Below are 72089 nucleotides of genomic sequence, written 5' to 3'. Positions count from 1 at the left end.
AAAGTTAAATGTATTTATACAGAACAGAGGTAAGGATACATAATTCAAAGTTATATGTAAGTAAATTAAATAAACTTATTTTTATCTTAAGGATCATTATCGACAAATTTTCTATGGGTTAACTAATGAATGGATATAATGTTATTTTAATGAGTTTAAGTATTTTATTTTATTGTACTTAAACTCATTAAAATAACATTATATCCATTCATTAGTTAACCCATAGAAAATTTGTCGATAATGATCCTTAAGATAAAAATAAGTTTATTTAATTTACTTACATATAACTTTGAATTATGTATCCTTACCTCTGTTCTGTATAAATACATTTAACTTTTTAATAAAGATACCAGTCTCGAAGATGTCGCGAAAGCGATGAAACCGGTCACTGGATATTCCAAATTTGTGGATTAAAGTATCACTCGTGTTTTATTTATATAATAAACCAATATACTATATATGTCAACTACATAGATGATTCAATTTTAACCACATTCCTCCTTTTAACTTCAGATGGGAAGTATATTTTATGCCTTTAAATATTATAAATATATTACACTAATGCCAGTTCTCCTATATGGGTGTAAATCTTGGCACCTTACCAAAGCTCAAAACACTAAACTTCTGAGTTTTGAGAGTAAGTGCTTGAGAAGAATGTTAGGTATAAGGTTATTCGATTTTATAACTAACATTGAAGTCCGAGAATGAACGCAGCCACCTATAACGAGCATCTTGAGGCAGCACGTGTCCTGGCTTGGTCACGTGCTGCGCATGCATCAGGATAACATAAACCCAAGTTGCCTCTTCTTTAAGCCTGCGGGATAAGGCCGTCCCGGAAGGCCGTCAATGACGATCTTTAGACTTTATTCGACGTAATTAAGCGACGCTGAATTGACATTGGAAGAAACAAGAGTGCTGGCTGGCGATAGGGTCTCCTGGAGGCAACTGGTGATGTCCACATGCTCCACTTAGGAGCGGATGTGGAAAAAAAGAAGAAGTATATTACACAAATATTGTTGTGATGTTCGCTCAGAATAATACAGGGTGTGCGGTTGGCTTGACTTCACAAGGAATGTAGAATAAATACAACGGATGCATCGACTTGACAACCGCCATCATGCGGAGGCAATTTTGGTTCGCCGGGCCATACATTACGGACTCATGGTGAAAGCCTTACGGCCACGGATGACAGTTCGTCAGCAGTTTACGTCTAAATTACGGGCTTGGAAAGACACTCGGGAGTAGGTTGGAGACGGAGATTCCTGGAGAGATTCTGTGGATACCATTTGCTTCACCTTGGGAGCGTACATGCATTAAATGAAATATAGTTTGCGTATTATTTTAGCTTATAATTTAAAAATGGGACAATTTTTCAAATTTTCAAGGTAGGGGAGCGTGGCAATAAAACTGACACCCCATAGAGCGGAAAATGGTAGTTACTTAATTCCTTTTTGAACTTATGATTGTACTTAGTACCATATTACACCACTGAAGTATAAAAATTGTGTGCCTTCCATTGTGTAGTGAAAACGTCTGTAATTTTGTTCGTGTACAATTTTTTAAATTTTTTTTACTGTTTATCACTTTTCAAAAACGTAAGCTTTAGTGTTAATTATATTTTTATTTTAAAATATCAATAACTTATACTTTAAGGTACATTATATAGTTTTTTTTTTTTATAATAAAGGAATTCGAATTTATCTAAGAATTTGAAAAGCTTGGTGAATCGGACACCAATAAGTTCAATGAAACGGACCTTCGATTAGTCGTATTTTTATGTCCGATTCGTGAAAACATTTCAATTATGTACCCTTTAAATTATCATAGATAATAAATTTTAAAAACAAAAAAAAGACCAACGAACACAATAATTTAGGGAGCGGTGAGAGAAATGCTTTAAAAAGCGTCAATTAGAGCTACTGCAGAGGTTCAAAATATCTGAAATGGATTTATCTTTTTTTTTGCACCATAACAGGCCAGAAAGCCCAATTGCAGTGGAGAATTATAGCACAGAACATTCAGGCTTCAGAAAAACCTAATTTATTTTTAGCGTTTTCGAACCCAGAATCTTCCGTCTTCGAATCAAGAGTCTTAACCACTACACAGGAGATATTTAACTTTTATGATAGAAATAGAAAAGAACATTGCTAAAATTGTGAACTAATTCGTGCAACACAATGTAAGATTTTGGCGAGTTATTTTAAAACAATGTCAAGAATGTGTTACGGTTTAGTGAATGTAAAAAACAACAGATTGTGAATTTAGAAAAGACTAGACCCAGAACAGTTTCAAATCTACCAAGCATCATAGCAGTCTATGCATCGAATAAAGTTAAATAAAATATAAATTATTACGAAAACAAGACGTTATCAGCGTCACAAAATTTTATTATTGTACATAAATACTACTACAGTTACGGAGAGCACTCCTCCAGTTAATAATCATAGCACTGATAGCAAAGTTTTATTTTCATTATAATTTATATTAAAGTGATTGCCGATTCAATTAAAAATATTAAATATATTATGTTACATCTTCCGAAAGGGTAAATTTGGCTACCATGGTTGGGTGCATAAAAAATGGATCAGGCAGCACTTCTCCACCTGTTTTTGTTTTCCTGAGAGTTAATTTTGATATTGTGATTATATCATAAAAACCTTTAGGATCTCTTGGTTTCACCAATCCTAATGGTTGACTAAGAAAATAAATAATTTGTCAACCTAACAGTGGAATCTCTAAGGTTACTTTTGTCTTTTTATGTTTTTAGTTCCAAAAACATTATTATAATTTTACAAATTCCATTCATACTTTGTTATAAGATGAAACTCTATAATGCTTTTATTACAATCAATAAATTAATATTATTTTTACTTGCAGCATTGTGATTACTTCATGGTACCCTGTGTCCTTTCATGAGACCGTGTTCATAAAACGGATATTTTCCCAATATTTTATTTTTGTTTTAACTTTATTATTATTTATTCTCATTATATTACATACACAAAATTATAATTTATGTAAAATTGCTATGACTGTCAAAAAAATATAAAAAACAGTAATCAATCTATAGAAACAGTTATAAAGATACAGGAAAAAGTGAAAAATAAAGTAAAAAATGGAGTAAAAACATAGTAAAAAATGTAGTAAAAACACCGTAAAATGTAATAAAAACATAGTAAAATTGTAGTAAAAACATAGTTAAAATGAAGTAAAAACATAATAAAAATGTAGTAAAAACATAGTAAAAATGTAGCAAAAAAACGTACCAAAAAAAAATATATGATAAAAAAAAAGTAATAAATGCAGTGAAAACATAGTAAAAACAATGAAAATATATAAATATGTCTTTAAAAATATTTTGAAACTCAGTAAAATGCGAAATAAAAACAGAATACAAAGTAAGAAACATATTTAAAGTCATATTAAAAAAAATAATATGTGTTGTATAGCAAAAAGCATATTAAAAGAAAGAAAAAAAACATAGCAAAATATCGAGTAGAAAGAGAAAAAAAAACAGCATATTAAAAAATAAAGTAAAAGATGTAATAAAAAAAAATTAAAAAATACATAGTGAAAACAAATTAAAAAGTCATGAGGATCTTAAAAATTAAATTAAACTACACCCATAATAAATTTTTCTTGATTTTTTTTATTTGCATTTAAATATTTATAGTAGAAAATGATATTTGCTTTTTTTGTTGAAAAAAATATTGAAAATAAATCAATTGTGCGACAATTTTTGTAACGTCAGTTTCATGAATTTTTTCCCCTACTATAACATATACCAACTCCTTTATACATCTTCAGGCCATCGATTCCTTTCCGCACCTAATTGCGCATAAAACATTACATTAGTTCACCAACCGCAGCATATCTTGACCATTTTTGTTCCACAAGATAACCAGTCTTATGCTTCAGGTCTCCGTCCAGGAACTACAAAATATTCCAGAGTGAAAACACCTTTTTAAATTAATATTTCATGTCAACCATTTTAGAAATCGATACTATGGTGTCCTTTATTATAAAAAACAGGATGGACGTGGGAGGGGACGAGGGTGCAGGCTAGGAATAGGGTCTCGAGGAGGCGTCTGGTGATGTTCAAATGCTCCCCTTGGTAGCGGATACTGTAAGCCGTATTAAAGTATTTTTCTTCTTTATAAACGTCGTTCTTGTTCAAATGTTGAATCAAAATATTACAATAAAGATGGAGAATATTTTAGAAGAGAAGATTCATAAGTCTAGGCGTTTACAAGTCTTATGACCTGCTATTGGCTGGTGTAAGTGTGCATTTTACACACTTTGTAACATTCACCATCAAAAATCCATATTGTTATAATAAAATATTACCCTAAAACCCCGGATTCGATTCCTGGAAGGATATAAAATATTTCAAAAATGTGTTTTTTTGTGTTTAAAGGCAATCACCTTACTAAAGTTAAATGTGACTTTTCTCAAGCCCGGGTTTTCTATTTTATTGTTCACCACTGTGATTGGACCTCCGGGCCTCTAGTAGTGTCAAATAAATTAATACGCTGCAATTAGCGGACAAATGTCGAGTTCTATAGACAGCTCGGTGTGTAAAGGTATAAATTTATTGCATTATTTTTGTGAACATTTATTTTCTTATTTTTCTTCTTTTTCTCTTTTATTTTCATAAATATTTCAATTTAGTTTAACGGTGTGTAAGTTTAACAACTAAATTAATGTTATTATTTATATTTTTTCATAACAATTTACCAATGTAGTCACCATCAAAAATCCGTATTATTTATATTTTATATTATTTTTTATATTTTTATTATTTATATTTTTTTATTGTTGATATTTAAAAAAAATTTATATTTGAAACCAGCAGTCATAGTAATAAACAAAACATACAGAATAACAACAAAAAACTAGATCAATTACGGGTTTTATTTAGAAATGAATATAAAAAACAAAACGTAAGTGAAAGGAATGGGATGGGAAAATAGGGAGCAAGAGAAGAAGGAAGAAGAAATAGTAAATAAACATAAAACAATGAAATTTTTTTTTGGAAATGTTCACATACACACATGAACATACACATATACACACATGAACATATACGCATACGCAAATTCACATACATACGCGTTTATATATATATATATATAATTAAAAATAAAAGAATAAAAACTATTAAACAAAACGATGAAAAATAGTAACTAAAAATTTTGCTCTTGTGACGTCTCTATCGTAACTTTTATATGTTTTTTAAAACGGTATTTTTTTATTTTTTTTTGAAAAGATCTATCAGGCTAAATTTTTTATCGTATGACGAGCATACTCGATAAATGTATTAATTTTTACCCAAATTAGATTGTTGAAGAGATGTTGAAAAAATATGATTTAGTCAATACCTGGGAATTCTAAACTTTATTGGTGATAATAATTCAACGCAATCAATGTTCATCTGTTGATTTTTCACTATTTGACTGAACTAATATTTATTGCCGTCATACCTATCAAAGTAATGTTGGCAACTCTTTGTGTTGAAATTATCAACCGCAGTACCTATCAACTAACACTCCTTTCACTGGGATTTGATTAAATTTAAGTAGAAAAAAACCTCTTTATGGATGATTATGGGATTTGACTTTTGGTGACTTATTTGAAAGGCGTCATTAAATTTAAAAAAATACTTTCATAGACAAAGGATATTCTGATACAATAAAATACAGTTTTTCTTACCATTTGTGTTTGCAGGTATGGTCATAAGAAATAATGACAATATCCGATAAAGGTCCTCCATATAATTTGCGAAACCCACAGTGATAGTAAGAGCGTCGAATTAAATTAATATCTCGATAAATGAAATTGAAAGTCTGAATAGAGTAACTATTTTATCGATAACAAATATTTTTTTTATGTACGAAACCGATAGAAAGGGGAGACCCACTGTTTTGTTGTGGAGAAATGTTCTTTCACTGTTGATTTTTCATGATTTTCAAATCAAAAGATGGAAGATTCGAGGCTTATGAAATATATTTTTTTTGTAAATTCTTTGCAATAGACAGGGAAAATATTTTTGAGAACGGAATATGGAAGCCTAGGCATTTACATGGCTTACGACCTTTCATCAGCTGGTTTAAGTGACCACTTTACACACTGTTCAATATTTCTCTGTTGCAATAAATAAAGATCTAAATAACTCCCTAGGGATAAAATCTAGCTAGTCTGAAAACATTTGGACATACTTAAAAGATTTTTGTATAATTTTTTTTTGAAGGTTTCTCGCCTTTTATTGTGCACAGTAAAACAAAATGAAATACACCGACTATATAAGTACACGTGATGATAAAATAAAAGTAACACAAATTACATGAAAAATTATACATTATACTAGCGGAGTCGACAGACGTCCTGCCCAAACGTTGACTTGCCTGCTATTAGCTTGGAAAAAGACTTGTCAAACTCGGATCTTCTCACCAACAGAGGTGCATTTTATTCATGAATGCGATTTTCAAAAATGTATTTAATGTCGGTTATTATTGTTTTAGTATTATCAAAAACCTAGTTAAAATAAATAAATGGGAAGAAATTATGAGGAATGTAAGGAAATAATCTGATTGCGATCCATAAAAAGCGAATGTTGTTCGTAAACATTAAAAAAAAAAATCATCCTTCGCTGGTAGGTCGATAAAAAAAAATATTTATCTTTCTAACTTTTTTTTACAGATTCTATTGAAAATTTTAGTATTTGCAAAGCGCAAAGATATACATTCCGCTGAAAACCGTACGTAAATCAGTTAGGCCGTTTAAGAGAAGTTTAGTGCGTCACACGTACGGAAGAATTATTTATAATAATTCCTCATGCTGCGCTATATCTTTACAATATTCAAATACTATAGATTTAAACAGTTGCACAATTTCTAATAATTATGTTTTCCGTTCTATGAACAAATTAACTAGTAAAAAGACCACTGGGCCTGATGGTATTCCAGATTTATTATTAAAAAATTGTAGCTACACTCTCTCTAAACCAATTTCATTCATGTTTAATCTCTCTCTGTCATCTAGTGAGTTTATATCCTTATGGAAGATAAGTTACATAAGGCCTATTTTTAAATCAGGCGATAAATCTGATGTTAGCAATTATAGGCCAATTTCAACATTATCTTGTATCCCTAAAATGTTCGAAGCTATAATTGCTAGCAAAATCACGCCCATGTTTAAGAATATACTGATCGATGAACAGCATGGATTTAGATCTGCCAGATCAACCACCTCTAACCTGGTAGATTATACCCAGGTTATTGTCAAAGCACTCGAAAATGGTCAGCAGCATTTGACAAAGTAGATCATAAAATTCTCATGTATAAATTACATGCCTTGGGAATAAGAGATCCATTACTATCATTTTTTAAATCGTATCTAACTAGTAGGACACAAAATGTTCGGATAAATAACTATTTATCAACCAGTATTGATGTTACATCGGGTGTACCTCAGGGTGCTCATTTGGCACACCTGCTTTTCAATTTGTTTATTAATGATGTTGCTAAATCATTATCTTACTCTCGTTTTTGGCTCTTCGTGGACGACAACAAAATTCTCAAAATAATTCAAACTTTACAAGACTGCTTTCTTCTTCAATCAGACATTAACTCTTTTAACGGATGGTGTAAAGTCAATAAATTAGAACTAAATATTAAAAAATGCAAAATAATGTCATTTCATAGAACAAAACAACCAATTTCCTTCAAGTACCTATTAGAAAACTCCAAAATTGATGTAGTCAAGTCCATCAGAGATTTAGGAGTTGTTTTGGACTATAAACTGACATACAACGAGCATATAGATAATACAGTAAATAAATCACTGAAATTACTTGGCTTCATTAACAGAATATCCTCTGATTTTACTAATGTCCGTACAATCAAAACTCTTTATTGCTCAACTGTTCGCCCTCTTCTTGAATATGCCTCAGTGGTCTGGTCTCCATTCTATGTCAATCGCATAAATCACATTGAATCAGTCCAACATCGCTTGCTTCGAAAAATATCGTGGATGCTTGGACTAGAGAGAGATAATTATTCTTATGCTGAAATAGAACTAATATTGACTCCATATATATGTTCGGCATACTAAATGGTATAATCGATGTTTCATCATTACTGGGACAAGTAAAATTCAATATTCCGACTCGTAGATTGAGAAACAATGAAGTACGGTTCATCGATCAGCATAGAACAAACTATGGCCTAAATTCTCCAATGACCCGCCTTTGTCGTATTGTTAACTCAAGACAGGATCTGGACTTTTTTGGTTTAAGTTTACAACGATTTAAACGAGCACTAAATAAATAGTCCAGATCTTGTCTCGATGTCCCTTATGTTTGTCAATGCTTCTTTCTTTTTTCTTTAAATGTTTTAAACTATTCTTTTATTGTAATAATTAAACCTTATAAATTGTATACATGGACAATGTCCGTTAATAAATAAATAAATAAATAAATAAATAAATAAATCGAATACAATTTTTGACCATTTGTAGATTGACACGTTTTACAAGTTAGGGTGATATATATATATATATATATACATAGGCATATGTTATATATTATCCCCATAATTGCAATCTCAGTGATTTCCCCAGCCTGTTCCACCCTTTAGCTTAAATTTGCCTATCTATGGCACCTCTTACTTATCAACAGACACATGCAAACATAGTTCCGACAGTTCACTCACACACATGTAATCAAACACTCACCCCTTTAATAAAAAAAATACATGCATGAAGATATACCTCTGAGGGACTGATAATTTTTCCTGATGTCCAAATGTAGAATACAGTTCGGCGCGTAAAATAGAATCAGAATCCTGTACTAGTATTTTTGACTCGATAACTACTCTCAGGTTAAAATCATGAAAAAATAAATCGAGCGAAATTGATCAGTAATGTGGTTGATTAGAGCGTATGCGTAAAATGCCTGAGCTCTTGGGTTCGATTCCCGGTTAATTCGACACGAAATGTTTATTTTGAATTCTCTCATAATTCAATATGTATCTTGTCATTTAAAAAATGTCGTTTGGCTTTCCTATAAAATAAAATAAAAGAAAAAAATCCAGTAATAATATTTAAAAATGTGAATTTCACTGTAATATTATTTTAATTAGTTATTTTTAATTTATTCCATTTTAGAATGTCATAGGGCATTTTAACATTCCTGTACTAGATTTGAAGCATTAGCCATATTACTTAAACGTATTAAATTATCAAGTTACGCTACATTTGGTGATGGTGCCCTATGCACCGTAGGATGCGGACAGGGGTTTGATTGGTAAAAATACCTCCTATGATATTTATAATATACTTTATACTATGTTTTTAGTTCTAGTTATCGATCATTAACATTTATATGTTTTTGATGTTAACAAAAGCTGTGTACATTCTTTTCAAAATGAAGAGATCAACAAAAAAACATTACTACAATTTAATTTATTCTCACCAACGTACACTGCGCAAATATTGCGAGCAGCTTTAGCAGCTTAATTTTCTTGAATATATATATTTTTTTATTTCTTTATTTCCCTAACAGGGGGTGTCCGAAATGCTCAATTTCATCTACCCTATATTCCATTTCAAAGAGTTGTCGTAATCAAATAAAATAATATATGTAATGTAAAATCAAACACATTACTTTTAAAACTTATATTATCACCTAATAGATTAAAATAAAAAATCAACACCTTTATAAACTACTAAACATAACAATGAATGACTGGCCGGTTTGACCGTTGAATGTTTAAGAAAGAAGGCAGAGTGACTACTTGCGGACAAAGAATCTATTGTTTTATAATTTAAAAATAAATGCGCCACCAAGAATCGTACGAAAGGTAAACTTTAATGCTTCGGTTGTCCCCAAAAACATAATTGAGATTTTTGTAGCCGCCATTACGGAACTCATAACATTGTTATTTATTGGTGTACAGTGGAGGCCAACCATTATTTAATACAAAAATGTAATTTACCAAAAAAATATTTATTCCTGTACATATATAGAGTTTATTACATATTTTGCAGACTAAAGTCCCAACTCTATGGGACCAAAAGTCATGTGTTGAGTTAGGACGAATAATTAGTTAACACAGACATTTTCTTTATCAATTATATAAACGGCCTAAGTCGATTGCAAAAGTTACATGAAGAAATATTTATCCATAAAAACTGAACTAAAATCATATTAAACTGTGTAAAAATGACAAATAAAGGCAATAAAATAATGGTATACAATATATTAATTAACACGATAGACATATGAAACTTCCAGCTAAACCATGCTAATCTATCTTCATCCCACACCGTTTTAGTCGCAAAGAGATCTACGAAAATCTATCTTGAAGAATAACAAGTTATGTGACGAGTTGACGATACACATTTTGGACATTGGGCCATAAAAACAATAGTTGCTCTTTAAAAAAAAAAAATAGCAGTTGTTGACTTCTGGTGATATGGTTGGGAACGTGAAAATTAATTGATTGCAACAGAGATGGACATCACTTACAGCATTAAGTGTTCAAAATGCATGTAAGGATTATCTCAGTTCTACGTTTCTCCAATGACAAATTAAGAGATTGCTCTATTTGAAAGTACCCCTTTGCAATCCGATCAACCATGCCGCTTTCCTTAGAAAACGGTGTTGGACAGACTCGATATGGTCAATATGAGTCCTTTAGAAAAGAAAACATGAGTACATAGGTATTGATTAAGACGAGTTCACAGAACTCACACAGATTTAATTAAAATGCACAGTATCGTAATTTAAAAAATGTTTTTTTAAATTTTAACAAATTGTGCGATATATCTTTATTTTAATCTGTGGGTCTAGAGGGTTAAGTACATTAAAAAAAACAATGGATTAAAACAGTGGTTGGCAAGCCGTGGCTCGCGATTCGCATGTGGCTATTTTGTCAACGGGTCCCAATGAAAAACTTTTAGGATTATTGTCACTGAAAGGTCAAACACGTGGCGAGAATATTGCAAACACTGTCATTTAATGCATCTTACACTCCATAAAATTGTTTCGATTTCAACAGATAGGACAAAAAGTGTGACCTCAGAGAGAAACAGTTTTGTTTCTATTTCGAAGGCAACAATTGTTCACGAGATACTTGTTTATCGTTGCATAATTCACCAAGAAGCGAAGACATTTCCAGAAGAAATTCAGTATTTTGGAATTGGTAATCAAGATTGATCAACACAATTGGTCAATTATTGCCAATTTAAAGATTTTTTGTTGAAATAGAGAGTAAATACTAAATACTTTCTAATACATAATAAGGTCTGTTGGCTTTGAGGAAACCTTTTTATACTAACATAAATTTGGCTCGAAAATAAGTTTTAATTCTTGTACCGCTGATATTTGGCTCGTTTGAATAATGAGTTTGCCGACCACTGGGTTAAGAAAATGGAACAAATATCCTAATTTTGTTTTACAACAGTATATTTTTTATTTAATATTTTGTGTTCATGGTAATAAATTATTTTTTTTTTGTTTATTAATCACACCAAAAAAATATATTCTCCCACGAGTTACATGCAAGTTATTTTAAATAATATTGGAAAAATAAAATATTATAATACGTCGATTATACAGAGCATATTTAATTCTAAAATTTACATTGAAAAATGGAATAGAAGCAATAAAACATGGTTTTCCACATACCGCCTCATGTAGCATTGCTTGAGACTAACTATAACATTTATTGACGTTCTATAGCATTCCGGTAGCTAGTTGTATTCACTACAAGCATAGCACAATATATACCTCATGATAAATACTAAAATTTCAATTTAAAAAAAAATTTAGCAAATTGCAAACCGTTAAGGGTCTTTGTCATGTCCGGGAACTATTTACTTTCGTCCTTGTCTTCAGCTGTCTCTGACGACAGCTCTAATGCCCAAAATGGGGGTGTTTTTCCACTTCAATCTTATTACTTCGGCATCTCGATACTCCGTCATCTAATAATTCTGTTGCATAGGAAAACTTTGGTGGGTCGATCGTCTTCTATTCTTGCTACATGACAGCCAACGTGACGTCAGCAGCGGGCGTCCAGGACGTCGAGAGTCTGATACCCACCCTGTAGAGCAGGCAAGTGTGGTTAAAGATATCGGTAGGCATCCTCAGTATATGTTCTAGCAACCGTATACACACTTAATGTCTACCAATTTCAAAATGTAACTGTCTTTTTGTCAGGACACCCACTAAATAAAAATGTAAATGCTTACGTTAAGGTGTATTCTAGTATTTACATCATGGAAAAGATCAGTTTTACGCTTAAGGAGTCACTCCAGGGACTCTGAAATATTACTATCTAAAAACCAAGTGTTTAAAAATAAATAATTTTTTGTTAAGCAGTTGAAATTGAACTGAAGACCTTTTTCATGGAAGGCAAACGCGCTGACTTCGATAACGAGGTAGATATTTATTAATTTATAAAAAATAAACTACCATATATATAATACAATAAATAAAACAACTTTTTTTTCAACCACTAATTTTTATTTTTCACCGACCGGTTTCAAAGCAAACGAGCTTCTTTGTCAAGGTTTACGTAACAAAAGAATTGATTCCTTTTTATTTTATTTCTATCATGTTCACTAAATACTACACATGGACCCAATAAATCAAGTCTTTTTTTTTCTTACACGGGTGGTAATCTGATATCATTTTTTTCGAAGTAAGACAGGAGAGGACTAAAAGAAATATAAAAAATATTACACACATCCAGTTAAAGTTTTTCACAAATATAATGAGAGAACATGTTACACAGTAAAGAGAAAAATAATATATTATATAAGACATGAGAAAAAAAAGAGCTCTGAAAAAGATGAGGAAATAGAGTGGAGGAGTGGAAGAGAGGGATTTTCATAATATAGTTGACCAATTCATAATTTTGATATTATAATAAAATAAACATAATTAAAGGAACATAAACTTATTACATACTGACACATGTTTTATTTTACAGTGTTTCAAAAAGTTTTTTTTTGAAGTCACAAAATTTTGTATTAAAAATATCTAAATGGGGACAATTTCATAGTGTAATAAAAAAATATGGTCGTAAATATATTCACTGTAAAAATGGAAAAGCTTCTCCTAGTTAAGCAGTTTAGATGTCTAACCAGCAAAAAACAAAAAACAAATAACAAATGTAAGTATACTTTTACTAATAAAAAAATAAAAATAGATGAAACGATCAGTGAAACAGGTGAGATACCACCAATGTTCTTTCACTTTAAAAAATCAAAAAACATTACACAGTGTATAAAGTAATCACTTATTTAAAGAGATTTTCGTCTCAGTTGCAATATTTGGAAATATTGATAGAAGTCTTAGATGGTCAAATACAGTATTTGCCTGCAAAGTTCTTATATGCAGTTGAATCGTAAATATTAATTACTTTGAAATGTTGAGACTGCACCCGCGGACTTCAGGTTGAGTACCCCTGAAATGAACCATTGCACAAATAAGTAAGTGCTTACCTTTTTGTGCTTGCTTCGTTTTATTTAAATAAGCTAAAGCGCTAACCTGTTGTAGTTATATATGTTACCCGAGAGTAATAATTCGCTACCCGCTTATAGAGATGCCTTTCGCTTTATTGCCTTTGGTTTTTGGTTTGACAAACTTGTAACGAATGGTTTCGGTTTGCGCTTACAATTCTCGACTTGAGTTTCTACGGCCCGTTGTATTACTGTAAACTGCAGCTAACTTCGAAATTGATAATCGTTTAATTGTTTTTGTCCGTATGAGCGATTCTATAAGCAGGTAGCGTATTATTACTTTGGGTATGTTACCTTTGTTACTTCAACTAACTTTACACAATTGTCTGTAACAATACGAGTATGTTTAAGCAATCCTCTAATAACCGTGTAAGTGTATTATCAGCGAAATCTTGTATATCTTTTTGTCTAAAACATCGTTTTATTTTATACGTCTTTTTGTTTAATATATATATTGATATTATAATACATATTTTTGTCTAATACGTAATTAAGGAATAAATATCACTCTTTTGCACTGAAGTAATCCCGAGAAAGAAAATTGAATGGAGAAAAATTTTCCTCGTAGTCTAGTGATTGGTGTTTTCCCCTACTATTCTTGAGGTTTTAGGTTTAATTCCTGTCAAAGTAGAGGTGAAATGTCAAATTTAAAAGTTGTTTAAACAGCAATATTTCATTATTTCTGGACAGGTACCGAAGCGCACAACTGATCATCTTACATTTATGTAAAAGATCATTGAAATATGCTGAATTTTAGTCACCAATGCCGAGCCCTATGCAACACCGGATGCGGAAAAGAAAATGACGATGATACGAATTGAGTACGAAGGTTATTCAAAGCTCGCTCACACCGAGAGTTGTAAAAACTTACAAACCTACATAATACATACATATGAACACTAACTACATATTATGTAGTTCATATATGTTGGTCCGAGGCAGTAGTGGTTTCGGTGAATGGTATGAGGTGATGCACAAATATTGATCTGTCTGGTCTAGACGATGTATACAAACGCCTATCTATAGATCGTATGAAGCTTTGATGTTAACGGGCACATTCTATTCAACTGCCACATTTATTACAAGTAAGCATAGTTTCGCACTTTTGAAGTCAACTTGGCTGTTGGCAAATTTTATATCCCATATTTTTCTGATGTCCTGGTAGACAACTTCTGGTTGTCTCTATGGAAAGTCTTGTGCTGTCTTGTGTTTCGGATAATGCTAGTTATTAAATGTTTAAATAACGTCACTGTTTTCATGATTGTAATATAGTGATAACAATGTTTAAAAAAATCATGTATCTGATAAGATTAATAATAATGGCCGGCGGTTAATAAATAATACATTGCAATGCGTAGGCGCTGGGAAGAAGTGCTATTTATGTGCTGTATAAAAACCAAAAAAAATATGTGTATTACAAGTGTTTGAAGCTTAATGGATTTAACATAAAAGGTAAATAAAAACTATGTTGTAATGTATTTTTAGAGTCAATATATGTAAGAAAAAAAATGAATTTATGTGTAACTATGTGTAATAGATATATTAATGAGTATCAGTTTCCAAAATTCGTGAATTTTAAGGTGTTTTTGTATATCAGCATTATTTTTATGATAATTTTATATACATTTTCATTTCGTTAACAACAATTTTAGTCAATTTAGGAGTACGGTCAATGTTTTAAATCGTACCTTGTAGTTTTTTTGTAATTGCTATTTATAAAATATTATTTATTTGAAATCTGTTGTAATTTTTTTTTCATGTATAGCAAAAATATTTTTTTTTTCATTACTCGAAATTAATCATTTTTTTCTACGAAAAACAATTACACATTGTATTTTCTTAAATTTCACATAAAATCTAGCACAAACTCCTAATTTTTTAACAGCAAAAACAACTATATTTTATAGTCAGACAGAAAAGAGCATCATATGCGTCTTTACTGATATGCAGTCCCAATGTCTTCATAAGACAAATAAAAAAAATATATTGTTTTCATAAACTCTTTGTAATGGAGACCATTTAAGGCGATATTTATTTTTAATTAGATTTTTTTACACTTCTACAATTTACACAATTTTTATGCATTTTTCATTTTTTTAATCCATACACTTAAATTTTGAAATTGCGGTGCACTTCGACCCTTATAAATGCATTGTGTTAATTTAAAATTACTCTTTTTTGTAGTCGTAATTAATTTTCAAAAGTTACCAGCAGTTTTAATCTTTGGACAAATTTGTCATTTTTAAATCTTCCTGCGCAATTTGAAATGCTCTGAGAGCCGATATATATGAAATTATTTACGTGCATTAAATATTATTTCATTTTTTACATAAAACAAAGTGGACAAATCTAATTCATGAAGACTTATGGCCTTCGCAGTGAAATCAACCCCTCGGGAGACGTAATATCGTGTTTTGAATTGTCTGGAAACCGGAGTCAAAAGCGCGAAATTTCGAATCCGGTTTGCAAGATTCTAAGGGACAATGGTAGATTCCTCGAAGATTATAATTAGCTGTAATTTTCACTGATTGCCACGTCTCCATGGCACCTAGATATTGGTATTAAAAAGGCACACTTTTTATTATTTAATTTTCCATGCATTCTCAATTGACCTCTATAAAAATTTTTTGATCCCAAACTCGATCGGTCGTACCAAAGGCGCTGTACGAAGTATCTACATGCAATTTGCACTATTTGATCGAGTTCTATTTAGGAAAAATATTAACACGTAAATTTTAATCTACCTGATTTTACACAATTTTATTCCCAACAATATTTTGAGTTTGTTTAAATTTTTGTAGACAAGGACTGGACTCAACTCCCTGGTGAGATGTTTGTGTTAACATATTACAACAGAAATGAAGAACATTTGAGAGTAGGTAATATAGAAGCCTAGGCAAGATAACATTTTCAGGCGTTGTCTAGTATGTAGGTGAAATAATTTAATAAGATGAATCTCACCCGCATAAATAAAGATTTCAACTCTTTAACTTCACAAACATCAACAGATGAAAGAATTGAAGGAATATAGATGTTCAAATATAGGCAGAATGGAGAATGTTACACAGTGAGTAAAGTGACCACTTAAACCAAGTGCTCCAAACCAATCCTTTAATAAAGAAAAATGTTTTTTACTTCGATAGTTGGCTGGGGACTGACGTTTTTTTGACTCTGTGTACATTTTGTAAAAATGATTTAAAAATATCATAAATATATTACTAAAAAAATAATTCCAACCTGTTACTCCCTGGCCTACTTCACCTGAAGATAACAGATATACGGGAGGAATGGATCCATGTTGGTCGAGGTGCGGAACTCTTGTATATGCCGTCTTTGTGCCGATCTAATGAAAGGGGGGGGGTCATTAATCCTCCACTAAAAAGGAGTTACCGGACGGGACTGGGGCCTGAAGTTTTTAATTGCTGGTGCCCCTGTCAGTGGTCATCTTTTGCTGAAGATTTTCCCGAGCACGGGATATACATCCCCTTATTGCTTTTGCTTTATGAGGTAAAATTCTTAAGTAATTACAGTTTCAGTAGGTATGAGTGGTGGCAAAAGTTAGTGCGCAACCAGTAGTCTTTACGTAAGTCTGCTGTTTTTTGGTGCGCCGCCGGTGACCAGCCTTGAGTTTGAGAGTGGGCATTCTGGTACTCCAGATAGTAGATACTAACGTTTTCTATCACTGTCGACATAAAAGGATTTAAACTGGGTAATATATTTTATTTTATTTATTCTTCCCCTTGTCCCTACCTTGTAAACAATGAGTTGTAGGAGCGGTTTAGAGCGACAGTGAAACGGACATTCAAAGTTGTAAATGTAAATATTGGTTCTCGCCTTTTCTTACTGAATTTGGTTAGTAGAGGAAGAAATATAAAAAATTCGTAATTTCGTATATCCGTAGAAACACATTTAGTTTTGTCTAAAAAACGGATTCAACTATGTGGTGGATGCTTTCAAACCTGTAACAAAAAACATTAAAACTTTTTGAATGTTCTTTTGTGTAAATTGTACCGTGATAGACTGCGGTGCAATACAAATTGATTGGTCATTCGCTTTGACTTTTTGTAAAAGAAAACTGGTTTCCACATCTACTCAATTCATTTCGTAATTACGCCTAGAATCTGGCCAAAAGTTCCTCCTGCTTGAAGACTGCCGTGTAAGCCAGGTTCTAGACGTGTTTTTTTTTCGGGCTAAACGTAGAGGTTTTGCATGGTAGGCCTCTGAAGCAAGGTATGAGCGATCGGCCTTCAAAAGGAACAGCGGCGTTTGCGCGACAGTACCTGACAAAGGCTTTTCCCTCTCTTGCAGGGCTTAAACAACAAAATGAAAGATCATAGCCACGCGCACGGTCCCTGCATTCGTCTCACCACGGACTACTGGGTCTCGTTGTCACTAGCAACATGCTGTTCAAGTATCGGATTTATGATCCGGGACTAGGAACTGAAGCAGTAGTCAGACCGATGTCTTTCGTTAGCCAAGTGGCCGCCCGGTTTTCGTTTGGTGTGGAGGGGTAAATAAACAGATAAAACAAAAAAAATCGAAATTCTTTCAAAACACAGTTCTACTCGTAAATACATCTTGACCACTCTCCTATGTACACCATTTTTGAAATGGCTTATATTTACTGCAAAAGGAAAATTTTTAAAAAATTATTCTGACTATAGTGTGAAAACTTTGTGGAATAATTGGCTGTGGCCTTGTTAAAGAACTTCTTCGCATTTGCTTGAAGAAAAAAAAACACAGACAACTCATTCACGAGAAGCCAGACTATAGACTGACACCAACTGATCTTGCGTTCCATTTCGACAGTGTTTAGCATTTGTGTCCTATGTTGATTTATTTCAACGATTATTTTTACGATTTTCACAATGCATGATATTACTTCAAGCGATAATTTCTAATGACTTATTACTCTTACGATACCTTCTAGGTCCCCATCCAGACTTTTACATCGCGCCTCTAGCTACATTCGCTCTAGGCTGAAAATGGAACAATGCAACAACAAATAAGAAACATCTTGGAGTTTATTATCAACATATGGACAGTTATTGAATTCTGGGAGCTTTAAACGGTGAGATTAGCTTACATAACTACTGTAGCCGGTAAAAATTTGAGTCAGTTTGTAACCAATTTGCTGCGTTTTCCTGAAATAAAATGCATGAAAAGTTGGTTGGAACTTTTATGTCAATTACTTACCAAAATTTTTACTCAAATACCGGTCATTACAGAGCTTAAAAGTTCTGCTTTTTTAAAGTTATTTTGTCAAAACATGGAAGAAATTTAGCAAAATCGGGAGCTGTTTTCTAGAGAGCAGCTTTTCAAGCCTTTTCATTTGCCTGTTCAATTCCGCAGTGCCTTTTTTTCAATCTAATATACACACTCTGAGATCTGGATTTTAGTTTTCATAAATCATTATAAATGTTCATAATAATAGAGTTGATTGAATTTCTATCAGCTATTGCTTCAACCCCATTATTTACAATCTGTCAAAATTTCCGCCCGAAAAGCAGAGAAAAAATAATTTAGTTTCAGTTTTCTTGCCGGCAGCTCTCTCATGCCATCAAAAGGTACAAGTGCTGCACCTACCCTACCATTTAAGTTAATACCCTACAGTTAATAGTCTTAACTCTCCCTTCACTATCTCCGGAAAAGTTTTGTAATTGAAACCGAAGTCAATCCGGTTGCACTCAACAGGATGCGGTGAGTAGAAAAAGTTTGTAAAAAGTTGTGAACGATGAATCAAGGCATAAATCCACAAAAAATTTCAGCAGATACTATGGATATCGTTTCATATCCCTTGTAATACCTGATGGCAATCTGTTGCTATATTGAGTTCAAACTTTTGCAGCTATATTTTTTGCTAACCATTTTACCTATACGCTTGAAGCATACGTTATCAAAAGCTCTACCATTTTTATGTATATTTGTTGCGTAACTTCTGGTGATACTATCCTTGTTGGTTTGGTTGCGTGAACAATTTTATATGTTACAGCTGCTGCTTTTTTAGAATTGTTGTCAACATGCAACATGCATGAACTCGTTGAGTCGATGATCTTTAGCAATTTCAAGAACCTCAAATTGATCCACATACTTTAAGTAGACGCCATTCATCCAAATAGTTGAATGAGGGTCTATTTTTTAAATATATAAACCACGTTCATTTTATGTTCTGCAAAGCGAAATTCAGTTTTTTAATCTCATTTTTAACATATATTTTGTATGTCTTCTGCCTTCTTTTCAAGATTTGCAGTTTTATCAGCTACCACAATCAATAAATGATCATCTGCAAATTTTTAATTAACCTTCATGACCTAGATCTTTCTGAAGCCGATCACCTTTTTTTTCCAGTGCAGCATCGAATTGAGTTAATTTAACTCAACAATATTAATAATATTTAAAAAAAAATATTAATTGAATTTCAAAGGCCAGTTTTTATTACCAAGTCAGTTCATAAAAAATGGCAACCAATTTTTATTAAAGGCTCTTCTAGTATCGAGGGAAATAGCTATGGTTAGCTTTTTGTCTTACAATGTAGTTTGTATTATCTTAATTGAAGCTTTTAGAACATGTTTTGTCCATTTTCAAGGAGTTAATTGAAATTCCTTTAGACTCGATGAAAATGCAGGTTAATTTGGTTTATCGTCATAGTTTATACACGCGTTTTACACACTTAATGCTAATGATCAATAAATATTAATTTAGTGAAGGCAGCCAGATATCAACATTAAAGTCCCAGGGAGCATTATCTGGATTCAAATTTGATATGATATGATGATTTAAAAAATAATTTATTATAGAATCGAAAATATCATAACTAATAATAAATTATTTGCAGAATGTGGAATTCTTTCTGCCATCCTCGTTACTTGAATTTGCACAAAAGTTTCTTTTTGAGTTGTATCGTTTGTAAAAAACCTCTCCGACAAATACTGAGCACTTTCTCCGGCTGTTCCTAAGAATTTTCTGTAATCTTTAAGTACCGATAGTAATATCGCTTTTTTCTGTAGTCTGTTGGTTTTGAAAGGCACCTATTTTTTACCGGGATTCAATTTTGGTTTTATTAATTGCACTCTCGTTAGCTTATTTAGCTTCCGAATATTCAGGAAGTTTATTTATCTCTCTTCTAATGCTTCTGAAGCCTGTGATTGCATTGGTTTACACATTTTTAAAGTTGATTCAGTTCGGCATTCCATCAAGGACATGGTTACTTTTGGGTAGGTTTACGGTTTGGTATACTTACTTTACAAAGTTTTTGTAGTATATACTTTATTTTACCGATTTATCGTTCAGAGCTGTAGGGTTACAAACTACGGAAAATAATTTCTGAGCTATTTTATGCTCTTTAAATTAAATTTTTTACATTTTTGAAAATTTTACCCAGTTTGCTTTTTTTGTGTAGTAAAATATCTGTTTTGGTATCCATTGGTTTTTATGATATGGTTTAAATTTCAAACGTAATAGAATTATGACCGCTTAAGTGGTTGTTATTTGAGATAACTTTTCACTTGTTGACGATGTTCAACAAACACAGTGAGCAAAAAGTCATATCAATAACGCCGTGTAGGTAGAAACTTTCTTCATATGTGCACCTAATGGAGCATAATGCAGGTAAGATAACCAGTCTTACGCTACAGGTGTTAGTCAAGGGAAAATAAAATATTGCATTAAAGGGACTAAAAAGCTCACCATTCCACCTCTAGCTATTATGTTCCCAGGGAACTATGTCAACTGCTGTCAAAATAAACTAAATTATTCTTTAAAAATACATACTTTATGCAGATTAATGAGACAGTGGAAGGATGTATGGCAAAGATCAACTCGTTTTCCTTACCTCTCGGATCCGCATGTTTGATCCAAATCTGAATCCGCATTCAAATTGGCATGTGCCATCTTCAAGAAGTATTGTGTAACATAGTTTAAGATGAAGACCTTATGCATGATAGACCAACATGACAACTTAACGATGAAAGACACTAAACTTCGCAAAAATATTATTATTTTTATAAAATTTACTACAATGTTTGTACTTTTAGGTTTAAATTGTTACATCATCACTGCTCTACTAGCATTAAATAGCATTTTGATTAGTGCGTATATTATTACATAACTAGACGCTTGTATACCAACCAAAAAGATTGTCAATTAATAAGATATTATTATTATTTGTATATTTAAAATAACAAATTATGTTTCCTTAAAAGGAAACGTCTAAAACAATTTTTACTGTATACGAGCCACCATCTCAAAGCATTTTTTCGTATATGCTTCACTAAAGTGTATTTTTTTTTTTAAAGTTTATGTTTCATTTTCTACATCCGTTGTATGCACAAACCTAGATCCAGTGGACTGACCAAGATTTACATCGACCACGTTTGCCTTTTTTTTCATCTTTCTAGGAAAAACATCCACTCATTTCTCGCATAAAGTTTATGAAAATTTGTTTTTCAAATATTTGTGATCAGTGGATATTATTTATCCAGTTAGCGGTCGCGTTTGAGCATTTTGCTCACGCTTATTTAAAATAACTGTTTATTTGCAGTTTATGACAATATTTGAGCTCATGCGTCTAGGCAGTAAGTATTTGTCAGTACCCGCCTATTGGTGAAGTAAAGCTATTCCCACAAGTGTATCGAGAGAGAGGCATTTTGCTCATCACGCGAGAAAAGATGTAAGTTTTTTTTTTGACCTTGTTATTATTTATGATTTAAAAGAATTAATTTAATTATAATTATTTTTTAGACAGAGAAATTAACCAGAGAAAAGCTGGAAAACCATCAAATTTCTTTTTGGTTAGAATTTTTTTTTGATGATGATATTGTTTAGGACTATAAAGACTGCGTTTTGGGGGAAATATAAAAAAGCAGTCTGAAATACAAAAAAGAAGGCAAAAAAGGTTGTTCCCAAGTTGTATTTACTGCACGAGAATGATACTGTTGATAAATAATCTGGAGCTGACTCAAAACTTGAGGTTGTAAAATTTGATAATTTAACTGAAAAGGGTGTAGATACTGTGAATCATTCAAATAAGGCTATTATATTAGAAGAAATTCATCCATTGAATTTAAAAACCCTGTATAAAATAACGACTTACGATGTCGGAAAGATAATCTTTAGGTTTTAGACAAGCAATGAAATGATTTGTACCATATTGTGACGGTAAAACAGAAGCTGCGATTGAAATAAAATTGAAAAAACATGAGTTTTGAAAGATTCACTAACGCTCTAACGAAAGATTAATGAACTTATTTGAAATAAGTACTCAAAGTAAATTACATTATTTTTGCACCACAACAGGCCGAGAGGCCCAATAATTATAGTAGTGAATTACAGTGCAGAAAACCCAGGCTTGAGAAAAATGATATTTTAATTTTTGTTTTCTAATCGGGAACCGAACTCAGAAACTTTCGTGCTTGACTTAAGTGTCTTAACCACTACATCACGGAAAATATTGATTATCTGTTACTAAATTAAGTTAAAATAAAAGTGATGTGTTTTATTTTTTCAGGGATATATGAAGGTATCGTTATTTATTTTTTTGAATAGTTGCAGTTGGCTCCAAAAAAGTTCTTTCATTTATTGGAATCAACATTATATGTTACTTCGTAATAAAAAATCGTTAAAAACTCGTCAGCATTATGCTCGCGCGCGCGTATCTGTGTAACTTTTTTAGGTGTGACTTTAGAAGGGTTAATAATATGTTTGAAGTTAAGAGGAAAACATGAATTTCTAAGAAAAGTATTGAATTTGATTCTTATCGGACTACGATACGTAATAGCAATTTCCCAAAACATAAAACACAATGGCACGTGCCTAACGATAGTAACACAGAAAGTTGTTTTATTGCGACGCACCTTTAACCTGTTGCTCAGAACAGCAAAAGTTACCAATTCTAAAGATCACACGCGTCAAAGTTGTATTATAACCAGGCCCGCATTAAGAAATCCTCGATCCCAATTACAATAGAAAGTTAATAGAGTTGTTTTCTACTGTTTATAAAGAAAAATTATTATTTGTATACAAAAATGAGTATATTTGCATGAACATTTAAAATATATTCGTCGGTCAGTAGAAAAAGGGGCAAAAAAGTCACAGATAGTCTGAAAAGGGTGGTGCGAGATAGGAGCCTCAGATTTCGTAGTAAAAACAATAAGGTTATTCGTATAAACGGCTTTGATGCCATTGCAGAGGTAGCAAATGTCACTGAAGCAATAAAAACACTAGGTATTGAATTTTTGGACCATCTCACGGTAAAATTATTATAACTTACAAGAGGAGAAAGACAAATGGCAAAGGTGATCATGAATGGAAGAGATGCTCAAAACCGTATAAAAAAGGGGAAGATAAAAATTGGACTCTGTGTGTACCAAATAAAAAAAAAAGATCTGAGAAAATGTTTCAGATGTTGGTCCTATAATCATTAAGCTGCAGTGTGCACAGTAGAAGATAGAATCCTTAAATGCCATAAATATGGAGGTGACAAACACGTGCAAAAAGATTGCACCTTTGTCGCATTCTGTCTTCTATGTAAATAGAAGGGACACAGTGTTGGCACCTCAAAATGCAATTTTTTTAGAGAACCTCTGAAAAGGGCTCGGAAGACTCTTAAATTATGACCTTCAAGCTACTCCAAATAAATGCCGGCAGGAGCATTAGGTCACATGACATGGCTACCTTGGTAGCAAAAAAAGAGGGATATGACATCTTTGCTTACAGCGAGCCAAATCTCTCAAAGTCCTCCGGTAGAAATAAATGAACAAGCGTAGACGGTGGTTCCACTATCTAATATTGGTAAATATAAAATTACAAAGTACCGATGCCTAGCTAGTGCAGTTTATGTAGAAACAATAGATTTTCTTGTTTATAACATCTATATTAGTCCAAATAAATTTACGACCGAGGATTTCGAACGACATCTAGAGTACATGGAAAAAGACTGGAGAAAAAACAAAAATAATAAAATGGTTATAAAAAAGGAAAAAAAACTATGACAATGTCTAAATGGCAAAAAAACTAGAATAATTAAAGTAAAGGAAAATGGACGCACCGCATTATAAAAGATATGAGAGCATGGGTAGAAAAACTCCACGGTGAAACATCATTCCAAATGATGCAGTGCCTTACAGGTCATGGAGTGTTCTATAAATACCTGGAGAAAAAAAATAAGGCCAAATCAGAAGGATGCCTGTATTGCAATGAACCACACATGGTGTTTCATTGCAAACAAATGGAAAAAAAGAGGAAAACTTAAAACGGACCTGGCCATACCTGAGAGCCTGACTCTAGATACTCGCATGGAAACTATTATGAAAAAGGCAGAAAATTCGGCTCTTATAAGACTTTTTACAGAAGATATAATGGAAAGAAATAAAAAGATAAGATATCGGCGGGAAGCGGTCAGCAAAGAAGAAAATGGGAGGTTTTAGCCGGTCTGAGTCCGGCACTACTCAGACTATCTGAGTGTTCATAATAGATTTCCCCTGGACAAAAAAGGGGGGCTCTTAGGCCCCTAAGAGACATGGACCTCCTTTTGTTGACAGCAAAAAATAAACACTTATTGTACATATTTACGTAGACACTTTGACTTCATAAAATATATATAAGCAGATATAGGAACGCGGTGAACTCAGGCACAAAGGCAATACTAGGTGTTTAAATGCCTTGGGCAATTAAGAAAACTTATTTGTCGTAGTTAAAGGATTATGGCCTAATTGTAAGGAGAATATAGCCTCGAACAAAGGGCTTCTCTCAGATAGAACCACATCGCTACATAAAATAACTGCACTTTTAAAAAAATTAATATTAAGTAGTGATTTAACTACTAGTATGTATTCTTATTTGCGAATTTTTCACGAGTTTAATAATTTGACTTTTTTTTAACCCAATCAATGATTTGAAATATGGGATTTTTACTTATTTTTTATATTTGGTTGTAGCTCACTGTCGTTAACCACTTTTAAAGATAAACCTGAATAAAAATCATAAAAAATATTTTAAAATAATATCACTAATACATTTTCAGTTTTTTTTTAAAGAAAAGGCTCGCCCTAATATGAGGCTTCCTTAATAAATAAATAACTATGAATATTTTATTTTTTTAATAACTTAAACGGCAAATATGCCTTTTACAAACATTTATAATACAACATATTTGGCTTAATTAAATTTTTTAAATTTTTTTTAAAAACATAAATTTCCTTATTACCAAGATTTATAATCAAAAAATTAACCTAAAAATTATAGAGCATGTTCAGTAGAAAGTTTAAATAATAAAACATTATACAGTAATACAACAAGAAAATCATAAGTACTGTTTCATACAGCTGGGCAAAGTGAACAAAAAACTGTGAATGTTATGAAATGCATGAATAAATAAATATAATTACCATTCACCATCTTTGAAAAAGTTCAAAAGGTTTGTTCTAAAGGAACAATACTCTACACTAAATATATCAGATACGTGGGAATAACTGTTGCCGAGTTCATGAAGTATATTTAATACGGCATTACAAGTATACACTGTCCGTGAAATGTTGCTAGAAAACGGTGGCACCTGTCTAGTCATTCTTCCAGGCACCCTGAAGTTGATGAGAAATAACAGTTCAGGGCAATCCCATATTGAATTTACAATTTTTAATAAATTTAAAAGGTCAGATTTTTCTTCTATCATTAAGTTTTAACAAATTTAATGTTCTTGGTAAAAGATCGTTATTAAAAATTCATGACTGATTCTAAGTTTAAAATTTATAGAACGTAAGAATTTTTTTTGAACTCAATGAATCAATTTTTGCTTTTGTGTTACAGTTTTAATCTAAAAAATTGTCAAGTTTAGAACCCTTGAAGACTCAGTCCTCTTGCAGCCAGGTTTGCTATGATTATATGTCAATAATCACGTTTTAAAATAAACGTGGACAAAGAATGCATTTCAAAATTCTTTAAAATAAAATTCGGTAAATTTTCAGCATTTATGTTTTATTTTCAGCAAAGAACCCGTAGGTTTGAATTTCTAGGCCGGGGCCGAGTATGTTCATAGCGGTAATGCGGCCCTTATTAACGTTTGATATTTTACAAAAGCCCTGTCACAGAAATACGTGAGGTATGTCTTTTAAATCAACGAAAAATGTGTTTTATTGTGATCAGTTTGATATTGTCACTTGAAAGGTAAAGACGTTTCCAGCGTGGTTGACTCAGGGGAGTAGTTGTTTTACTTGTTAGTTATCAGGGGAGCATTTCATCAAAACCAGCTGTAGAACTTTGCTACTTTCATTCAATTCAAATTTCTTGTATTAACGTAAATATTAGGCGTTTGTTTCATTTGATGAATTTTCGCTCAGCGATGCGCCTGCGTTAGTGCACACCAAAGCAATAATTCATAGAAATACATAGTGCATTGTGGAAGCTCGCAAGCTGTCGCTAGGCAACGCACTAGGTCAGGAAAGGAGTACCTACAGAATCAGAACTCACATCACACCGGACGGACGAGAGATTCAGGACGAACGTTTCAAAGGTACTTACAAAATTTCATATTTAACCTTTGTACATATATTGCTTATTTTAGAACAGTCAAATTTATTCTTTACAAATGACAATTAAGAATTTGAAGTATTCAACATGATATAATAGTTTTTTTATACAGAAAAATCAATTTGAGAATATTGATGTTTTTTATAAGCAGAACGTAAAATCTTTCATATTCAAACAATTGTTATACCTATTTGAAACCAATTGTAGTCATAAAGAATACTGTAAAAGAGTTATATTATATTTTGTTTGACATTATTGTTAGAATACAGTTGTGATCCCGTGGCTAATGTTGCGGACTGGATCAGAGGTCTGAGGTTCGAACTCCACTCTACTTTAACTTGACTCTCATTTCTTAATTGTGAATTATATTCAACATGTTGAAAATGGCCTCAAAATCAATGTTTTCGTGGAAATCATGAAAACGCAAATATAAAACAAAAGTTTTACAAAGAGAAGCGTTTCAATTATTTTTAAATATACCTGCATATTATAATTTTATTTTTAAAGAAAATATTTATAACGATTCGGCGCCATACACTTTTAAGTATAATATATTTAAGTAAGGAGTGGGGTGGTATATTAATTGTTGTGGAATTAATTTTTATCAGTTGCGTATGTTTTAATTTTAAAAAAAAATTATGCAGTGCAAATTTGTGCATTTCATGCTACTCAAAAAAATGGCATGTTTTTTATTTATTAATTTATTTATATTCTCAGTAGAATATTTTTTATGAACCTGAAATTTGTTTTCTCAACTAGGCACTATTTAATAGTTATGCAAACTAAAATAAAAAAGAAAGTTAACTGTTTTATAGTACCTAGTTGTACTGGCAACTGAAGCGTAAGATCTTTTAACATTCATGTATTTTATAACAAATCATCGAAATATTTACCAATCTTAGATTTATTTATTTTTTTCAATACTCTTTTCTTAAACTTCGTTTTAAATTATACTAAATATCTTTTAAATACGGTTAAAGAATAATAATAATTTTTAAATAGTTTTGAATGTATATTTATACTTTTTGACAAAAAAACTTCTTACCCAGCCATCTCTTATCCCCTTTTCTCTATAGATACACATGTTTTTTTTTACTTACGCGAGAGTGTAAGGGTGCGTGCACGTGGGTTACACACACGCACTCACTCTCACACATTAGCATACGCACATACACACACATGAATACAAACGTCGCACACACACAGTTATGTCATTTCACTAAATGTATTATTGAATATTAGATAAACAGAGGATTTTTTAAAAACGCTCCTTTATTTTTCATATATTTCTTCTTATTGTTATTTTGTAGCTGTAAAAATTTCCAAAAAATACAATTTTAATATCCAGTTTTTGTTTTGCAAAATATATTATTTTTTTCCTTGAACTCCTATTTTTCTAACCAACGTGTGTCTTTAATATTGTTCATAAAATATTTTTTCTAAATAAAAAATGTTTTTACAATATGTACGCAATCGTTAAACCACTTGATTTTTCTATTCTTATGTCTTGAATAATTATGTCCCGAAAATATTTTGTCTACGAAGAAAATCAAACCCTTAAGCTGGTACAAAATCGTCTAATCACTCGATTGCCGTAACTTTTCGTTATCATCCTTACCCGTACTCCTGTCTGTTTCCGGGTCTTTGTTTTCGTACAAATTGGTGGCTAAAAAAAATTGGAAGAGCGTGGACGGTTTGAAGGTTTGAAGAATTTGCACATTCTAAGTACCCAGGTTTTCAAAGGTAGAGATTATACCCCTGGTCCTCATTTTTCTTCTTGGAATTTTACTTTGTTCTTTGAAAATGTCCATATGTTTTTGTAAGAAATAATACACTTTATACCAGTAATACGGTATTTCTTGGTCGAAAATACATGTTAATCTGAATAAAGTTGTTTTCAAAACGAAATAATCGAGAAAAATAAACATTTATTCCCACACTTTCGTGTCTAAACGAATTATTCAAATATTGTATATTAGATAATTAAAAGTTGGGTTTACACGACGACAGTATAATAGACAGAATAATGCTGTCCTTTTTCAGCTCCATAAATAGCTTTAACCGTGCAGGACATGGCAATGGGACAATTAAACGCTGCGATAATGAATACACGACGATTCGCGTTACTAATGAGTTAATGAAATGTATTGTTTATTTTATATTATGATGTATTGGAACTGTTAGAGGACAAAATAAATAATAAAAAATATAAAAAATTATGAAACCTGGCATTCAAAAAGCAGCTACAATCGCCAACGCCGCGTTTTCTCTGCACTATTTTTCCTTATAAATTAAGCAATTGTTGCGCTTTTCAAAAACAGCCAAGTTTTCTAAATATATATAAAAAGCATATATTATTTTATCATTGCTTCCGAATTCTATCTACGCAATATTTTTAGCAAAACATTTGCGGAAATGAGACCCACGCGCAGAACAAATGGTTATTATCCTACTGACCTTATACAGTCAAGCGTTGTGGTGAAAATTATTCGTTACCAGTCTCTAGGACAATGTCTCGGTCCATTGTCCTGTCCTCCAAATTTTAGTTCACACGATAACAATAAGTACGGTGCTGGGACAGGACAGAATTTTCCTGGCCTCGTGTGAACGCAGCATTAGTTCCCATCAAAGGAGACTAAGCGCTGACGTATACACTTTGGGAAATGGTAAAATTTATACTTAGTGCCGCGATCTTCTAATAAAAAGTCCGAGATTCCCTTTTCTTACATTTATTAACATTTAATAACACGTATTGAAAAAATATTTTTTTACCAAAAAAACCCGAATAAACCCATATAAGTTTGTTATTACAATGTTATTAAACTAGATTAATAACTTCAAACTAGTTAAACTTTTATTATTAACTATAGCTGAAATAGCGCTGTTTTTGTAAAAAAAATCTCCAAGGGCGCATTGCAAAGTCATTCTAAAAATAATAATTTAATTTTAACTTAAGATTTATAATTTAAGTAAAAAAATATTACATCACTTATTTATTAATGGTTTTGCAAAAAAAATCCTTAGACACCGCATTTTTATATCATTTTTCTTCCCACAATTTGTTACATATATACATAGTATGCATTAAATAACATAGCGAGTGATTGTTTCCAATTAATTTGTTTTTCAACGGTAAGGTAAAACATTGGTAAGCCGTACAACTTCACGAATCAAAGGAATTCAATTATTATTTTATAACTGGTTGCTTAATAAAGTCAACTTTTCACAAAGTCTGTTAATTTCTAGAAATATGAGCATTGCAATAATTTTAAATATGTTTCCTTCTCCAGGCGTGCTGAGTATTTCTGTTTGTTGAAGAGAGTAGAATCGAGTATTTTAATGATTTGCCAAGATACAGTGGTTATAGTAACTAACAAAAAAACCCCTCATGCCAGACAGGTTATTTTCTTCTTTTCCACATCAGCTCTTAAGTGGAGCATGAGGACATAACCAATTTCCTCCAGGAGACCCTATCGCCAGCCAGTTCTCTCGCCTCTTCCCACGTCAATCCAGCGGCCCTTAGTTCCGCCGAATAAAGTCGAAAGATCGTCATCGACCGCCTTCTAGGACGGCGTGAGCCCACAGGTTTAAAGAAGAGGCAACTTGGATTAAGGTTCTCTTGAGGCATACTCAGCACGTGTCCAAGCCAGGTTCATCGCCACATCCTCAAAACGCTCGTTATAGGAGGCTGTTGCGTCCGTTTTCAGATTTTAGTGTTAGTTATAAAATCAAACCACCTTATATTTAATATTCTTTTCAAGCATTTACTCTCAACGTTAACAGTAACGTTAAAAGGATAGATATTAAAAAAAGCGCATTTCTATCCAAGAATCTTCCCTGGACACCTGTTTATATTCAGGTACTCGGAAATATTATCCTCGCAAATCATATTGTGGACAAACAAAGATAAAGAACGTTTTAGAGAAGGTAATATGGAAGTCTAAACATCTACAGGGCTAATGGCCTATCGTTGGCTGGTTTAAGTGGCAACTTTGCACACTGTGTAACATTCACCATTTCCTTCCATATTTGAACATCTATATTCCTTCAACTCTTTCATCTGTTAAACCAGCCAATGACAGGTCATAAGCCCTGTAGATGCCTAGACTTATATATTACCTTCTCTGAAATGTTTTTTGTCTCTGTTATAAAATGTAAATATTAACAGCTCCCAAGGGAGTTGAATCCAGTCCTCGTCAACAAAATTTTGACGACCTTAAAATGTTGTTTAATAAAAATGAGATATTCTTGGTACAAGTGTGGCACGTTGGAAAGGACCTGTGAAGGGACTGGTGGATAAACATACTTGTATACACTCCGGTTGATAGGAGTACTCGTATCCGCGCCAAGGTGCGCTAATTCTACTTTCACAGAGAGCCTTGTCGAATGGGAGCCCATCTCTGAGCATCTTATACGCGCCACCCTCAAAACCGCTCACAGTTCAATCACTATTATCCAGTACTATGCGCGCACAGAAACAGATGTCTCATTAAAAGATGCCTTTGAAAATACTTCGAAAACCCCTGTTCTGTGTAATACTCTGATCCCCTGACCGGCAAACCAAATTATCGGATGAGTCCGGAGTTTCAAATCGGGTCGTGGTCTTGTGGTTCGTTCGAATCTCATTTCACCCCAACTTAGTGCCTTTTTGATTTACAACTTGTTGAAAATGAACCTAAATTAAAAATGACTCTATAAATACGACTGTTTGATAAATTTAACAATTTAATTTAGTACTTGTTTATAAATATCCATAAATACTTAAATTACAGTAAATTTTTGTGGCGTTTATATTAAATATATATGGATATTCAACAATGTTTGAATATGTCCAAATGCTTGCAGACTGGCTGGATTTCCTCCCTAGGGAATTATTCATATTTCAATTTATTTCAACAGAGAGGGAAAACATTTGAGAAAAATGAATATGGAAGTCCAGGCATTTAGAGGTCTTACGACCTGTCATTGGCTTCACAAAAGTCAACAGATGGAAGAGTTGAGGAAATGTGGATGTTTTAACATGGGCAGAATAGTGAATGTTACACAGTGTGTGAAGAGGCCACTTAAACTAGCCACAATGACAGGCCATATTCCCTGTAAAATCCTGGACTTCCATATTACCTTCTCTCAAATGTTTTCCCTCTCTGTTGAAATAAATTTAAATATATGGATATTCTTAGAACTACACTTTTCTACTCGAAGTTAGGCCAATAATTTTTATTTATAATTATTAATTTGATCTCTTACAATTGCTGAATTTTTACAGCCAGGACTTCTTCTAACAACCCATCTAAAGGATTGGTGTGTTCGCTTCTTTCTTTGCGTTGGATCAACACAACATTCTTCGAAACAGGTATTTCTTCTTCTAACTCTTCCACATCCGCTCGTAATTGTTGCTTTTCTTAGAGTCTTTGCTTTGGATGCTGAACATATTATTTACTTTAAAAGATTTCTTTTTTACAACTAACGATGCAAAAAACATCGCATCAGTTCACCAATCACTGCGTATCTTGATCACTTTTGTTACATGAGGTAATATCAGTCTTACGCTGAAGGTGCCAATCCAGGAATCATAAAATACTCTCATATAAATAACTTATTTTTTTAATGTGCTTCATTTGTAATTTTGTGAAAACCCTTTGGAGTCATACAAACCGCTGCCCTAGTTCTTGTATGTTTATTGAATAATTTTGCTAATTTTAATAAAGATATTTTTTTGTTTTTAAAATTAAATAACTAAAATCAGTAAGTTAGCACTCTAGAAAATCTGAAAATACTATTTAATTCCGTAAAAATAAAAATTCTTTAGCTACATGGACGCGTAATAAGATAATAGAGATATTGGCTTTCATAACTCAATTTGCCTAAAAATTGTCTATTGAACATACAAAAACTAGGGCAGTAAATTTTTTTTAAGGATACTGAGAATAAAATTAAAAAATTAGCATCACTGAAAGCATCGAAACAGACCTCGATCAAATTGTTTTTCTTAGAAACAACTAACAATGCTAATGCGAAATCGTTAAGTGATTTGCTCGCATGGAAAAATAAAGCTTTCTGAATTTTCAAATGAACAAAACGGAATCTTGCTGAAATAACAATAAAAAATTATGATTTCTGTTATGCTTATGCCTATATAAATATGAATCCCCCCAACGCTCGAAACAATTCAGACATCAGAATTTGAATTAAAAACATGAAAAAATATACGTTTTAGTTTATGAAAGTTTAAAAAATATTTATCAATCTTTTAATCAATACATTCAGACAAAGTCATCGAGTTAATTAAATAAATAATTTTGGGTAAATTTTGGGAGAAGCAAACGTTTAACAAATTACAACAGAGATAGGGAATACCTTAAATAAGATAATATGGAAATCTAGGCATTTACTGGGCTTATGACCTGCCATTGGCTGTAAGTGGCCACTTTACACACTGTGTAACATTCACCATTTTGCCTAGGTTTGAACATTCACATTTCTTCAATTCCTCCATTTGTTGATTTGAGTAAAGTTATAGAGGTGAAACCTTTATTGTTGTGAAGAGATTCATCTGACTGAATTATTTCACATATTAGGCAACGCCTGAAAACAATTTTGCAATTTTTAATTTTTTTCTTGGACTAGTTGGTTTTATTATAAATTTGAGTTTGTCCAAATTTTTGTAGACAAAAAACTGGATTTCACCCCCTCGGAAGTCATTAAGATTAACAATTCGTTTTAATGACTCCCGATGGGGTAAAATCCGATTTATTGTCTGCAAACATTTAGATAAACTCATTATCGTTTAAAACTATCCTTAGTAGTAAAGATCTTCCAACAGAAGATGGACAACCTGATAGTTAATTTCAAAGTTCAGGAATTACAAGAATAGCAATCTTCGGGAATAACTGTGGCACTACTCATTTTTACAAAACAATTTCAGATATCTACGCGCTATCAGTAATCTGAAATTCATTTTCAAAAACAATGAAACAACTCAAAGTTCATTCACTTGTGCTATTAAGTACTTTTAGAAAGCTGCGGTAAGAATTATTCAGCCCGCAGTAATGTAACACCGTGTTACCACTAGCAAAAGAAGGAAGTTTAGATATTTTCAAAAAAATAACATAGAGACATACTGTTCAATAACTCCTTTTCCAGTTTGTAAAAATGAAAAAAAAAATTAGCGCTATTTTAGCAAAATAAATGAAAAATCATAAACACTCCCGTCATTCTACATGCGTGCACTCCTGCTCAGCACCAAAAAACGCGAATCCCTTTCACACAAACATCGGCCACAAAACAGCGTCTCTGTCTTCCTTGTTATGGGTTTTAAACATATTGATTGCTGTATTGGCGTCGCATTTATTCTGGGCACAGCAAGGATAAATATTTTCCGTACTGAAATTCTGCATATTTATAAAAATTTGACTTTCGAAATCTGTTGTGAAAATATATATTTGCAGATTTAAAATAACACAATTTTATCATTAAAAATAAAAGAGAGATATATTGTATGTTCACAAGTGTGACATCACAGTCGGACAAAAGTTAAAAATGTTTTCAGAAATAACAGCGGCATAATAATTATTGTGCCGTTATTATTTCTTGAATTAAATTTGTAAAATAAAATTCAGCATTTTCATTTATTTATTTGGCGTTTATTTTGTATAACTCCATATTTTTATTTATAATATAAGAAAGCAAACAATAGTTTGAGTCTAGTTCAGTAGACTCAAATCAGTTTTTGTAAGTTTATAATTATTGTATTAAAGTATTGTCATTTTTGCTTTTAAATCTTCCAAAATAATGTATATTATACAATTTATCATTCTACTGATCGGTCTGTTAACATAACATACGTAGGTACATATTTTCTCGATCCTGTAATCTTAATTTTATATGTGTTTATATATATGTATGCATATATGAGCGTATTTTTTACGATTTGTTTTTGTAAATGTTTTCATTTGTTTGTAAATTTTATATTTCGTGATTTAGAAATGAAATAATTATAACATTGAGGGAATCTAAGGAGTGCAGAATACATATTGGCCTCCGTCTATATATCCTCATTCCCTATCTATTATCTACATATAGTTTACTTTCATCTATATGCATCCCACAGAAACCTTCAGGACTCAGTCCTTTAAGACTGGGTCCTGTCGGAAAATAGCTTCGCATGAATATGGTTGTTTTTAACACCTTGATGATTATATTAACCCATTAATCTTGATAAAATCCAAGAGTTAAACTCAGCAACAAACGAAATTTTTGTATCCATAAATTACTGCTTAACGTTTCTTACGTTTATATTAAAATAATATATGTTGATATAATTGAAACCAACCTGTACTGCTCAAATTAATTACTTGTCATTGCTGAATTTTTGCAGCCAGGACTACCTCCAACAACCTAATTACTGGATTGGCGTGTTTGCTTCATTTTCCACGTTGAATAAACACAACTTTCATCAAAACAGGTATGTCTTCTTCATACTCTTTATATGCTTATAACAGAAAACAGCCAGTTCACTTTTTTGAGATATTGGTGTTACCGGGTGCAGTACAATCAATTTAGCTAAAATGTTCTGTTTAAAACAACTTTCCTGTAAAAATCTGTAAAAATCACCTGAAAAAAGTGTTGATCCCAAAACTGGTATTTCTCAATTTTCAGACCACCCACAATTTTAGAAAAATCTTTCAGTACTTTAAAACTTCTACTAAAACTGGTCAAATACGTAATTAGATACTTGTTTGAAAAAAAAACCGATTCAGAAATAAATACAATACATCACATACAAATAATATAATTACTAGATCCTCAACACAAAGACAACTTAAACAAATACAAACTTTTACCACTTTATAACAAAAGTATTTTGAGTATTATTCAATTCAAATCTTTAACTTACTTTCACTATCTATTAAAACAATTAGTAACCAGAAAATGTTCAAAAAAGCTTTTAAAAAATTGATAGTGGAGCTAGGTAGAAGTAAAATGGATTGTCTCATTCGCCCAAATTAATATTGAATCAACTGCCCCACAAGTGTATAGCTTATGTTATGTTTTTGTTCTTTCATTGTGTGTTTTGTAATATAAATAATACAGATGTACATAAATGAATTATGAACATTAATACGCGGTGCTTAAAACCGTCTGAACATTTTGTTTATTATCTATGGTTATTAAGTAAGTCTTCTTTGTTTATTCTTAAATGTAAAAATATATATATTTTTTACTGTTGTTAAGTGTCCTTGGCATGGATTACCCCAGCGAAGTCACATTATTTTATTATGAAAAATTATTAATAATGGAAAAAAATGAATAAACAAGTAGATTATTTGTCATTGCTAAAGTTAAAAACATTATCATTTCTATTATTAACAATTTTTAATAAGGTGCTATTATCTCAATTTCACTTTTCTATGGCAGGCTGCTTTCAGCATAACTATGTTAAATTATTGTTGCTTTTCTGAGAATCTTTGGTCAGGATACTAATGGTTTGAGCACGAAGCGGACATTCAATATGTTTTATAAAAACTTCACATACAAAAAAAGGTCTTTCTTGGACTTATTGCTTCAAAAAGTTAGCTTTTTTACTACACAAAAAAACAAAAAAGAAATATTAAGTAAGTGTGGAAATTACTATTGGAAATAAGTCCACCATTTAACAATGTATAACTTGTTATTAAATTTCTATTCATCACATTGTACATTATAGTTTATTCAGATTTATTATTAATATTATACGGAACAGTGTTGTCGAGAATATTTATATTTTTTTAAAACTTTTTATGTATTTACTTTTTTTATTGAAAAGCCAAACGTACACATTTATTTATAAAAATATAAGAAATATATTAAAAATACATTTCATCATGTGCAATTAGAGACTTTTTTTTAAATATTTGTAACATAATATAAATAATTAGGCGTCAGGGCCTGTTGCGGTGCAAAAATAAATTAATTGAATTTTCTTTGTAAATTCAAAGACAAATTTTCAACATCAATATGGTTCAATTGATGACTACGCATATTACAGGTTCTATTTATAGATGAATTTTGATTAGAACGTGTGAAACAATAAGACGTTTTACATTAATATTGGTTTCTGGTCAGGGCTACTGGGACTCTAAAATTAATAACTGATCGCAGCTTAGGACAATACATCTAATTATCAGATGATATTTTATGTGAATCAAAAGTAAAAAATTAAAACCAGAAATAATAAATGTAATAAGTGAAGATTAATGATCAGTATATAAATGTTTCGAGAATCAAACCCGGTACCTCATGTATTGTAGCACAACACATAAACAATTTATTTCTTCGGGTGCCAGTGAATAAACAATGAAATAATGCACACCTATAAAATCAATATTACAGGTCTACCTTGCCGGGAATCGAATCCAGGACCTCAAGAATAGTAGGTAAATGCACCAACCACTACAAAACCTGACAAACCCATTAACACTCGATTTTTTTAACTTGAGAACAACTATCGAGTCGAAAACACTGGTGCTGGGTTTTGGTTCTATTTAACACTCAATCCATGTTCATATTATCTTCTCAAAAATTTCGTTCACCTATTTTGTGTAAACTATAAATGAAAATATATTTTTTTTTACAGCGATACAAATAAAAACTCTTGATATTAATTTTCAGCCTGCAGAATAACCCTGGAATACCTGTTAGGAGGCGTTTAAGAACAACATCAAGAAGAGAACGCCCTTCTCCCTAATTAGGTTTGTTTATTTATTTTATTATATTTACCCAATGAAATCACTACTTCCACATACCCAAAAACATTTTAAAAGACCGTGAGTTTTTTTTCGCTTTCAGTCATACCAAATAAAGTATTTCGGGAAATCCCGATTTCAATGTCATTTAACTCCACTGCCTTCATTGATCTTTTCATCATGATTTTTATTTGCGCATGAACTTTCGATCTCTCCAACTTCTTATTAACATTTTTCACGGCCGTTGCGCTACAAATATATTTCTTATAACTTCACATATCTTTCTGATCATGGTCTTTCACTTCGCTCTTCTCAGAAAAGAACACTTTCTATTCTTCGACAAAACACGTCATTTTTAGAAACTCATTTTATGTAGAAGGTGCTAGGCTTTGGATTGAGCTACTTTTTCATATAAAAAATGCAACTTATCTGGCCACTCTCAAGAAATGCCTGAAACATATATCTTTAGAACTCTAATCTTCCTTCATTTTATTGCTTTAAAAAAAAATATTTCAAATCTTTTCTTTCATTGGTTTATCTTTCTCTCTCTCTTTTCAAACTCACAACCTTATTTCATATTTCTCATCCTCTAATATGTACAACACAATGTACTTTTATTAACGTTAATATGTGCAAGCCTTATATCCCCATTAAAAACCAACAAGCTTTTTTTTATGAATTACGGTTTTTCATGTACACATTGATTTATTTATTCAACGCTTTATATACATATACAATTTATAAACATATAAAGGCGGGCATATTGCATTAAAGCGTTTTTTTTTACCTACCCAAACCGTTCAGTTTGAGAAAATTACAAGTACAAAGACATATTTTAGATACTCGTTCATACAAAAATGTAAAACAAAATGTAACTAATAATTTACACTGTACTATGAAGCGTGACGAGAAGAGGAGATGGGAAGAAAATAAGATGGGGAATAAAACAACTCAAATATTTAGAAAGTGACATTTCGATGTTGATTTAAATGTAAATAAAGAAGGGTGTCTCTAACATTAGTGGGCAGATTATTTCACAATCCAGCAGCTACTACTGTGAAAGAGGAGGCAAGAAAATTAGATCGGTGAAAGGGTATTAAAAGAGTTCTCTCGTTACCAAAGCGAAGAGATAGTCCATGTTGGAAGAGCGGTTAGAAGAGCTTTTTCAGATAAATATGCGAAGTGGGATTATTCAAAATATTGTAAAGAAGTACTATAATGTATATTTTGTTATTGAGAACAATTTTTTGACTAACTAGTCTTTTGGGTTTAGTAGAAGATATTGCTTAGATAAATAAAAGATTTCAATAAATACATTTTTGCAAACTTAAAAGGGGGCTTATGTCAAGCATTGTCATTTTGTTATTGCAATTACATGTATACTAGTAAATCATTGTGAATTAATCAGTCTTGAAACACTCATTCTTTCAACAATTTAACAAGTTTTTCCAAATTTTTGTAGACAAAAACTAGATTTTACCCTAAACAAAAGAAAAAGCTTTTTTGAGAAGAGAATATGGAAGTGTAGCCGTTTGCTGGGCTTATGGCCATACATTAGTTGATTCAAGGGGCCACTTTATGCACTGTGGCACTCAAACAAGCCAACGATACGTCATAGACCCTGTAAATGCTTTGACATTCACATTTCCCTCTCTGAAATACTCTCCATCACTGGACAAACTCCAAATATGGTTTTATTTAATTTTGCTTTGAATTGAATATTTGGACATCTGTTTCATGAGGGAATTTTTTTTTGTTCAATACAAGAATCACAAAAATAAACGCATTTTTTCAAACGGAACATGTTTTTTGTTTCGTTTTTATAAAGAAACTGACATTATTATTTAATCAAAATTAATTTTATTCGTGGGTCTTAAAAATAAAAACAATGAATCTTTGAAGTTAACATTAAAATTAAAAACGCTTTGTTGTTGTAAATGAAGTACATCGGCCCAAAAGAAAATAAGATACAGAATTGTTTTTCTTTCTGTAAAAATAAAAGCATTCAATTATATTTCAAAGTTCCTTGATTTGTTTTATTTTTATTTTTTTTTTTTTTGTTTTTTTTACAATATACATAGGAGGTAAAACAAAGTATTTAAAGAATAAAAGATAATTACACAGCAATGAAAAACATATTTATATATTTACATATTCATTGGCTGGTTTAAGTGGCCACTTTACACACTGTGTAACACTCACTATTTTGCCTATGTTTGAACATCCATATTTTTTCAATTCTTAGACTTGTTGATTTTCGTGAGTTAAAGGACTGAAACCTTTAGTGTTGTAAAGATATTCATCTGACTAAACCATTTCACATACTAGGCAACGCATGAAAACAATTTTCTAATTTTTAAACTTCTTCTTGGGCCAGTTGGTTTGTTTTTTATTTTAATGACTCCCGGGGAAATCCAGTTTTTTGTTTACAAACATGTGGACATACTCGAAAATTGTAATTAAATAAGATACAAAAGAGTTTAAGTGGAACAAAACTCAAATGCTTGAATTCTCAAAACAGGGATTTGAGTTTAAGTTTTTTGCGAGTATACCCACAATTTTTGTTTTGTAATACATGAAAGAGAAAAGAAGATTATTAGGTCCTTTTTTATTTTACAGCAATTAAAAAAAGGAAATTAAAAAAAATGGGCAACAAAAAATATCATCGAAAAAAAAAGTTCATATATTTAGTTTCAATCCAGGATAGTGCGTGTTTTTCAATAAAAGGAAAATTTTGAATGTTTGGGATTAATTAAATATTATCAGTTTAAAAAATAAAATTTTGGGCTTAAAAATCATTATCATCATTCCTTTTCCGCACATAATAGTCTATAGGGCACTGCATTGGTACACCAATTGCAGAGTATCTTGATAATTTTTTTTTTTACATGACGGTAAGATGATCAGTCTTACGTTTCAGGTACCAGTCCAAGGACTATGCAATATTCTGGTGTAAAAACACCCTTTTAAATAAATATTTTGAATCAACCATGTTGGGAATCGAATCCGAGACCTCTTGCTTGGTAGGCAAACGCGCTGACCATTTCATTACGAGGCTGAAGTTTTTAAAAACGTACGAAAAAAAATATAAAAAAATACTTTGAACGACGTCACTAGTTCGTACAAATCTACCAATAACAAGAGAGTTGTGAAAGTTTTCCGGTTTACGGTAAGTTAACAGGCTAATCAGCAGGACTGATCGAAAAGAAGCGAAAGAGAACTTGAGACGTCACTCACGGAGTAATTTTAGAAATAAAAAAATTCAAAAAAATCAAAGCAGGGATTATACGATACAAAAATATTTTAAAAAACAAATATGGCTTAGTTTAGTAACAAATAAAATATATAAAACCCACTGAACTTCCTCATTGATTGAGTCTTTTCATACAGATACACTAAACTTTTTTTTAATATTTCAGATTGTCTGATAAGAATTTTGTCATCTCCGTTCCAGCATAGGACTCTCAATATCTGATAAATAAATCACAGGAGAGCAGAAGTTTTCCAAGACAGGTAAAAGTAAGTATATTGAGCATAAAATAATAAACGAGAATCTAATAACTATTTATTTATCTATTCATTTGTTTGCTTAAAAGATTTGTAGGCTTTAACGTGTTTTACATAAATAAATATAAAATCAGACGTGTATTTTACTAAAAAGTTGCAAATTAAGAATAAGAAAAATAAAAAATATATAAAAGAAACATGTTTACATATTAGTAAAGAAAATATGAGCATAGTTAAAAAATATACATAACACAGTGATAAAAAATAAGGTGAAATTCTTTTAACTAAAAACATATTTATTTATTTTTATGTAAAAATTAAAGCATTGAATTGTAAAGCAAAATTCTTTGATAATAATTCCAAAGCTTCAACACGTCACTATTGTTCCAAAAAATTGAATCTATTTGGCACCAAATTTTACCCTTTTCAGGCACAAAAAAAATTCTAAAAATGGTTTTGACTGATCCAAATAAAATGTTAATAGTATCAGCCAGGTTTTCATTTGTATCGACGATTCTTGAGCACCAAATCTTCAATTTCCTTTACGTGTTGTTCATCATTTGATGTTGATGGTCGTCTGGGGGTGGTATTCTGAATTTTCTCTACTCCCTAGATAGTGATTAATAAATGGATTTTTATTTTTGCACGCGCTTAAATTTTAATTTATATCTGGCCACACCGATGATTAATCGTCAAATAAATATGAACTCGTGACCAAACATGATGATTTTCTAACAATATTTTGAGTTTGTTCAAATGTTTGTAGACAAAAGACTGGATTTTACCCCATAGAAAATCATTGAGATTAACAATTTAAAACAGGGATGGAGAGCATTCAAAAGAAAGTAATATGGAAGTCTATGCATTTATAGGGCATATGACTTGACATTGTCTAGTTTAAGTAGCCACTTTGCACATTGTGTAACAGTCACTATTTTACCTATATTTGAACATATTTCTTCGATTCTTCCATCCCAAATTCATGCTAATCTACAATGTTTGAGTATGTCCAAATGCTTGCAGACTGGCTGAATTTCCTCCCTAAGGAGTTATTCATATTTAAATTTATTTCAACAGAGAGAGAAAACATTGTTGAGAAGGGAATATGGAAGTCTAGGCATTTACAGCCAATGACAGGTCATAAGCCCTGTACATCATGTTTAGAGAAGCGAATTTTGAATTCTAGGCATCGATAGGGCTTTTGACGTGTCAGTAGCTAGTTTGAGTGGCCAATTTATACCGTGTGAAATATTTATTATTCTTATTCCTTATGAATGCAATTATTGGTATGGTATTCATAAAATAAAATCATTGCATTTAATTTTACTTTTATTTTTTTTTATTATACACAAGGGTGCACAACGTGACGCATTTTGTCTTGTAAGGACAAAATCAATTTCACTTAAATATTTACAAAGTTTTCTTATATTCTAAAAATAATGCTGATGTTGATTCTGTTTTTGTGCTGCAGAAGAGAATTATTCAAGCAATTTACAAAATGAATCCCAGAGAACCACTTAGAGATAAATTTAAAAAAATCAGTACATTGACAGTCGCAATACGTCACTCGTATATATGAAAACTTGATCTTAGTACATAAAAATGTTTTCGATTTTAGGAGAACAGAGATTTCCATAGGTTCAACGGTATTAAATGTATCTGTGGGTTCAAAACTATAAATTGCTAGTTTTGCCCACTATTAGACGGCAAAAAATTTATGATTATTTTGCCTCTAACTGTCTAAAATTCTACAAGATCTCTCTTGAAATTAAGGATTTGATTTATTTATTTTTTAATAAAAATTGTATCCAATATTTTTTTCTGGATACCTAACCAATAATTAACTATTCTTTTTTTGTTTGATCATCCATATATCTTCAATACTTCAATATGTAGATTTTTTGTGAAGTCAAAAAGCTGAAAACTTAACTGATGCGGGCGAGATACATCTGACTGAATTATTTCACCTGAATACTAGGTAATGCCTAAAAATATTTTTCAGATGTTACAATGTCAATAGTATTCCATTTTTATACTTCTTCTTGGACCAGTTGGTTATATCAACAATATTTTGAGTTTGTGCAGATTTTCGTATACTGGATACAGTCACCTAATTTTACAAAAATCAAAAGATGGAAGAATCGAATGAAATGAAGAAATTTATGTTCAAATATAGGCAGAATGGAGAATATTACATAGTATGTAAAAAAGACAGTTAAGCCAGCCAATAACAGGTCATAAGCACAGTTAATGCCTAGACTTCTACAGGGTTTTCCTATAAGAGGTTTTATTTTGAATAGCCCGCTATTCGGGAAGCTGTCACTTTTATTCACGTCATTACTAAAAATGGAACAATACACGCTTCAACAACGCATTGAAATTGTTAAAATTCACAACGAAAATGGTGAAAAACTCGCAGTCACAGTTCGCAAAACTAAAGAAATTTCGGGTCGTCGTGAAGTACCTTCTCGGCAGGCAATAGTGAAACTGGTAAAAAACTTGAGCTGTTGGGACAAGTTAGTGATATAAAGAATCGAAACCGTGTGCGTCACTTAAGAACAACTGAAAATATTGTTGCTGTAGCCCGCAGTCTTGACAAAACCCACGTTTGTCGATTCCTCGTCGATCTTTGGAATTAAGCATTCCACAAACGACATTACACCGTATTTTGCATTAAAACTTAGGTTTTAACGCTTTAAAAGCTTAGTTAACACAAAAATTCAAGTCAGTCAATCACCAGCAACGTAGTATCTTTACTGATTGGGTCCTTGATATGCATCAAAATGATCCGGATTTTCATCGAAAAATCATCTTCTGTGATGAGGCCCATTTAAACCTCGGAGACTACGTTAATAAGCAGAATTTTCGAGTTTGGGGCTCAGAAAATCTAAGAATAATTATTAAAAAGCCTTTCCATCCTCAACGTGTTACTGTTTGGTGTAGTTTTTGGGCTGGCGGTGTGATTGAACCTTACTTATCCCTAAATGAAGCTGGTTCAACTGTTGCGGTGAATGGATTGCGCTACCGAGCTCATAGCTTAATTACATAACATAATTAATGATTTTTTATGACCGGAATTAGGAGATATTGATGTGGACGACGTTTATTTTCAACAAGATGGCCCTACGTTCCACACAAGCAACGAAACCATCGCATTTTGCAAGAAAAGTTTTCTGACCGTGTTATTTCTCAAGGAGGTGATCACAATTGACCACCGAGATCTTGTGATTAAACACATTTAGACTTTTTTATTTGAGACCAAGTGAAAGACAAAGTCTATGTCAATGCTTCACAATTGATTCAAAACCTTACAGATGTAATATGCGAAGATATCGAGGACATACCACCGCAAATGTGCAAATTGGTAATGGAAAATTTCATGAAAAGGATGCAAAGGTACTGCAAACGTAGCCGTGGCGGCTATTTGGTTGATTCTGTTTTTCATTAATAATGGCACACCTTTTGCTTTACAATGAAATAAACGTCCATTGATTTCTCTTAAAAAATACTCGTTTATTTTAAATATCAAAAAGAAACTTCTTATTGGAAAACCCTTTATATTGCTCTCTACTTAACTTTTCTAAAATGCTTACGGCTGTTTTTCTGCATTTCTCCATTGTGAAAACATCTCGGATAAACGAATGTTTAATGCATCTACTGAAACTAGAATTTGGCACGTAAAATAAATTCTTCATTTCTGCAAAATAAATTCAAATGTTTTCCTTACTAATTTTTTAATTCTCTATTTCGTCTTATCCAATTAAAAATAGCTCTTTTTTAAAATGCATAAAGAACACGTAACATTGTTTTTACCATCTTTTAAAAGAAATAATAATAAAACTATTATTGTGTATCTGCAAGTTTACAAAATCAATTTTCGGTCCAAATGAAAAACAAATCACTAATTTAATAGATTATTTTAACCTGCGTATTACAAATTTATTAATGTCTACAATATATTTTATACAGCAATACTGCGGTTTATTTATCGCACAATACACAATTATTTTTTTTTCTACCTAGTAGTAGATAGAGCACTGCATTTGTAAACCAAATGCAGCGTGTTTTAAACATACTACTACTACTACTACCATCACGCCATTTCCCCGTAGGGGTAGGCAGAGAGAATGGACCGCCACACACGTCTATCCTGGCATACACTCCTAGCCTCTTCCACATTCATACTTCTTGTCATACATGCCCTTCAGTTCTGTCTGCTTTTGACATGACCAGACTTAAGATTTTGGTTTATCTGATCATGCCACGTCTTCCTTGGTCGTCCTCGTCTAACGTTGCCGTTCATTTTTGCCATACATTACATGAATGTAAGATAATCAGTTGTACTCTTCGGGTAAACAATATATTGGGTCTATAACCAAAGTTTAACTTAAATACCGGATTTCAACACTTGTGTAGGCGCTGTAGCAAATTATTGACAAACATGTTATTTTAAAGTTCTATTCATACGCCGGTGCATCATATTTGCTTGTGTGCATCTTTTTTTTTATCATAGAAAATTTTGAAAATTGGCAAAAAAAACTGCGTTTGCCGGAAATTATTATGTCATTTTTTTTCAAAGATAATTGCAGTTTAAAGACATCGTTTGCTCGTGAAATTGTATGACAAATATGTTCTTACGAAATCACAAGGTGAGTGTGAGTGAGTGAGTGAGTGAATCTAGTGGTTTCAACGCTTTAAAAAAGGCAATTTTGGTATCAAAGACAAATAGCGGCCTGGACAACCGAAAAAGTTTGAAGATGAAAACCAGAAGGGAATTGTGTATTATGAGCTTCTAAAACTAAGTGAAACCATAACTGAAGAGCTGCGCTGATAACAACTGATTTGTTTTAGTACAGCATTGAAGAAAAAAGGCCAGAATGGGAGACTAAACACGAGACATTGATTTTCCAACATGACAATGCTCGGCCACATGTTGCTCAACCCGTCAAAAACTATGTTCTGCCTCACCCACCACATAGTCCGGACTTGGCGCCTTCTGACTTCCATTTGTTTCAGTCGATGCATAATGAACTTTATAAAACACACTTTACTTCTTCCAAGGCATCGAAGATTGGCTCAATGAGTTATTTAATTAAAAAAATGACTGGTTTTTTGGGATGGCAGCCACAAATTACCAGAAAGATGAAAAAATGATTTTAACGAGCAAATTTCCGATGGATAATACTTTGAATGATAATATTGTACACGTACAAGTTTATTTTATTAATGCTCAAATGTTCTAAAACAGTTCTGGTTTTTCAGTTATAGACCTAATAATATTGCGGTACAAACAATCTTTGAAATCAATGTTTCACGTCCACTCTTTCAAAAATCAAACCCAATACTCAAAAACGGTAGGCGAATATAGCAACCACTTTACAACGAGGTGGACTTTCTAATCGAAATCTCTAGTTCATTTTCTAATTCATATTTTTTTTCCTGAAAGTAGCCATCGAGTCGAAAACACTCGTCCACATATCTATTTTATACATTTAAAACATATACATTACTTAACAAATAAAATTCAGAAAATGCTTTGTCCCAATATTCCACCTAATTGGTTTTGAAAATTTACAACAAAAAACCATGAACTTATCATGGTATTTACCCCGTGTTACGAATATTCGGACTTGCTAGAAAAAATCCCATTCGAGTCTTTTTGGTATTAAATTGTTGCCCTTCAATGAATCATCAAATACCATTCAATTAGTACCTATTTGTACTTCTCTTTTTTAGCAATATTCATCATTAAACTACATTGTCTCCCTTCTCCTTTCTCAACTTACAATTTAACTTTTTGTAATTGTTCATCTTTGTGTGCATAGTACCTACACATAGGCGTGAGTTTTCACGATTATTTTGTTTTTTCAATGTTTTTGTTACCATCTTATTTTTCCCTGTATAATGGTTGTATGATTTAATTTAAAAGTTTTGTGAAAGTTGTTGCGACGATGAATTCGTATAGACTCAATTAGGTGAGAAATTTGACAGTTTCAACAATTAAGTTATTTAATTTTTAAATTGTAATGATTTCAGAAGCAAGTGTTAATCCTCACTAATTTACATAAGACCATACTACTCAAAATACGGTTGTTTAAAAATAGTTTGTAAATTTACAACAAAATTACCGCTCATAGTGTAACTGCGGTTTTTTAAATGTTTCTACAAATTAGTCTTTAAAATTGCTTATATGTTTATGTATTCTTTGTTTAAAAAAATACAAGACATGTAAAACGTTGAACAAATATGTGTAAAAAATATAATAAATAAGTTATATTCATAAAAACTTTTTCAAAATTTAGAAAAATATTTAAATGAAAATAGGGTTTCATAATCAAATCAAATCTGCCAATCAAAGTATAAATATTTTTCTTTTATCTACCTGTTGATTGTGTATTTTCTTCTATTGTAACAGGTGGTTTTTAATTTTTATACTGTAACTTCATAAATAAATTCCCGCCGTACCTTAAAATATCTGTGACATTTAAATTATTTCCGGTTCCCACCGGTGCGATGCAAACACAGCGACATGCATTTTATTGATTATGTACCAACTTACAAGCACTATGACATGCATCCCGGATCGCATTTCAGCTCTAGCTGTTCCATGAAGTTGATTGCATTTTAGTGCATTTTGATTTTATACACTAAAAATATACATTATCAGCTGCAAATATTTAACAATTTTTTTATAGATTCCATTCTGAAGAACGGTTATTGAAGAATCTATAAAAGTTTCAGAGATTTTGTAAAATCTAATGTGTTTAAAATGGGAATCGTTTTGCTGTGAGTGCAATCAGTATCTTTGAAGGTAATTTTATTTACACAATCCTTTTTTTTATTTTGATTTATAATTTAAAATACTTAAAAATTGAAACTGTATAAATTGACCACAAATTGACCTTGTATTGGGAAACACGCAAGACAATGACATAACATTAACAAAAAATTCTGATATAGACAAATAAAAACCACACAACAACACTGCAGCATAAAAAAAGAAAATAGTCAAAAATACTTTAAAGTAAACTTAAACACTACAACATTTCACCTTACCATTTGAAAAATTACATAACAAAAAAATTTCCTGAAAAAACACATGCTGACTACACAAACTAGACAAGACACCATTACTTGACCCTATAATGCTTCATATATATCCCTGACGGGGTTTTTTAAATCTATGAATAGATATCAAATAAAATAAAAAACGCGCTTTGCAGGGACTTTAACATTTACGTGAACATATAAATTAATCTGCTTAAACAATATTTTGAGTGAGTTTAAATGTTTAAAAATAAAATATTAAATTTCACTCTCTAAGGAGTTATTAAGATTGAAAAATTACAAGAGAAATGAAGAAGATCCATAGATTTCTACATTTCCTATTTTAACATATTCTCCAACTTTATTTTTATTTTCAAATTCTGTGTAAAAAAATATGTCAATTTGTTAACATAGCCGTTATACCAGATATGATTTATTCTTTTTTATATAAAAAAAAACAGTTTTTGACCTCGTTTATGGTGAACAAGGTTTATATTTCATAGTTTATCTGAGTAGTGTGTAAAACGGAAAAGAATTTTGGCTATAAACCTATGTTGGAACTGAGTACTCTCAATGTATCTGCATTTTTCGAAACTCATCATGTAAACTACGTATGTACACACATTGTTTTAGATGTTCTATGGTAACAAGAATTGAAAAACTTTCCTTTAAATAACATTTTCATCGTTTTCATAATTTAAAAAATGAAAAATGATATGAATACGCAATTGATTTTTACGGAAGAGATAAGTCAATATTTTGAGTATGTTCAAATTACCGCCCTTAACTTTACTAATCCCCCAAATTGAGTTATTTTAGAAAAAAATATTGTAAATACATGTTTAACAATAATTTATAAAATAGTTTTTTAAAAATATGACGACATTCACGAACAAAAATTACAAATCCTCTGAATTGTTATTAAATCTGAATTGTAATGTTTTGTGGATCGTTGTTTTAGATAACATTAGTTGTTGTTAATGCTAATCAAACTGAGACAAAAAATTACTCATTACTGCGTTTTCTAATTTAATTTTTATTATTTTAAAACTTCAAGTACAAAGAAAAAGTACTTTGGCGGACTTATTGCTAAAAAAAATATCTTCCAGCCAACCAAAAAACAGACTGGTCAAAAGATGAGTCAATATTTTGTAGTAAAGAAACAAAAATATATTTAAAATGATACATGCATATGTTAAAATAAAATAAAAAAATTATCAAAAATAACAGTTGTTTTTAAGTAGGAGATAAAACTTGCACATACTAACGTAAGTTAAAAAAAGTGCACTTCTTTATACATATTAAATGATGAGGCCTGTGGAATCAGATAATCATTTTAGAAGGAGAGAGAAAGAAGAACCATGGAAAGAAAAAGGGATGAAAATATATTTTGGAGAAGAAAAAAAGAACCAGTTAAACTCAGTTGGTTTAGGATTCTAAGGATATATATTGATGTTTTGGGCGTTTCTTGAATATGGGTAGAGATGGTGAATTTTTTATATGATGAGTTAGCTCATTCCAAAGTCTAGCAGCTTATTTAAATTTTAACCGATTTATCTATTTATTGATGTTTACAGATCACCAAGAACATATCCTGAGCACGGAACATCCGATTACCAGTTACTCCGAAGAAAGAAAAAAAAGTGGCAAAAGAAGGCGGAAGATGCATTTGCGTTTAATTTAATTCATAAACTTATATAAAGGACGTTTCAACTACAAATTGTGTGAACTATTGTCTGCTGATTTCTCATTGCGTTTGTAAGCGTTCTAATGGCACAGTTAAAACCTATTTTTCTTTGTTTTAAAATTGTGTTACTTACATTTAACGTGATTATTGTTATGTATTACATTAAAAAGGGGGTCGATACTATTTGCAAACAATAAGTTTTAGAAAATTCACGACCGTGCAGAGTCTGATACTTCCGTAAAATTAAAATAAACGCAACTTTTGTAACCATTACTCACATTTCAGAACTGGGTTATTTCAGAAATGTTTTTTTCCATCGTTGAATTCATTTTTTCCGTATTAGTAACATCTACACACTTAGTAGTTGTGTTTTTATATTATTGCATCCAAACACTTCTCGAATACGTTAACTGTTTTTTTGTTTAAAAAAATTAAAACAGTCAAAATGGGTTTCAGAATGACGTTCTCTTTGGTTATTATTGTAATTTCGTTTATTTGCCTGTGCTATTTGGTTGATACAATCAAATTTCTCTATCTTTTCATAATGAACATTTAAAATCAAAATATCGGGTAAAATGTAAGCTACTTAATCTTTTTTGTTATGTTTTTTTTTCTCGAATTTTTTCAAGTTGAAATATATATATTTGTTTGCGAATGAAAGCTTTTACAAACGTTTTTCTGCTATTGGCAATATATGATTTGTTCGTGTTTTAGTAATACATTTATTTAAATGATTTTGAAAGTGTTTTATGCGATTTAAAATAAATACATGTCGTAGTTAACAATGCGTAGTAGAATGCGAGAAACCATATTACTAATGCAGCATTAGAATCTTTGTGCGTACTATTTTCAAATAGTTCGCTGTCGAATTTATTAATAATTTACAATAAGTTAAAACATATTGTAAATTATTGTAAATCAACAAAAATAATAAACATTAACTGCTTGGTAAAATGACATATTTTCATATTATTTTCAAAATTGTTGACAGTATCCATTAGTTTTCTTGTATTTTTGATTATATGGCAACATAATAATTTATTTTTTTATAACTTTGTTACACTTAATTATTTCAAAATTTGTGAAATATAATTTATCTGAAAGTTCAAAATAAAAACAGTTAATACAACAAGTGGTCCAAATTCAATAAAAACTGTATTTTTAAAAACATTTTCCATACATCTTTTAAAATTCTAAGGTAGTAAGAATTTATCCCTGTTTTTGTAATCAAATTTTAATTCGTTTTTTTTTGCTATTTTATTTTTCTAACAAACAATTCTTTCAAAATTTAAAATTTCATTAGAAATCTTTGAAAAATATAAATTATCTTATAAGATTTAGGGGAAACATCTGAATTTAATTTTTTTTTTTCAAAAGTAAGTATTTGAATGAAATTAACAAAGTAAATGAACACTCAAAAGTATAATTTTTAATGGTTTTCTGTAACTAAATTATAGATACTATTTGGGAAGAAAAAAAATTAACAACCAAGAAAATTAAAATCTAATGTCACGTTTTAGCCAGTAAAAAACTGAATGAAAAAAATCTGCAGAATTTTTTTGAAAGAGTGAAATAGAATGAACTAAAATCGTTTTTTTTTTTAAACTAAGACATACAAAAAAGAACATTTTTTAATAAACTATAAAAAATATTTATTTAGGTTCACCTCAATAAATTTCAAATTCTTACAACAAAACGTTTTGGTAGAAAATTTTTACTGATCAATTGCATTTTAATTTTATTATTTATACAATATTTTATTTTTTAAATATGTTATTTTGAAAATACTTTGAATTGCAAACCTCCTCAACAAACAGTTTGACTAAAATTTGGAGTGTTTAAATAAATGTAAAAACAATTATGTTAAAAATAGTAAAAAAACGAATGAGATGGATGTTTTCAAGATGATATAAATATATTAGAAAAGTTTATGTATGTATGTACTCATTTGTGTTAACTAACAATAAGTTTTATTTCATCAAATGAACAGAAAACACAAAAAAAATTCCCAAAAAAATGCAATAATAATTACAAAACTATATTATGCTTTACGAGATTCATATTTTGCATACACCTTGGTTGATAACAAAAAAAAAACAATGTGTAAATGAATAAATGCGCTTTTAAAATGCAATCAATGTAAAATTTATTTCGCTTTCGTAATGTGTGCGTTCGTAATAAATGTGTAAAAAATCTATTACTGAATTTCATTTACAAATTTTCCGTATTAAGTTTATTCCTTTTAGGTAACTTAAAAATGGACCGGGTTGTGAATCATTTTCGTTTCGCAGACTCATCGATAAGAGATTTGAAGCTTAAATTCCGCTCTTCCGAGTTTTGATTCCACTTTTCCATCAGTTATTTATAACTGTTAGAAACTTTCCTCAAAATTGAAGAGTTTGTAAATAATTGAAGAGAAAATATTTTCTTAAATGAATATTAAAAAAACTTACTTTTGTGATTGTTAATTATAAATAAAACAAAAACCCTTAATTTATCACCAACTTATTTTGTCCCTATCTTGTCTGCATTAGTTGGTACATAGGGTACTGCATATGTACACTAAACGCAGCATTGATCTTCTTTTACATGAAAATAAGGTGATCAGTCTTATGGTCCAGGCGCCAGTCGTACAAATAGATAATATAATAAAATACACATCATCAACAAAGATTAAAAAAAGGACTGAATTATAACTGTGATGCCTTTATGAAAAATGAAAGGTTTTGAAGAATGTGTAATCTAAAAATAAAAGAGAAATTAAAAAGAATCAAGTGTGTATTCATTTAATTTAATATTTGAAGGATTTTTAAGCCATGCAGATACCACAACAAATTAAATGATCATCATAAACATTCATTTTCGTATTTGGTGGTGCATAGGGTACTTTATTGGTAAAACTATACACTGCTTTAGTTTTTATATGTTGAAGAGACAATAATATGTTTATTATTTTATTACGCGTTCATGTAGCTAAAGAAATAACATTTTTTAACCATTCATTGATTTGACTTATTTGGCTTTAGAAATAAATGAATTGTATTTTGTAGAATTTGCAAAATGATTTTCTAAACATACAAAAATAAAGAGCAGCAATTTGCAACTTGAAGGTAAGGTGATAAGTTTCACATATCAGGTGCCAGTCCAGAGACAGTGAAATATTGCAGGTATAAGGAATCAAACCGAGGATTTTTTCCAGGAGATTTTCATAATCAGGGTGTTTAACTAAAATTAATTATTTAATAGAAAACACTTTTGACACAGATTTTGGTTCTATTTTACACTAAAAAATAGATTATTTATCTCTATGGACATGGATACATTAAATAAAATAAATATTAAAACGACTACTTGTTTACACAAACATAATCAAGTACTTATTTCAAAACTTGATTGATCAATTTAGGTTTTATTCCAACCAGCATTTTAAAAACAGTTTATAAAAGATATGATTTAAAAATTATATGTTCAATTCATGGTCTAGTGGATAGAGTATTTGCCTACAGTTGTAGGTCCGGAAGCAGAGTATAATGCTTTGATGAAAAGGACTTGCTTAGCACCGTGCAAAGGAACTACTGCAGGGATACTCGCAAAGGTTTGTTTACGACCGGATGAAACTAAGCCAAAACCAAGTGAAGGTTATTACGAAGCCCTTTCACGGCACTGCAGATTGAATTTACTCCCTAAATTAATTAAATATGTAATATCTTTGAAAGTTCTAGATAAAAATTCTGCAGTGCAGATAATGAAACACTTTTACGCATATTATGTGACAGTAGTTTATTATTATAACTAACGGCCGTAGCCAATTTGTATAAAATTAAAATTAAATACAAAGTTGCATAATAAAAAGAAAACACAGTTAATTGTTATGGTTAATTAAAGTAAAAATTAGGTTTGGTAAACAAAAGAATAAAAGATTTACAGTAAAAGAGTGAAGTATATAAAAAAATAGTAAAAAAGATATGCATTTTAGGTTTGTAAATTTTACATGGGCACACATTGTTAGGCATAAAAATTCAGCAAAAATAAAAATAACTTGACATTTATATGAGTTTATTATACAAACATAATGAATCTCCGGTTCATCGGATTTTGTTGCAAAGTCAGTAGTACTTACTTCCTATATACAACCGAATGAGCATGAACCCATCTAGGTAGCAAGTATGACTACTTATAAGTATAATGTTTCAGGGGTCTCAAACTAATTATTTTATTTATTATATCTTAAAATTAAAGAAAATACATATTATTAATAAAAAAAATGTTGCATGTAAAAACTTAAAACAAATAGAAATATTATATATAGATACAAATACATACAAATATCTATACACTAATACGTATACACATATATACGCATATATTAACATATATACACATACACATGCGAACACACATACACGCACATATACCGAACAGCTTACCCACCACATAACGCACACCGCATCTGAGGACATAAGTCTCCTTGGCGGTGCCCACATACACGGAAAATTTGCTCATTGTCAAACGAGAAGAGCGGCCCGAAGGAGTTCTCTAAAATTTGGTTGCCTATACCTAACATATCAAAGTACAAAATATGAATATTATCCAGAAATATTGCAACTACCTTATACTTAAGGAGTGACATGTTCCAGATATCAAGATGTTCTGCAAATTCATTACCAAAATTTTGCATTTGATTTAGAGGAGTGTTGAATCTGGACAATGTCTGACTGGTAGTACAATAAAACATTTGATGGTTTTTTGTGTTCCCAACGGGCATAAAGATTTATCATTTGTAACAACAAGGGACATTCAAAAATATTATTTAGGATTTTGTATAAATTGATTAGATCAAACAGTTTTCTCCTATCGCTCAGTTTAAATAAATGTCGCTCGGTTTTTTATAAGTAATGCTTCATATCATTAAATAGGCTGTATTTGGACTTATGGTTAAGCTTGAAGATGTGAAAACACTCGTTTCTTACCCAATAGCATGATCTTTTAAGGACGGGTTTAGACGAGGAGATTCCGCATCTATTTAAGTATTGGGTGAAAATCAAATAATGGAAAAGTTTTGCAGAATTTCAACAATAAATTCGTATTCTAATAAACACTAAACAAAATACACAAAACAACGTTAATAACTTCATTTCGATTGTGAAAAAGATTTTTAATCTCAAATTTTACAATATGTAATAAAACAAAATTTGAGTAATTTAGCGTCTCATCATTTAATTATCAAAGGAAATCAGGAATCTCATGACTTTTTTATTACTCTCAGGAAACTATGCCTAAAATGAGTAAAATACGTTTTTAGGTTAAAGTGACATTTACGCAGAATGAAATGCAAAAAGTACCAGGTAATCATGATACCGAAGAGTAAACGGGTGCAAATTTCAACCCGTCTTTGCAGTGAACATAGCTGCTGAGCACCTGCGCAAATGAAACAATTTTTGTGCACCAAGATGACAGAACCTACAAATGACTAGAATGAGGTGCAGTACTAATAACAAAACCGATGCACAGGGTTGCATACAATTCCAAGTAACACCTAGTAAAAGTTTAATTAAAAAGATGTGTTATTTCAAATTTCTTTTTTTAAAATCAATTCTGACGACGAGAAATTTAAAATTACTCAGCTCAACCTAAAAAGTAAAATTTAACGCACCTCCCTTATTGAAAAAAAAAAAATAGTAACTGAAGGCAATTTACTTTTTTAACTTGTGTTAGTTTAGGTTATTATGTTATCTCAGATGCTTCCGATGCAATCAAATAAAATCATGGCCCAATAAAAATAAAGATAATGGCAATACTAACGAAACAGTAGGTTGTTATTTGTGAAATATATTTCTGATTCTTGAAAGATATTTGAATTGTTGGAAAGCATTTCTTTGACTTAATAAACCCATCAATTGAAACGTACTTAAGATTCAGTAACTTTCAGAAAAGTTTTAAAAAATGTTCCTATTCTGAAGAGGTTTATTTATACTCTTTAACATCTCCTAAGCCGAGAAAAATCTATAAACTTAACTATTTTTAAAAAACACGTAAACAGCTTATGATGATAGGTACTGAAAATTTAAGATATTGATGTTTTTATAACAAAAAACTGAATGAAGTTAGTAAAATTAAATATTTCGGTGAAATGATGGATTCGAAACATACTTTTCATCAACACAATAAGATTATAAAAAAAAGAAAAATAATTTTTAGTCTGGCTATTCAATTACACAGGAAAGCAGAATATTTTTTCATCAAACCAAGAAAATTTAAACAAATTATTAGTATTACAAAATAAACCCTTAATAATTATTAAGAAAACAAATGGATACAAACCTTGACGTTAAATGAATTACAAATACTTACCTCCAGTTAATAATATTTTATAAAACAATGATATTTATTTATAAATTTATAAATTTAAATGAAACGACCGAGTTTTCGGAAAAAAATGCTGTTTTGTATATAAAAGTCAACTTTAACATGATCATTACCAGAGAAAAGGTAACATCTAGACTCCTGTTTAGAAAAGAGGTGAAGTGACGAAATTCTGTTTTATGTATATAAAGCAGTAAAAATTTGATATTGGTTAATTAATGCTAAATCGCAATCGCTAAATATCACTATTTTTTTAAAAAGATCAACAAAACTGGGAGCCTTTATTATAGAGTTGTACAATTCGTATATGTAGATAGAAGTAAATTTGTCTCTATTAATAAGCAAGAAGCATTTCAAAAAAGATATTATTCGACATCTCTATCCTAACTTTGATCTCCTACGAGTGATTCTACTCAAGTGAGCCAGCATCTCAAATATTCATATTGAGTATTATTCAGTTCAACTATTATGCAAGTCCATATATGTACTGTATATATGGAACCGGAAATAAGCACGGATTCAGAGCAAAGCATTTGACGCCTTTATTTCGCATAGCTCGTAAAGTTTGTTCATCTCCCGTACAATTACTCGTACGTATCTTATATTTTATAACATTTCTGACCGTTTGCGAGATTTACTACACTAATGTTACTGCAACGAATATGATTTTTGCCTTATTTGATTTAGTTGAAGTAAATTGACAAAAAAATTGTTATAAAAAAAGAGTTGAATGCACTTGATGAACCTACTTATTCGTATAATATTATGGATACAGTTTAGAAAAGCAACAATAAATCAAAAAAATTAAATATTTTTGTTATAAAAAAAAATTTAGAATGAAATAATCAAGTGTTTGAAAACCCTAACACATCTTGACCTGCGCATAAAATTTATCAATAAATTTTCCCCTTGACAATCTGCTCATTTGGAGAAAAACAGTAAAAAGGTTTATAGATTTCACAAATCAAATTCTAGGCATCACCACAATTGAATTTTCTTTTGACAACAAACCTTCGACTAGCTTGCATATTTTTCATTTAGATGTGGATTTAACCAATAGTCACAGCCTCGATTTCATGAGCTCCCGATACTTTTTCACGCAACTCACGTGAGTTCGCAGCGATGAGCTATTTTAGACAAAATTTTGAGTCAAGTTAATATTTGTTCAGCCAAAATAGTTGTGTATTACTTGTGTTTTTAAGATTTTGGTCATATAAAATCTAAATTAAAATTATTTTCAAATGATTTTCATATTTAATGTGGGGTATTAAAGTTATTTTCCTAAATTCAAGAAGTTTTTTGAACTGTAAGGGGCGTTTTCATGTTATCTTTGTTTTCACATGAATTTTGATGATACACATATCCTCGGTTTTATGATCTCCTGATATTTTTTCACGTGTTCCACGAGAATTTGCAGTGATGAAATATTTAAGATCAAATTTGAATCAAGTAAAGGATTTTTTACCATAAAATTGTCGTTTGCTGCAGCGTTTATTGTACTAATAAGCTTTCGAAAATTTAACATTTCATTATGAGATAGTATTTTTCATGCACAAAAAGGATTTCAGATTTTCAATTCAAAGTGTTGTTTTGATGTACAAAGGGCGTATTCAGTGTTATCGCGTTGAAATTATTTTTTTCAATTTGTCCGATAATATATATTAAATGAGTGAAAATATTGTTGAAAGTTTTTCTTCGTAGAATTTTTAATTCTAAAACTATTTATACATTATTGTTTGACTTGAAGGAAAATTTATTACACATTGAGAAAACTAAATACAACAAACGGCCATGTGACAGGTAAAACGCGTATACCATTTTCTATCGTGTTTCATATTCTCCTGATAACATTTTTACGGGAAGCTTTTGTTTACCGTCAAGTGTCAGAATTTGTGGACATAACAAAAAAAACACAAAATAATCTAAAAACGTACCACAAAGCAATTTTCGAATGTTCAAATTAGTCAGTGATTTTACAATGAAAAAAAAAACCCGTTGTCAAACGGTTTTAATGTGTTTTATTTGGAAAATTTGGAAAACAAGAACTCGAGCTTATTTTTCGAGAAATATGCGGAATGCAGCAGAGGAATTCTGAGACATCACAAATCTGTATATTGTTTTTTTTTTTACACTTTATATACATACACAATATAATATATTTTATATACATATACAATATATATTCACATAAGGGCGGGCCTTACGGCAACTTCTACCGACCTACCCAAACCGTTCAGTTTGAGAAATTTACAAGCATATGGACTTATTGTAAGGAATCATACTGAATCCTATAATTTCATTGAAAATTGAAAACTAAAATTAACAAAAAAAAAGGAACACTTTACTTTGAAGAGAAGAGAGGGAATGGGAAAGAAGAAGAAGAAAGGAACAGCTCAATTATTTGGATAGTGATATTTTAATATTGATTTAAATATAAATAACGAAGGCGTCTCTAACATTAATGGGTAGATTATTTCGCAATCAAGCAGCTACTACTATGAAAGAAGAGGCAAGAAAATTAGAACGGTGAAAAGGTATTAAAAAAGTTCTCTCGTCCATGTTGTGTTAGAGAAGATTGGAAGAGCTTTTATTGAACGAAACGTTCCAAAAACAAGATTTTGCGATTGTTTAATTTCCAAAACACAATCGTTTTTGAAGAAATTATTATGAAAATAAAACTGTTATTAGTGTTACACAATTTTTATAATTTTACAAGAATACTACTACAGTTTTGGGATAGCACTCCTTCCGTCGACGGGTGATATAAAACTTATATAATAAACACAGAATATTGTTCACAATATCATAGAATTAAAACAAAAAATAAACAAATTAATCAGTGAAACATAGAGCAGGGGAGTTTTTTATTCCACTTATCTAAGGTATTTTATGCTAACTATATTAGTTTCATATCACCTGTCGATGGGGGTAGTGCTCTCTTGAAACTGTGGTAGTGTTTTTGTAAAAGAATACAAATTGTGTAACACTAATAACAATGTTTTATTTTCATGATAATTTATAATGAAGTGTTACGAAGTGAATGCCGATTCAATTAACAATATTTTTGAAGAAAACTAGATAGTTTCATTATATAAAGAACTTTCAACGTTAAAAAAAATATATTTTGATAGTGATTGTTATTGAAATGGCGTTGCTGATGTTTTTTGCATAAAAATAAAATGAACTTTAGATTTTATTTCAAATTAAAAAGCATGCATACGAAGAAAGTGGAATTCGGTATTTTACTTGCTTGCAAAATAGCTAATTGCGATGATTTCTGTATATTTGAATTCAAAACGGTAAAAAATGGTCTCCGGTATTTTATCCTCTAAGGTGTAAAATTTATTTGTAGCACGTAAAAATTCTCACTTTCACAATTTTGCGCTGTCGTTGATTTATTCCAAACTAAACAAAATCCATACTATGAAACATATTTTTTAGTTTAGAAATAAATAGCGCATATAATTTATTGTTGTATTATTATTATATTTAAATATCCTCCCACCTTTTCATCTGATTTATTGTTTAATAAGGCCAAAGTCTTTTCAATTAGACAAATCAATTTATTATAAGTCATGTCTGATCAACTTTTGGACCACAAGTAGTAAACAAAGAACACAACATGAAAAAATAACAAGATATTCCTCTAAAGTAAATTTCTACGTACCAAAAAGTAAAATAAGTTTGGCTAGGAGTCATTTCTCTGTGGTAGGTCCAAGAACATTTAATTCACTAGATCAGGTAACAAAGGAATCTGAGTCATTTTCGAAATTCAAATCTGGTTTCAGTAACTGGTTTGCTCGAACGGAAATAGATTTCTGCGATCAAATGTGGACTCACTGGTAAATGATAAATATGTTTTTATAAATGTAAAATGTAATAATGTATAAAGTATCAATGATGTCTATAAACTTAAAATATATGTATATGTATGTATAAAATATAATGTACGAATATATATGTATATATGTGTTAGTGTATGGTTATGAATGCATTACAAGTGCCCCGACTCAACACGGATTTTCTAACGAGTCGGAGCAAGTTTACAGACATCGGTCGTTCCTGATTGTATCGCTTTAAACTATGTCTCTGTCTTTAACAAATGTATGTTTAATGTGTTTAATAAATAAAATATACGTATGCATTGGCTGGCGAGACGGGAAACTCTGCACGAGTCCTATTACATAAGCGAGTGTTATACATGTGGAAACAAAATAAACATTATTCACTTACTCAATAGTATTCTATCAATTAACGCAAAACATGCACGTTGGTTTATTATTACCGCTTCGTCATCGGCATATTATTTCGCTGAAGCTAGTTCGTAAGTTACCATATCGTTTTTTGTTTATGTTTTTAACACGTTCACACAGTTTTACATGCTTGCCAAAGAATGATATATAAATTAAAACTAAGGTTGCCGAAAAACATCATGTATTTAATTACCTGAGCATGAATTCACTTACCGTTTCCCACTATTTTCATTTTGTGCTGCTGCTATGTGTAATTATAGTATATTTTTGAAAGCCCAGGTACAGGAGTAAAAATTTTACAATTAACTACTAGGGCGTAGGAATCGTAACCATTTTTCTTACTTACAAATAAAAAATTGGGGTGCCCTCAAATTATATCAGGGTCTCGCAGCAAACTATGAAAGGTAAATTTAATCAAATGAGCTTTTTTTTTTTTTTTTTTTTTTTATTAATATTCCTACAGATATGAGGTAGAATTTTTTCAAATTCAGGATTATCGATATTCGAGCGTTTACAGGGCTTATGACCTGTCATTGGCTGGGTTGAGTGGCCACTTTACGTTTTTTACAACATTCCCCATTCCGCTTATTAGCGAATATCGACACTGGTACCATTTTGATTCTTGTATATATCTTATTAAATGAGAAAGCATTCACTAGCGTGTTGGAGCACCATCTATGTATTGATATTGAAGTTAAGTATTTTTTAATTAGCGTATTACTTTATTTTATGTATTTAAGACTCTTCCGAGTTAAATTAAGTTAAACTCTTAAGTTAAGTTAAAAAAAAAAAATGAGCTGTTGTTTATGTTTGAAATATAAATATTTACTCAATGAAAACAAAATGCCTCCGAGTTATGAGAATAGATGTCTTGGAAGAATTTTGATTGTGCGGTGGTTTAATTTTGTAAGAAAAGAAAAACTAAAAGAACGGATGCAGCAAACTAAAAAAAATGCCTATCTATTAGTTTTTAATGTATGTAGTGCTGGGAACTATGTTGAGTTTAATTTGTGCCGTCATCTTTGTATATGTTATTTGGGTGTCTGTGTATTTCAATTGCCTCGTTTATTATTCGTGCACTTTAACTACTGGGGTTATGTCAAATTTCGATGTAAAGGCAAAAAAATGTCCAGTGTCTTTAAAGTTTCACTATTTCAGATTTGTCAGGGGGTGCCCAGGTTAAGACGCCTTTTTGTGTTAAAAACTAATAGATATGTGCTTACTGCCAACTGTGACACGTTACAAATTACAAATACTTAAACACATACTTTTTTCTACAAAACACTCTAGCTGATTGGTTTTGGTTTTGAGGCGCCAGAAACTCGCCTTTCATCCTCTCGTTATTTGCTATGATCACACCGTTATGAGTGTGATCCTATTGCACAGGGTCCGCGACGTGGACGCTAATGAGTAGGACTAGTCAGTTGTGTTACCGTTGAAATGCAACTCAGCGTTCGCAGCATTTTATAGAATCACATCCTCCAGGAAGATGTGACTCACTGCGACCTTACTGATAGTTTAAACCCTTCTTCCAAATTCCCTTATTTAAAGTATTTTCCATTCCTGTTGCAATTTGTTAATCATACTATAGAGCTATTTACAACTCCTTCTAAAATAGCCACCACAGTGGAATATTTCCGTAAATTTTAAGAACGGTAATATTCCTTTTTTTTTTAAATAAATAATTGTTACAAATTCAACATCATTGCCATATATATATATAAATGAAAATAAAAGCGGAAAAGGAATGATGATGATGATGATGATGAATATATGCAATGAAAGTTTTTTTGAGATTTTTCAAATTTTATTTTAAAAAGTAATACAATGATTTTCAGAGTTGTGTTAAAATGTTTAATACTATTTTAAGGTAAAGCTTAAACTCATTGACAAAAAATCACACTCCCAGATCAAACTCAATGACAAGGTGCAAAATCATGCTGAAATTTAGGATATTGGGAAAAGGTACGTAAAAAAATTATAAAACATCTACCGAAATTGTACAAGAGTTACAAAACGACGAATTCGAAAAATTCCAAGTCAATTTTTAACAATTTTTTTGCAAATTCAGTCCAAGACGAATAAATAGTGTGATCAAATTAAAGGTTGTCAAATAAGAGATTAACGGTATACTCGTACGATAAATTGTAGATCGTAGATTCGATTTACACTGATTTTAGTAAAGCTTTTGACAAGGTTTGTCATAAAATTTTGGTAAAGAAGTTAGATTTTTTAGGAGTTAGAGGCTATATGCTGAATTGGTTTCATAGTTATTTAACTAGTAGATATATGATAGTTGAAGTTAATGATTTTGTGTCACAATCATTTTTGGCGACAAGTGGGGTTCCTTAAGGATCCCATTTAGGTCCTATTTTATTTAGTATTTTTGTTAATGATGTAATAAACATTTTTAAAGAAATTAATATTTTACTTTTTGCCGATGACTTGAAAATATATAAGAATATTTAAAAAAATACTGATTGTTATATTCTTCAAGAAAATATAAATAGATTGTACAAGTGGTGTAGTTTAAATAATCTTCAGTTAAATATAGATAAATGTCAAAGTATAACCTTTTGTAGATGTAAAAACCCCATTAAATTGACATATTCTTTAAATTGTTTCGATTTGATAAGAGTGTCTCAAATAAAAGATCTGGGTATTTCGCTTGATGAAAAACTGATGTTAACTTATCATATCAATCAGATAGCTAACGGTGGAATAAAAATTCTTGGATTTATTTTGAGAGTAGCGTCAAATTTCAAAAACAATTGTACTGCTCATTAGTAAGGAGTAGACTTGAATACAACTCTACGGTTTGGCTCCCTACTCTGAAATTCATTCACACGCTATCGAAAGGGTACAAAATAAATTCTTGCGTTTTATAAATTACAAATTGAAAATACCTGTTGAATTATTAAATTATGATTTCCTTAGACATAAAATGAGATGACTTGAATTATCTGATCGTAGAGTTATAGCTGATTTGTTATTCTTATTTAAAATAATGAAAACGATCATTGACAGCCCTGCTCTGCTTGAACTAATTTAAATTCAAATACCTGATAGGTGCACTAGAAGTAAGGAATTGTTTTTTTGCAACAATTCACGGACCAACTTTAAAAAACACTCTCCTATACCCAGGATACATAGGTATGGAAATGAATTATAACAAATATTCGATATCTTCAATACAAATTCTGTTCATGAATTAAAACGAATTCTCACTTGTTATTTTTTAGAAAAATAATGGATTTATTTTTAAATATATTATTGAATTTAACTTTGTTTCCTGGAACACGTGATTTTTAATTTCTTTATTTAACATGTTAGACATAATTTTAAATTGTACATTGGTGGATTTATTGCCAAATGGCAACTTCTTCCATCCAACTGACTATAAAGATTTCACTAAATAGAGGTATTATTTAGTAATTAAACTTTTTATTTTAATTTTTGTTTTATTGATAAAAAAACTTTAATTTTTTTAAGTACTAATGTTGTATTTATCTTTTTATTATTATTATCTTGTTATTTTCAACTTGACGGTTTTATATTTATATTTAGTACGTAAGATTTCCTTATGGTTATTGCTATCTTTATTTAGAAATATTGTGTTTCTTTTTAACTTTTTGTACTATATGTTTACTAAATTGTTTAGTTTTAATTATTCTATTATTTCATACTATGTACAACATGATAAATGTGCACTGCTATAATTATTTCTGTAAATTATTATTTTTTTGGAAAAGGTTCTTCGAACCATTGATGTATAAATAAATAAATAAAAAATATGTTTTTGTGATGCTTTAAAGGTGTTCTTTATAAATTCAGAACAAAAAAGTTTGAAACAGAACAATGAGGATATTTAGTGCCAAGCGAAATTGAACCAAAAAAAATTTTCTTACATGTAGTAAAAATGAAAGTATTTTAATGTTAAGATTCTGGAAAATGTATAAAAAACAATTTTCATTTTCATTTTTGAATAAACTACTTTGAACTTTGTCAGATGTTCTTAATAATCAACACGGGTGGAGTAATTTAAAAATTACAAAACTTTATCAAATTATAGCAGTTACAATACAAAATTTTTTTTTAATCAAATATGTTTTAAACAAATAAAAAAACAAAAACAACCACTTCATTTTTCATTTTAGAAGTATTTTTAAGTGTGCAAATGTTTTATGTCAAGGATAGCATTTCATTAATGATTTATTTATAAAACGTCAAAATAAGTGTTTCGATTAAGTAAACTACTTAAACGTACTTATGTGCTGGTTTATCAAAGTAAATTTGATAAATATATTACATTTTGGAATATGCCATAGAGGAAACAATTTGAAATTGTATTTTTACAAAGGTTTTACATTAAAAGTCAATATTTGTAATTCGTAAACTTATACCAAACTAATACCCGTATGCAGAGACAAAACTTAAGGTGAGGAAAGTACATTCTAATTTCAAATGCAGAAAATAACTCGAAAGTGAAGACAATAGAATGTAATCTCCCCACCTTTAAGTTTGTCTCTGCATACGGGTATAAGAAATAACTACTACTGGTGAGTTATTTAAGTGTTCGTATTTTGAATTAGAATTTCTCATTTTTGTATGTTTTTATTGTTACTCTTAATTCAGATTTTTTACTTCGAATCAACTTCGAACAAATTAAAGCTTATACCCGTATGCAGAGACAAACCTTAAGGTGAGGAGAGTACATTCTATTGTCATCACCTTTGGGTTATTCTCTGCATTTGAAATTAGAATGTACTTTCCTCTCCTTAAGTTTTGTCTCTGCATACGGGTATTAGTGTTATCAAGAAGATTTAATTCGATGTTAAATAATAAAACAGAATTATCATTTCACACATTTAAAAATGTACAACCAAATACAAAATAGTGCATTAAATTTGATCAGTGCATGTAGTCGAGCATGGAGATATTGCCAGGTATGGCGACGTTAATACCTCTCTGCTTGCGTGCATTATTGGTTCTACATTTGTTAACGAAAAAGTAAACCATTTCGCACCGTTGCCTTTATTTTTTTTCAAATTAGATTATAATAAATAAAACAGTATTTTTAAAATTGACATGCTTATCTTTATTTGTTACAGCGGGGAGAGAAAACATTTGTGGTAAGGGAATCTGGAAGTCTAGGCATTTACAGGGCTGATGACCTGTCGTTGGCTTGTTTAAGTGGCCTCTTTGCACACTATGAAACACTCAGCATTACAATGTTTAAACTTCAACATTTTCTCAACTCTTTATGTTAAACCAATAAATTATGTTACGAATCTAATTTGTTTTTCATAATCCTAACAAATACTTAAAAGTAAGTTTAAGGCCAACTTAAAAATGTTTTTTTAGTAAATTGGTATTATAAGTAAGTATTTTGAAGGCTTAGTGACCATTTTAATTAGGCCCGATAGATTTCTCTAATTTTTAGCCAAAATGGTAATTAACTGCATCGGTTAAGTAATATATAAACGCCATTTTTTATGCTTTTAACACGTTTTTAAAAAAAATTGTTTTGTACACCTGAATTTATCAATATTTACAATGGTAAACTTTTCATAATTTGACCAATCAGCGATTTCACCATCTCATCTTCATCAAACCCTTTCCGCACCTAATGGTGCATAGGACATTGCATTGGTACACCAATCGCAGCGTATCTTGATCATTTTTGTTATATGAAGGTAAGATGATCAGGCGTACGCTTCAGGTACCAGTCAAGGGACTATGAAATATTCTAGTGTGAAAACACCCATTCAAAAAAATATTTCATATTAACCATGTCGGGAATTGACCCCAAGACCTAACGGTACCATCACCATCACCATCTAACGGACATTTATTTATGACGTATTTTTTTTATTAAACTCATGTGGAAGGTAACTTCGCTAGCCAGTAAGCCACGAGGCGGACTCACGACAAGATTTTCATTCTCAGGGTTTTAACCTTAAAATGGCAGTTATCAACTCAAAAACACATTTGGAGGGTTCTAGTTTTATTTCAAAAAGACAACTGAATTTTCGAATTATCTCGCATACAAAAAATTATCCACTACATTGTTAAAAATATTATTTTTTTAAAAATAATATCAGTTTTTTAAATTGAATAAAAAGTAGATAAGAATTAAAAAATATACTTCGATAAGGATCACCAAGAAAAATGTCCAATCAGTTGAAAATGAAACTTGGCTAAATGATAAAACAGATCTCGGATAAATTTTTTATTATGATTAATCGACATGAGAGTGACATCTATGAATATTTTTGTCAATCAACTGACACTAACAAATTACTCCTTTGTTTTGTGCGCTCCTGGTAAGGCAATTCGACTTTTGAGCGTGCATTGGAGATGCTCGCGGGATTGCCTCCGTGAAGGTTCATTATATATTAAATCGTTTTTTTTTTATGGAATACGAAAAAGACAAAACATTTTACTGGTAATGGAAACACATCAAAAAAGTATTTTAAGAAACATGTCTGCAAAACAATTTTGTGTCAAAGCGGAAGAAAAATACGGTTATCTAAATAATATAACAAGAATCCTAGACAAGCGTTTGCCCTCAGGTAAAAATTCTAATAAAGAAAATCGACTTAATGTATAAGTGTGTTTTGTTGTAAAGTGGTCAGCTGATTATGTCAACTGATTTCTGTCAACTGATTTCTGATAACGTTGGTATTAATTGATTTTTTTAAATATTGTACACTCCAATATTTCACTGTCTATTTCATTGGCGTATATGTATTTTTTTAGTACAAATTTTTAATATTTTGCTTTTTTTTTTTTTAATTCCTACGCTTGCTCTCGTAGTATCCCCCGAGCAAATAAATCATTTGTCTATAGCAGTCACTATATGTCATGACAGTACGGCAGTTCGACCAGGATCGCATAAAACCACAGAGAAAATTGCTACAAACTCGCGTTACGTATTTTGCAGGTGCCTGCCACTCTTGCCGAAATAAATACGATAAACTTTTATTTTCCTAATTTATATTTATTATTAATTTGTTTTTATATTGTTGATCTTCTGTCTAAATAAGTTTACATAAACATGTTTATTATACGGGGAATACATATAAAACAATTATAATTAGAAAATAAATATAGAGCGTCATCTGATTAAAATAGTCTCCATCTTAAATGACTCGGCCTGTTCTTAGATGGATTTTTTAAATTTTGAAGTATAAGTAGTTTTTTACTAATAGAACAAAAAAAATACTACTCAATTACAGATTCTTAGCAAAGAAAAATTTTAAAATCATTATTATAAAAATATGAAGTATGAATATGTGCTTAGAATACATGCTACTGAAACATAAAAAAATTTAAGGATAAATTAAAGAAAAGCTTCTTGACATAACTCTTGACATCTTGACATTAACATTAACTGTATTTTAAAAAAAGAGATGTATGTTTAATATGTGCCCGTGTTTACAAATTTTGTGTTTTTATTTAGTATATATATATATTTTATATATATGTATATATATTTTTTTTTTTTTGGTGTTATATTTTCTCAATATTTAAAATTGTTTAATTGATTATTTATTTTATTATTTTGTTTTGCATTTTATGTTTTATTTTTATGTTATTTTGTAAATTTGCCAAACACAAGAGATAGACTCTTTTTTGGCAAGTTCAACCTTAAGTGTTTCATTTGTCTACTGAATGTATTGTTTATTTATGCTAAAATAAAGGTTTTTTAAAAAAAAAAAAAAATAAATAAAATAGTAAAATCTAAAATAAAATACAAATATAAAGTAACATTATACATAAAAATGTAAATAATTTTTGTACCAATTATAAAATGTAATATGTTTATTGGTCTTCATATATATTTTTTTAAATCTTCCGCTACACAATTGATATTTGAAGTGATTTTTATTTTTTAATTTGTTTTACATTACATATGGCATTAAAGCATTTATTATTTTTATACTAGAACAGTGTTTTTTTATTTTCAAATACGAGTACATGTATATAAAATAGAGGAACTCCATAATAAAAAACATATACACGAGTATATCATCGGTATTCTGATAAAACCATATAATATTGATAAAAAACTATTTTTCTTGTTATCTATTTTATGAGTTGTGGTCCCATAGTCCAAGGTTCAAACTTCACTCAAGTAAGTTTCTATGCGCTTTAGCTTTGAAAAAAAATCACGCAGAACTAAGAGAATGATTGTAGTTGATAAAGCTCGAATAATCACACCTAACTGCATTTTTAATTAGTTTTCTCAAATCTTTCCATTTTGAGGGTTTTATCAGATACCAACAAAATACGAGTGTTAACTGTTAAGCAAAAGCTTGTTTTAATATTGTTACAATATAATTATTTTTAAATTTAAAAAAAGTAATGTAAATGATATTATTATTTTTTCCTCGTGCCGACGGATAAATTTTCAGCAATGGTGTAAAATACGCCTATTTTAAATTACCAGAAAACTTCATTTTTGGCGCTCCTATGTAATAAACGTACTTGTACGCATCGTTTGTGAATACTCGATTAAAACCCCGAATCCAGATCCAGTACTGGATATTCCAAATTAGTGGAATAAAATATCACTCGTCTTTTATTTCTTTAATAAATTACAATGAACTACCATCAAGAACTTTCACTTACAAACTTAAATGTTTTATAGTTATGTATATCATTGAAATTGTAAAAATCAGTTTAAACATGTAATTTGTTTCCAACGTTATTCTTGATTTGTTGAAATACGCTATTTCGGGGATCAAACTTAGAAGAAAAAAAATGAGTATTTAAGTGTTTTTCCTCTAAAGAAGGTTGCAGGAAGGTCTCAGAAAATTAGGAAACGTCTCCATTTTAAGAATGGAATGCTTAAGTTGTATAAAAATATGTTCATATTTATTACCTTTAAATATCACACAAATTTAAGTTAATTATTTTTGTACAGCAAAATATAGAATCAATGCATTTTCAAATGCACAATTAAATATTAACAAAAAAAAAATTGTTCCAAATTGCACTCGCTTTATTCTGGACTTCGAAAAGCTGAATCCAGGATTCAGTTGCAAACATAAACACACACACATGCATTTGGTGACGCCCATTCCCATTATTCTCATGTTTAGTTCCTGTTTTATGCTGCCTCCCCGCGTTAAACATGTAAAAAACAAAATCCCAAACCTCATGATACTGCTTATTTCCTGATAGGTAAACTAAATAATACCAGGAAAATGAATACGTAGTTTTTTTTAATAATCTTAAATATTTATAAACATAAAATTAAAATTAAATGAAATTTAAATTCGTATCCTTCAACGTACAACTCGGCTGCAACAATTGTTTCATGTTGGTATTTCAAGCACGAATAATAATAAGAATGCATCCTTTCCCAGAAATTTAAATAATTATAACTCGTTTTATACTGAAATCAATATATATTTCCTCACTTTCAACAAATTTAAAGAAAATGCCAGAACCCCAATTGAAAATAATTATTATTATATAATCTAATTGTAACTACCAAGTATTTTATTTTTTTGTACACTTTGATCTTTTAATTATTTTTTCTTATGTGAAAGAATAAAGGAGGGAAGGTTGATGTGGGGTTTTTTTTTTTTTTTTTTCAATGGCTGGTTTAAGTGGCCACTTTACACACTGTGTAACATTCACCATTCTGCCTATATTTGAACATCTATATTCCTTCCTCTGTTGATGTTTGTGAAGTTAAAGAGCTGATTGAACTGTTCTTCATCTCTGTTGTAAAATGTTAATATAAACAGCTCCCCAGGGAGTTGAATCCAGTCCTTGTCTACAAAAATTTGGACAAACTCAAAATATGTTGTAAATAAATTCACTTTGAGTAAAAGTGTAGTTCCAATTTAATTTTACGAATACATTAATATTTACAGTCTAAATATGAAGGGTGTTTCTCGCTAGTATGCGTTAGAATGTGTTGTTGTAATTGAGTTTTACGAATACATGTGTATTTACACTCTAAACATGAAAAAGGTTTTTTACGAATATGAGTTTTTTTTTTTTATTTTTTTTTATTTTTTATATATGAAGTTGCATTATTCAATACCTTGCTTGCAATGTACAAGGTTAAAGTTTTTTAAAGGTTGATGTGGGGTTACTCCGTATAGATCCGCCGGATTCTTAAATCCGAGTAAACAAAAAATTTTATTTTCATTTTTTATTATTACATTATTATTGTTTTGTTTTTTTTTGTATAGAATGAGGAGGAGTAGTTTTTTAAAAGCACTCGTTTTTTCTATTTTATATGCCATTGTATTTAGTAATGAATAGAAAACTTTAATTAGCCTATACTTTTGGTTCATTTGTAAATATTTATTTTTTGTTATAATTGGTGTTGTTTTCTTTTAATAAATAAGTAAAAGAATGGCTAAAGCCGCCTTATCGTGCCTTCATATAAAAATAAATATAAAAATAAAGCTGCGGTTGGTGTACCAATGTCAGTCAATAATGCCTTATACGCCATCATGTGCGTGTGGAGAAACGATGAAAAAGATATCAACACCGGAATAAAAAGTGTTTTTTTTTCGAAATACATAGGTTTCGTAGATTTTATGATAGAATACTTTCTAGCAAAAAATAAATAAAAAGTTGCGTAACGTGTAACCATGCTAATACAGTGTTTTCAATATTAGACTTGTTCCCTCGTTTTCCTTTATGACTTTCTACTCTCCTGGTACAAAGCGCTGTAGAACAAAGCGTTGCGTTCCCTTGCTGGTTACTTAGTAACAGTATCGCCACGTGTTTATTGTCGTTTGAATCCTTAAGCTTAACCCCATATTACCTGCTCTCCTGATGTCAAGTGACATTTAAAACGAATGTTATACGTATGCTACAGTATGGTGTATTTTATTAGAAACATTTTGAAAAGAAAATATTAATTCTAATTTCTGAACAAAATACATCATTCTCGATTTTTAGGTCAACAAAAAATACTATAGAATGACGCACAATAATCTTAGTGTTTTTTCGTAGTATAAGGAATAGATTATAGAACGACACATCATGCAATGCCTTTATTTTCTATTTAGGTTCATACATCTTTTCATGTATGCAAGAAAATTATTCCGACTTTCGAAATGTTCATCTTCAAGTATTTATTTGATTTGGTCAAGCCCTGTCTACATCCATCAACATTCGCATCTTAATTTTTTTAAACTATTTTTTTTACCTTACTCCAGTGAAAACTGGACATATCCAAACGAACACATCACCTTTTCCTTAATTTTGGAGTTAACGCTTGTCTCAGGCTTGCTTTGATCTCGCCATTTGTGCAGTATCATAGAATCATTGTTTTACTATACATTTGCCTACGCAATTTGACATCATTCAGCCTTCTTTTTTTATAAATTCTTCTTTATTTCCAAATATTGAAGGTAGTTACCGGGACTCCACTTTAAATTGCTAATTTTGCTTCCTGCGGTAACATTTCTTTTGATTTAT

The 72089-nt window shown here is 30.6% G+C and overlaps 1 long non-coding RNA gene across 6 annotated transcripts; it reads left to right on the top strand.

Annotated features, from left to right (window-relative positions):
• The first annotated feature begins 14568 nt into the window (after nucleotides 1-14568).
• LOC148277573 (uncharacterized) lies at nucleotides 14569-52201 on the top strand. Of its 6 annotated transcripts, XR_015823434.1 has the most exons (10): nucleotides 14649-14979; nucleotides 16329-16352; nucleotides 18458-18598; nucleotides 22067-22195; nucleotides 26507-27031; nucleotides 32315-32401; nucleotides 35426-35512; nucleotides 37699-37778; nucleotides 41192-41291; nucleotides 49904-52201. It is a non-coding gene; the product is annotated as an uncharacterized LOC148277573 (long non-coding RNA). The 6 variants fall into 6 exon arrangements; XR_015823432.1 differs by lacking the exon at nucleotides 16329-16352 and having other exon boundaries at nucleotides 14569-14979; XR_015823435.1 differs by lacking the exon at nucleotides 26507-27031.
• Nucleotides 52202-72089: the final 19888 nt, after the last annotated feature.

The sequence above is a fragment of the Micrasema longulum genome, unplaced genomic scaffold, assembly GCF_059751315.1.
Source record: "Micrasema longulum isolate JH-2025_06_02 unplaced genomic scaffold, ASM5975131v1 h1tg001011l, whole genome shotgun sequence".
NCBI lineage: Eukaryota > Metazoa > Arthropoda > Insecta > Trichoptera > Brachycentridae > Micrasema > Micrasema longulum.
The sequence above is the reverse complement of the archived record's forward strand: the minus strand, read 5'-3'. Positions and strand labels throughout refer to the sequence as shown.